Source organism: Chrysoperla carnea, chromosome X (assembly GCF_905475395.1).
Source record: "Chrysoperla carnea chromosome X, inChrCarn1.1, whole genome shotgun sequence".
NCBI lineage: Eukaryota > Metazoa > Arthropoda > Insecta > Neuroptera > Chrysopidae > Chrysoperla > Chrysoperla carnea.
Genome location: NC_058342.1, coordinates 14,940,242 through 15,002,702, shown reverse-complemented (window position 1 = coordinate 15,002,702; position 62,461 = coordinate 14,940,242). Strand labels below are relative to the sequence as shown.

The 62,461-nt window shown below is 29.5% G+C and overlaps 1 protein-coding gene across 1 annotated transcript; it reads right to left on the bottom strand.

The window, feature by feature from the left end:
• Nucleotides 1-36,406: 36,406 nt before the first annotated feature.
• LOC123302389 (dual specificity protein phosphatase 10-like) lies at nt 36,407-58,037 on the bottom strand. Its single transcript, XM_044885308.1, has 3 exons — nt 57,826-58,037; nt 37,969-38,310; nt 36,407-37,027 (listed from the first exon to the last, which is right to left on the bottom strand). Exons 1-3 carry the CDS (start codon nt 57,884-57,886, stop codon nt 36,753-36,755), a joined length of 678 nt encoding a protein of 225 aa, XP_044741243.1. The 5' UTR covers nt 57,887-58,037; the 3' UTR covers nt 36,407-36,752.
• Between the last annotated feature and the right edge of the window lie 4,424 nt (nt 58,038-62,461).

Genomic DNA, 62,461 nt, shown 5'->3' with positions numbered 1-62,461 from the left:
GTGTCCATTTTCTCCAAAACTATAAAAGATAGGGAGTTGAAAAATTGCAGGTAGCTTTAACTTGTGGTCTTGTGAAACATTCTGGAAAAAAAATTTTTGAAAACTAGTGATGTTTACGAAAATATATTACAAAAAAAATTTATTTATTTTTTTATAAGAAACATTTTTTATATTTAAACTTTTGTTCTATCTCTAACGGTTTACAAGATGACATTGTGCGTAAAATCGTGTAACTTGACAAAATAGACAAACTTTGAAAAGCTGTATCTCCAAAACTATTGGTCCTATAAAAACCGGTTAAAATTGTTCAAAATTTAACCTGCTTTAAAAATGTATGCCACAACTTTTGATGAAAAATCATTCCTTCCGTATCAAAATCGGTAAAAACTGATATAAGGTAAAATTTTCGAAGTTTTTTTCATTTTTCGGCATGAATCGGTCGTTTGTCGAGGTTGAAAACTTGGATTTAACATAACCTTTGCATTGCACATAACATATAAAAAAACCCTGATTTGATGCAAGGTTTTCATGTATAATTTGACTGAATTATGAGGAACGGATTTAACTTCGTTAAAAATTGTGCAATTTTTAAAATATTATGAAACGATGCTGCTATTGCCACCCGCCACGGATATTCGTGCCTTTAATTTCACACACGGATAACCTATCGATACGTTCAAAAATTATTTCTACCTGCGAATTTAGTTAATGTCACCGATGGAGAATATTCGTGCCTTTAATTTCAAACACGAATGACCTATAAACACGGGCAAAAATTATTTCTGACCGTGAATTTAGTTAAAATCACGGAAGTAGAATATCGATGCCTTGTAATTTCAGACATGGATGACCTATACACATGGGCATAAATTGGTGTCCGTGGAATTAGTTAAAGTCTCGAATGGAGATTTTTCCCTGCATGAAAATTTCTTTCCTCATAGTATTTTTACATTAACAAATTCGTACCAAAATTATTTAATTTAGTATAATAATTTTATTACATAAATTGTATGGGGTGGACATTATCAGGGTGGATGCCATCACAGGGTCAATGCAAGGGCCAAAAACAAACTCGCAAACCCTAGCTCGACTCTATTAAAAACATGGCCGACCCGTTGATCACATGGTGGACGCCATCACAAAGTTAACGCAAGGTACAGAAAACAAGGATTTGTAAAAGTTATTTATTAATCAGTTTTGAAAATTTATTAATCAGTTTTGAAAACATTTACGTCCGTGTATTACTAGTTAAAGATATCCGTAACTTTAAGGCATTGATAAAGACATCTAACGGTTTTCATTGCAAGCAGGCAACTATCCGTGTCTACAAGCCATCTGTGGTGGGTGGCAATAAACACTTCGAATATTGTGAGCGATGACTTTTCAAGTATGGAACTTAGAAGATGCTAATACAAATTTCTGGGTTCCAGCTTTGAGTAGTATTTTTCATAAGAGTGTGCGTTTATTTTACTCAGGCTCATCTAATTTTAGGTTTTCATTATTTTTCAATGATTTTACGTTAATTTTTCTTCAATTTGATTCAATGAAATGTTCAAAAAATGCTGTCATGGCTAAAGATTTCATGATTTCCATTTTATGAGAGAACAAGCGCGAATCCAGAGAGGGGCAAACAATACAATTCTTCCCTTCAAAAGGGTATCAACTTTTTTTTAAGTAATAAGCAAATAATTAGTTGCTCTTTGCAATAATATATTCTAGTTCGAAGCTAGAATATCTTTATTTTCAAATTTCTTCGATTTTTTCAATGATTTACTTTTTAGAAAATTAAAAATCGTATGTTTTATCCCGAATAATTCCGAGATATCACTCCGAAACCCCGTATTTAATTAATATTCCTGAAATCTATCATTTATTCACAAAATCCATGATGCTTTCCCATAGGCTTGAAGAGAATACCCAGTTTTTGGTTTTTGTTTCCGACTTGGATTAAAAGAAAAAGGATAGAAATTAAAAAAAACGGATTGGAATTTTAGTTTCTGAAATATCGCCTAAAATCATAAAGTCAATTTCTCAAAAACTATTCGTTCAGTTACAAATCGAATATTATTTTCGTGTCGTTTCAAATAAAGCAAAAATCCAGAGTCAGCAATGAAACAAAACAAAAAGTAAAAGCATCAAAAGTTCACTTTTCAGTGCTTTTTGATAGGCTGTAACCTGTGCCCGATCCAGAGTCAAATCTTTAAAATATTATATACAGTAATCTCGACAATCGGGACTCAATACGATCGGGACATTTCCGAAAACTGGGATTGTGTGGAAAAATTCATTATAATTTATAAATAAAAAAAAAACTGAAAAAACGTACATGTTATAATACACTTATCTTGTATACAGGGTGTCTTTTCTAAGCTGACATATGCTTGAAACTCGAAAAATAAGTTTCATCGATAAAAATGTTGGCTTTCTACTCCATGGTAATCGATAGATGAACACTTTATATTAGAAAGTTGTTGTTGATTAAAAAAGTAACATTTTTCCGCAAACGGACTGAAAAGTTTTACCCAAAATTGTTTTTTCGTATCAAAATTGTTATTTTCTATACTTGTTTCTGCGAAATCTAGGCACTCTTTGGAAAAAAATCTAATAAAATTGGTTTGTTTTTCTGTAAAGACCATTTTACTTCAAATTGAATGAACAAACGCACAAAAGCTAGACTTTTGTTATCAATTACTGTCAAAACTATTCAGTTTACAAAAAAATGTTTACCTATTTATAAAGCGTTCATCTATTCTCATGAATCAAAGTGAGGTTTTAATTGAGCCTGAAAATTTAGATCGAATTCGATGCCGGTCTAAGATGTGTCCCTTGGAAACTAATATTTTACGTTTGAAGCATTTTCCTCGATTAAATTTATTTATCGTATTTCAAGCTTATGTCAACTTAAAAAAAGACACTCTGTATATGGTATGAGAGTAAAGGGCGGTAAATATTAATTTTGTCTGAAGCGGCTAAATATCTAGATCAGATCCTGGTTGTAACTTCGTTAATAATGTCGTAGTCGTTTCGAAATTAAGAAAAAACATTTTGGATGGTTAATTTTGTATTTGAGTGTATAAAATTAAATACCAATTGCCTTTTCCAACCAATTTTCTGGATCCGCGCTTGCAAAGAAAGAAAAACAGAGATACCGTAAGATTTAAATATAAAAATATTTGGAGTGTGTTCCATCATATTCACCAGTATATTGGCCAGTGCTCATAACGTCAGAAATCGACGCCATATTGTACTAGTAAAACGGGCATGACAGTGAACATGTGTTCACCGGGTGTTTTTGCAATAAATTTATTTATTTATTGTTCATTAAGAAAGAATAATGGAATCTGAAAAAGACTTACTCGCAATTGACGAATACAATAAGAATATATATATTAACGCACTGGCCAGTATATTTCGGATCGGTTTAGGACGTCATCAGCACTGGCCAGTATACTGCTGAATATTACGGAACACACCCTTGATGTTTGAATCGATTTTTTTTAAATGAAGATTATCAATGAAAAAAAAAAACAAAACAGTATTATTTATGTTTCAAATTACTACTTACAGTATTCAATTACTTTGGAATTTAATTCCAAACGTCATCATTTCCATATTTATAGGTCTAGGATCAGGCGTAGTTTTTGACAGTTATTTGAGAATAGTTGGACAGTGAGACTATTGTTAAAAGTCGTGTATTTTTAAGACCCCCTGAGACAGAAGTCTCGAGCTATAAAAATTTTTGTAGAGGAACCATTACTTTTGATTTTATTTGAGTCGATTGGTGAAAATCTCACCTTTCTAGCATTGTTGGGTGGTTTTTCACGCGCTCTTTTAACAATTAACAATCGAGCAGTTAAAATGCAATCTGGCCAAAAATTTTTGCGGGATGTTGTTGAGTAAGCTTTACACTACAAATAAAGAATTTTATATTTATTAAAAATTTACTGACGGGTATAGAGAAAATTTTGACCTCAATTATATGATAAATTTTTTTCTGATGCGATTCGGTCAATATTACTTATTTCTTAAAAAAAAATTAGTTTAAACATTGTCCTGCCGGGTTACCCACCGGTAACCTGAACTTTTAGGTTCATGCATGCTTTAAACGGAGTTCTGCAAAAATTTTCCATGCGAAAATTAATCATGCTCAATGAAGGATTTTGTCGGGACTAAATGTCTCAACTTGAAGTTAACAAAAATGCATTATTGTTGAAATTAATTAATTAATTAATTAATTAATTGATTATTATGTACGTAATTTGGTCCAAAAACCTGGTTAAAGAATGCGTCGAAATAAATTTTAAAGTAAAATGAAAAAATCCCGTTTCTGTTTTCAAAGTTCTTAGAAAATTTTAAGATAGATTTTTCAGCGTTCCACCGCTGGACACAAAGCGATGAAGAGTGATAAAAAATTTTCTTATTTAAGACCTGTAAGGTAAAAATTTTTGAATATGTTGTAGATGATCCCGGTTAGACCATTTAAGTCTGGAGATACAGCTGTTAATTCAACCGAATTAAAAATTAGACCTTGCATCAAATCAGGTATGTTTGTTTTTTGATATGTTGTTTGCAATGTAAAGCCAATGTTTAATTCAAGTTTTCGATCTCGGGAAATAACTGGATCATGCCAAAAAATAAGAAAAATCTCAAAGATTTTACCTCATTTCAGTTTTTTTGCCGATTTTGATCTGAAAGGACTTAATTTCTGTCTTTATGGGACCGATATTTTCGGAGATATAGCTTTTCAAAGTTTGTCAATTTTTTTAAGTTATACGATTTTTCAAAAGTTTAAATGTAAAAAATTTTTCTTATAAAAAAATAAACAACTTTGATTTATAACATTTTGTCGTAAACACCATTGTTTACCCGTGAAGGGGCAAATTACTACAAAATTTTGGTGTCCATTTTCTCCAAAACTATAAAAGATAGAGAATTGAAAATTTGCAGGTAGTTTCAACTAGTGCTCTTGTAAAACATTCTTGAAAAACGAAAAAAATTATTGAAAATAATTTTTTGAAAATATTTGGAAACCGGTGTTGTTTACGAAAAAATGTTACAAACCAAAGTTGTTTATTTTTTTAAAAGAAATATTTTTTACATTCAAACTTTTGTTCTTATCTCTTACGGCTTACAAGATGTAATTTTGCGTAAAATCGTGTAACTTGATAAAATAGGAAAACTTTGAAAAACTGTATCTCCGAAACTATCGATCCTATTGATGAAAAATCAGTCCATCTGGATCAAAATCGGCAAAAACTGAAAGAATGTAAAAATTTTCGAGGTTTTTCTTATTTTACAGCATGGTCGTTTTCCGAGGTCGAAAACTTGGATTTAACTTTGCCAACAACATTTCAAAAATAAAAACCCTGATTTGATGCAAGGATCACCCCCTCTTTTCATGTAGGTATAATTTGACTGAATCATATTTGAAATTTTACAAATATTTGAATATTTTTAAAAGGGGCGATTCCTTTGGCTGCAAGTGTATTACGCCTGGCTCTAGATCTATTATTTTTAAATAGCTGATTCAAAAAGTATACTTAATGATGGATTTTACCTTACGTGAATAAAAAAAAAACTATTTTTATAAAAAAATATGCAATTTGAGGTTCATTCATAACTAATTTTTATTCATATTTTTAGTTTAATTCATAAAAATTATCTTTTTTTTTTTTTCAAATCAAACAAACTCTTAGATATAGGATGGCTCAAAAATCAGTTTTTTTTATTGTTCTTTAAGCTTCAGAAACTTATAAAGGGTGTTCTAGTAAGTAGGCATTTCTTGAATGTGCTGTCATTTTATTTTTTCCTGGAATCTTTAGCCCCGTTCGGTAATCTTTAGTCCCGTGATGAGAAAATTACCCATAGTCCAAGAACCGACCGTAAATTTAGGTGAGTATAACCGACCCGCTTGAAAATATATGTAAACGATAGACGTTGAAGTGTGGTTAACAGACACTTTTTCGGTTATACACTACCCGGACTTGCCTATGTGCGTTGGGTAGAATTTTTATTGTACTTGAAGGATTTACTAATTTTCCCAGTCGAAATCAGGCAAAATATTAAACCTTCGATAATTATTGTTGGTTATAGTATGGCGCGGCATTCGAATTGTGCTATGTTGAATGTAATATTTGAATAATTTCATTTCTTGCGAAATACAAAACGAGTTGTATTTTAGTTTAATTTTGATTATTTTTTAAGTGAGAGTTATTAATTATGTTAGAGCTATAACAGTCATACGTGAGCGATATTACCGACTACTATAATTGAGCGATGTTACCAATAGGGTATTATCGTTAGTCAAAAATAAATTATGGAATTTGAAAAAAGTTAAAATTTATGTAAAAATATACTTAAATATTCTGATTTCGAGTCATAAAAGCAAATTTTTCTTTTGAAATATTAAAATTAAAAATCGTAATTTTTAAACTGTATATCACGTGATCTAAAACGCAGGCAAGCCTTGCTGTGATGTCATATCGGTATGAACCATAGACCATCAATTAGTTCAGTGTAGACAGCTGGGTATAATATAGCCATAGATAATAAGTATTTATATTTATTATAATCAGAACCAAATTGGATGCCCGCGTTTTTGACAGTTTAAAAAAGGTTTAAAATTTAATTTAAGTTTTTGGCAAGAAAGCGTGTGTATTTTTCCAAAATAAATTTTTGGTGGCTTTTTATTATCAAAATCAACATTTTGAAGTACTTTTTCAAATATAGTAGAATACCCTATTACCACCGACTGCTACATCGTAGAACATGCACGATCCAAGATGGCCGCATCACTGTCAACAATAATTATCAAAATTTTAAAGGGCCTGCGTTCTTTTTTGGCCTGATTTCGACTAAGCAAGTTAATAAATACTTCAAGTACAATAAAAATTCTATCCAACGTACATAGACAAGTCTGGTTCGCGTATAATCGAAAAAGTGTATTTACGGGCAGGTTTTCGCAAGGCAAGCTAACATCAATTGATTCTTTGATTTTTCGTCTATCGTTTACATATATTTTCAAGTGGGTCGGTTACACTCTCCTAAATTTATGGTCGACTCTCAATCTATTACGCGTTCTGCACATGCGTTAAATATTCTTTAATTTGAATAAGTGAATATTTAGAAAAGAAAAATAATTATGGATTATGTACCAATTAAAGCTTTCAACAAAAATTATAAATAAATCATAAAAAAAGTATCGTACAACAACGTCATCTGCGTTTATTAAACTTATTATTAAAATTAATTTATTAACAATAATAATAATATTAATAATAGTGGGGTTAAACCTCCGTTTCTCAGACCACGTCTATAACAGAGGCCACTCACTTCATTATTTTTAATCTTTATTTATTTCTTCAACTACACCCGAATATAAAATTTTATGATGTCGATGGAGTCGATTACTTTGTTCTTATTTTTGTTCACACTGCCGCTGCCTAGATTCGAACCCGCAACCTCCTAGCCAGTAGTCTAAGCAAGTTAAGATACCTTAACAAGCTCGGCTACTGAGCCGGTTAATTATTTATTATAAGATGGGAAAATGAAATACGCCTCACTTTGGGACCTTAATGGGCAAGAGTTGCAGAAGACAGAATACAGTGGAGCCAGTTGGAGAAGGCCTATGCCAAAAAGCACACCGAATTTAGAGATATTATATGAGCTTTTAAGAAATGACCTACATTTCTGAAAAGAAATACTATTGCAGTGAAACCTGGTTAAGTGAGACATTAAGGGATCTGCAAATTTCACAGTTAACAACAGATGTTAACTTTAGTTTTTCACGCACTGATAACGATTTGAGCCTTCGTTTCGGCATTTTTCAAGTAAACATCTGTATGATAGTAAGGCAAAACTAAAACTAAAGGTCATTGATACTCAAAATTAGTTAAGTGTGGAATTTGCGAGTAGAATAAGAATAAAAAGTAAACAAACAAAAAGATGTTATCTCAGTTCTCAGTTACAGAGGTTAGTGCATGTAAAATTCACTCGCTGTCTCAGTTCTAGAGGTAAATACGACGATAAACTCGAAAGAACGAATCCCAGTTATAGAGGTTTGCTTCGTCCAACTAACAGAAGTAATTTAGTGCCAAAGTGTTGGGATCTCAGCATGAGTTCCAGTTATGGAGGTTTCTCACTTATCCAGGTCCCATTTAAAAAAATTATCGAAAATGGGATATATTTTAAATTTTGAACAGATTTCAGCGACAATATTTTCATTTATTTAAAAAAATTTAAATTAAACTACGAATCTCCATATTGATTCATTAACTACACTCTTGTTTATTAATGCTTAGTTAGCATTAAAAAATTTACTATTATGAAATAAGTACAAAGTCCAATATTGGATGTAATCCCGGATTTTATAAATATTAGCCAAACAATTTTGAATCAGCAGAAAAAAAAAGTATATAAAAAGATTTTATTTCCATTTGTCATCTGAAATTCTTAAAACTCGACATTAAAAACTATGAACTCAATTTTTAAAATATCAACAATAATTTCTTTAATTCAAAACTTGAGTCCACGTGTATGAGAATTCATTTCCATTGTACTCATAATGACGATAAAATTTGAAAAATTTATAAAAATGCATTTTCAAATAACGATAGATTCAGGATAATTTTAATTACCCTTTATATTAAAATTTTTGTTGCAAGTTAGTTTTAATTATCTTCATTAAAACTGTTCAACTGCATTGTTTAAAGCTTACTTAAAGAAGTTAAAAACAAAAATTTGTGTGATCTTGTACAGAGAGTGGGAGCCACCCATTCTCGGGGGTGGAAAAATTTATGCTTAAAATGACAACGGGAATCGATATAGGAATGAATTCTTAGTAAAAAATGTCATTGAAACATATGTCGAAAAGTCAATACTCTCCGAGTTATTGGCGATTGAAATTCGAAGTATTTAACGTATTCTACTATTTTTGAAAAAGTACTTCAAAATGTTGATTTTGCTAATAAAAAGCCACCAAAAATTTATTTCTGAAAAATACACACGCTTTCTTGCCGAAAACTTAAATTAATCGGGCATCCAATTTGATGACGTAATATCGGTATCACTATACGAAATAACACAAATAAGTTTGACAGATATATTCATAGACATCTGATTATAATAAATATAAATACTTATTATCTATGGATATATTATACCCAGCTGTCTACACTGAACTAATTGATGGTCTATGGTTCATACCGATATGACATCACAGCAAGGCTTGCCTGCGTTTTAGATCACGTGATATACAGTTTAAAAATTACGATTTTTAATTTTAATATTTTAAAAGAAAAATGTGCTTTTATGACTCGAAATCAGAATATTTAAGTATATTTTTACATTTAACTTTACGTTTTTTGAAAAAAAGTATTTCATAAACTTTCTAAAGTACTATAAAAAAACCATGAAAATGAAAAAAGTTTCAAGTCATTTGCATGAAATTTGACGGAGTAATAATGAAAAGAAAGTTTCTCGTACCTTTCTTTTTATGTTCTCTTCAGTGCAAAAACTGATGAATTTACCAAAGAAACTAAAATTAATGCTTGCCGCTGTCCAATTAACTTTATTTAGATAGTGCAACGTGCTCAAAAAAAATTCAAGCTGTTTCGGATATATATTTTTTGAAATATTGCAATTGAATGCAAAATTGTTTTTCGAAAAATACAAAAAATGGCTTTATCGTTAAATAATTCGAAAAATAAAAAATTTACAGAAAAAAGTTTTGAAGGAAAAAATTTAGTTTTTTTCAGCAAAATATTTTACCTTCTAAACTTTTTTTTGCAACTTTATTTTTTTTCGAGTTTTTTAACGATAAAGACATTTTTTGTTTTTTTCGAATTTTTTTTTTTTTGCATTTAATTCACAATATTTCGAAAATTATATTTCCGAAACTGTTAGAACTTTTTGAGCATGTTGTCAGTACTTAAATAAAGTAAATTTGAAAGCCGTGAGTATTAATTTTAGTTCCCCTGGTAAATTCATCATTTTTTGTGCTGAATAAAACATAAGAAAAAGGTACGAGAAACTTTGTTTTCATTATAACTCCGTTAATTTTCGTGCAAATGATTTGAAATTTTTATCTTTTTCATGGTTTTTTATAGAATTTTGAAAAGTGTGGGATATACTTTTTTCAAAAAACTTCAAATTTTTCAGTTATTTGACGTCAAATACTTCGAATTTCAATCACCAAAAACTCGGAAAGTTCTGACTTTTCGAAATATGCTGAACAACACTTTTTACTTAGAATTCATTCCTATATCGATTCCCGTTGTCATTTTCAACAAAAATTCTTCCTTCCGAAAAGAGATGGTTCCACTCTCTGGACAAGATCGCACAAATTTTTGTTTTTATCTTCATTAAGTAAGCTTTAAACAATGCAGTCGAACAGTTTTTATAGAAAAATATAAGTTTTGATTGACTAGCTCTGGATTCCGAAATTTTAAGATATTTATAACCTAATATTTCCATGAAATGATTGTCAAAAGTTTGAAAGTAGATTACGAGACGAATTTCTTCATAAAATTTTAGTGTGTCTAGGAACATTTTTATGTGAAAATTTTAAATGAGAAAGTCCTCTTAGATAAAAGTTTGATGAAGAATCTAAATCGAGTCAATTACACACTGCCATCTAATGTAAGTTGAATGAAACTAACTTGGAGCATTGTAAGCGTGGACTCAAGTTTTTAAGTTTGTTACACAAAGTTTTAAAAATTTTAAATACCATCTTTCTAAAAGTAGTTTCATCATATACAAATTTTTAAAGTAATTTATAAAACACTGAAATTAAATAAAACGCGTAATTGTAGAAACTTTTTTCGCTCAAAAATCGAAAATTCGTTGGTGCTCACAAAACTTGGTTACTGAAAATTTTGTGGGAAACAACGTCTACACTCACTGGTGCATAATTTCGTCCGGACAGTATTATCAAAAAAATTGACTTAATTTCAAATATGAGCTTTTTTGTGCGAGTTAATAACTGTCAAAGCTAACATTGACAGTTTTTGATTCACTATTCAGAACTATTTAATGGAGGTGAAAACATTACAGAAGACACTTTCAGCTTTCGGATAATGTTCGATAGACTTCTTTGTGATCATTATTCCGAAATAGTTCCAAATAGTGAAGCAAAAACTTTATTAAAAGACAGTAAATGACTTTATCTCAAAAAGAATTTACACCTCTTCAATAAATCGTAGAAACCATTTTAACAAAATTGTCGAATCTTTCAAATTCGCAAAAACAATTGAAGAAATTGAAAGAAGTCTTGTGGGTAACTAAATAAAATTTGATTCTTTCCACCAGTATTTATTGGTTAAGTAACCAAAAAACCGTGGAACAGATATGCAGTTACAAGTAAAAATATGAATTCCACCCACGAGATTTCTGATTTTGCAGTCAGTATTATTTAAGGTAGTTCCTCCGTCCCACCGTCCAGTCAAAAAGTTTTGGACTAATACTATCATTCAGTGCATTAACTATGCTATGACTATTATACATATACCATATATTATTTTCAAAAGACTGTAGTTCCTCACTATTGTTTCTAGTATACATATAAGCACACACACTATGACATATGCCTTTAACATTAGTCTTCATATCTTTTCCACAAAAATCATAGCTAAAACGAGTTATTTATTTAAGTTTTTTATCGAAACTATATGGTAAATAATTTTTATTTTTATTTATATATTTTCTAAATATAGTATTCTACATTATATTAGTTTTTCATAGAGATGGTGGACGTCATTCATTGGTAAATAAATATAATATTTGTAAATTTGTGTATTTTTATACACTTCTCCCATGTACACGTACAAATTGCGTCACTTTTAATTGCTAATATCTCATGTATGGCATGGTAAATCATCTTCTAATTTTAACAGCAAGTGTATTATGAATTAAATATTTTATATTCTGAGTTTTGAGAAATTCTTGGAATATCACTTTCGTGTAGGTACTACCTTAATATCAGTTCTACAATTACGTGTTCTCTAAAATTATGACTCGCATGGACCTATTATAAATGGATCGCACATTCAGTAATACTTTTGCTCTGTGCATTTTTAAGGTTGTTATAAAAGTGGAAGGGGGTCTCAATGTCCCTCTCACCCTGTCCCATACAAAATACATAGAACGAAGTATCTGCTGCCAACTTTAAATAAAAAAAAATTTTAGTTCATTAAAATATTTTTTTAATTTTTTGTCTTTTGTTATTATTAAAACTATATATTTTTATTATTAGATTGTATATTTAATTAATTCGAAGAGTTTTGATGATTTAAATTTTAAAATATCGTTTTACTAGCTGACCCGCCTAAATTTGATATAAAAAGTGAAAAAAAATAGTTGACTGAGTTAATTGTTGATTACGCAATTGTTTGTATTTTTACGTCATGTAAGTAAACAAAGATAGCCACTCTTACATAGCCTCACATAAACAGTAATATTTCAAACAGCAGATGTTTATTTTTTGATAAGGAGCATTTTTTATATTCAAACATTTCTTCTATCTCTAAAGGTTTACACGATAGATCCTACGGACTCAAGACCCAATTGCCTTAAGTTGCTTATTTACGAACTCTGTCTCACTTTTTGCGTCCTGATCACGCCATAAAAATTTCAGCTAGATTATATGAACACCTGTACCAAAATTTTGTTCGTAGCATCCATATTTTAAAGTGTTACAAACTTGAGGTTAAACTTAGTATACCTTGATATATTCCATATATACATGGTATAAAAACAAAGACTACCACGCTATAGCCTTCACTTCCTCGGACCTCACTCCTCTTTTGTTCACAAGTTCATGGGTTTAAATTTTTTGGTGCGGAAATCTAATTTAAAATAAAATATAGCCCTTGTTATTTGCTGATACTGTAGTTTTATATTGATCAAATCGGTTAAGTAGTGGATTTAAAAATGACGAATTTTCATACATAATGTTATCCCCCTATCTTACTACTCTACTTAGTCGACGGAGGGATAAAAATTATCCTATCTTTTAAGTTAGATCAAATTACAGGTAGCTACGAAATTTAATCAAAATCGGTTCAGTAATTTCGGAATTTATCCCGAACATATACGTGACACGAATATGTTTATCTTTTGACAATATAATGACATATCTTCAACGCATGCGGTAGCCAAGAGTAATATCATTATATGAAATTTCAAATAAAAACAGGAATGTTTTGTAAATGGGTCAAACATAGGAGGTTGTTTTAAGATCAACCCATGGACATTATAGTACATTGCCTAAATTTTGGTAGGACTAGGCAGATTTTCATTTCTAGTGCTAAGATAAAGTGGTACATATTTTGCCGCCAAACTGTCATATTTAGTCTTACTTTACCTGTACTATATGTGAAGCTTTCATTTCTGGGTCTTGAGTTATCAACCTTGAATTGGTGTGCTTACCGTCGTTTCCCTTTAATACAATGTAATAATCCGTCTTAAACTAGTACATTGTGATTCAGGAAAACCTAGATCAGGAATGACTTCATATTTTGGCTAGACTTTCTTTATTATATCAATAATTGGCTGGTAATTTTTAGAAAGTTTATCATTTTCTTCATAAAAACCTTAAGAGCCCAAATTAATGACTTCAATATAAAATGTTTTATCTAAACTTATATGGATGGTTGGTATTACTGTGTATGCAGTCCATTTGTATTGGTCTATGATTATTTATGCAAGGTAATTAAATATTTGAACGTATATTAGCTGTTTTACTCAATAAATGATTACAAAATTTACAAATTTTTCCGACAAATCTAATTAATATTAATACAATAATTTTATATAATACAGTGTTTTTCAAAAATCGATTTATCCATTATCAGGGAACGGTGAAAATCAAAACTTATCCTGGATTTTTTAAAGGTTTTTGAAGATTTCGTAAAACCTTTATCACGCCCAAAACGAATTAGCCCCGGTAAAATCCGTCACCGAGCATGCTTAATTTTCGTATGGAAAATTTTTGCCGGATTCCGTTTAAAACATGCTCCTGATAGTAAAAGTGCAGGTTGCCGTTGGGTAACTCGGTAGGATATTGTTTAAACTAATTTTTTTTAAACAAATGTAATATTTACCGAATTTCTTCGGAAAAATTCTACCGTATAATTGGAGTCAAAATTAACAAAAAATGTTCTCAGGCATTTTTCTCTAAACCCTACAGTTTTCGAGTAAAAAATTCGTAAAATTTGAAATCAGATTTTTAAAACGTATACAATTTTTATTTGCAGTGTAAAGCTTACTCAACAACATCCCGTACAAACTTTTGGCCTAATTGCATTTTAAGTACTTGGTTGTTAATTGTTAAGAGAGTGTGCGAAAAACCACCCAACAATAACGATTTTCTGTTATATTTCTGTTTTTGTTATTCATGCTAGAAAGATGGAATTTTCATTGATCGACTCGAAATAAAGTCCAACTAACAGAAAAGTTCGAAAAATTTCTTTTTTCACAACAAAACTCTTGAAAATTGTAAAAATGGTTTTTGCGTTAGGGAAAATAACATTTTCCGAGCTTTTATGTTAATCAGAAAAATCTTTATCAACAGAAAATCTTTATGGTTGGGTTGTCAAGCACTTAAAATTCAATTAGACCAAAAAATTTTACAAATAAAAATTTATTACATATAAAAAAATTGAAAATCGTTAAAATCGCGTTTTTCAAATTTTACGAATATTTACTCGAATATTGGAGTGTTACAAGAAAAATGTCTAGGAACATTTTTTGTTAAATTTGAACCCAATTATCAGATAAAATTTTTCCCGAAAAGATTCGGTCAATATTAATTATTTAGTTTAAACAGTATCCTACCGGGCTACCCACCAGCAACCTACACTTTTACGTTCAGGAGCATGTTTTTCACGGGATCCTGAAAAAATTTTCCAGGCGAAAATTGATCATGCTCAATAACGGATTTTGTCGGGACTGAAAAGTATATAAACAACTTGAATCACAGGGAAGTTGGGCTAGTAAAATCAAATCAGAACATTATTTTTGATACAGTTTGACGTTTCGTCTCTTTATTAAAACTTCTTCAACAACTATAAATTATAACTAACAAAATTACAATATAGCCTCGCATACTTAAAAAAACTAAACTAATTAAATGTTCTGATTTGATATTCCTAGTCCAATTTTCCTATCATTCAATTTTTTTATGTAGTTTTTTTAAATTTATAATGTTTAACGACTAGGAATTCGACAAATTATTGAAAATGAAGATGAATCTCATAATCTAGTTGAGAATAAACTTTTGAATTACACTGTATAATCGCACTTAACTAAAAAAAATGTATTTAATGAATTATGAATCTAAAGTGATATTTTCAAATTTAAATAAAAACAATTTAAACAAAAAAGTGATATACATATTATAGTATTTAGTACAGAATCCTGAATGGCTCATTGTCAATTTATGAAAAAGTGTCGCTACACTAGCTTATTTTTTAAATGTATACTACCCACAAGTATAAAATCAACTTTTAAAAAAATCACTAATTCACTTTCAACAAGTACACTTGTGACTTGTGGCATTATGGAAACGAACCTCTTTGAAGGTGTCAGTATTTTGTCATGTGCAGATTTCTAATTAAACGTCATAATAAACGTCATATTTAATAATACTTTTAAAGTTTAGAAATTATAAATGTGCAGATGCAAAAGAAAAATATCTACAATTAAAGCATTATATTTTCTAAATAATAATAAAGAAAATTTTTAACTAACTACATAAGACAAATTGTAAACATTATCATATCATTATTAGATCCGGATATACTTATTATTAATAATTCTAGACAGTTTCGGTAGTGTCTAATTAAATAACAGTCATCACTGACTGACATTTTCGAAAAGGTTCGTTTCCATAATGCCAAAAGTCACAAGTGCACTTGTTGAAAATACGCTAGAGTAGCGCCACTTTCTCATAAATTGACAAGGAGCCATTCAGTCTTCCGTAATTTAGACGTTTAGTATACTAGTATTATTTATACAATAAAACAAAAAATCAAATCTAATTTATATTTTAAACAAATTTAAAACAAAAAAATATTGTTAATTTTTTATTTAATATAAATATTTTAAAAATTAAAAATATTGTTTTTGATTTTCCAAATGCATCCAATCTTATCCAAAAATTATTTAGCTTGAAATTTAAGAATGCATTTTTGTTGGCTTCGAGTTGAGACATAGTTATTGAAACACCACGATACTCGAAATAAAATTGTATATACATTGGCATTTATTAAGTCAACTTTATTAGCACAGTTGGTGTAAGGCTTAACCAATTCCGTCCGCTGTATGCTTAGGGTAGCGGGTTCGATTCCCGCCGTCGCAACAAAATTAATTTAATTAATAGTTGTGATGGGCTGGTGCATGGTATATGCATGAAGGAGGTGCACTCAGCCTCTGAAATTGAGGAGCTGATAAATGAAATTATCAGCGGAAAGGTGGTAAAACACATATATGGTATCACAGTGGGCTCTATAGCCTAAGTGTGTCCTTCGTGGGCAGCCAATATAACCTAACTTAACCTAACCTTTGCATTTATATAGCTTATTATTACATATTAATTAATAATTATTAATTATTATCAGATAGGAAGATGAAATACGCCTCACTTTGGGACCTTGATGAACAATGGCTACAGAAGACGGACTACAGTGGAGACAGTTGGTGGAAGCCTATGAAAACAAGCACATCGAATTGAAAGATATTATATAAGCTTTTAAGAAATGACCCACAATTCGGAAAAGGAAGACTATTACAGTAACACCTGGTTAAGTTAGACATCAAGGGAGCTGTGAATTAGTCTCACTTATAGAGGTATTCCACTTACCCAGTGTCTCAGATATTCAGGTTTAAATAAATATCTGTCTCATTTGCAGAGGGTTCCATTAATAGAGGTCAGAATTCAGGTTATTTCAGTTATGGAGGTACGATTATTAAATAAAATAACGTAATATCAATATCATTACTGCTGCAAAAATTATGAATACCGAGTTTTTTAGTGCGTTTTCTTTAATCATCGGTCCACTTACCGGAACGTTTTTGTTACGAAGTTGCTTGACCCATGTTAGCAAACACTGTTCAAGTTGAGGATATTTTGATAAACGTACACGTTTTAGTTTTCCTTGTCCTTCAGAACATTGTGATTGATTTTTATCTTTATTTTGAATTATTCTGCCAAGAGTAGATTTTGGCACATTAAATTCGACACAGACTTCATCGCGTGTCTTCCCATTTTCATAAACGGATATAACTTCAGTTTTTCACGTACTGATTTTAGCCTTCGTTTCGACATTTTTCAAATAAACATTCAATGTTATCTCTGTTCTCAGTTACAGAGGTAAATACATATAATCAAAAGAACGAATCCCAGATATAGAGGTTTGCTTCGTCCAACTAACAGAGAGAATTCAGTGCCAAAGTGTTGGGACCTCAACATGAGTTCCAGTTATGAAGATTTCCCACTTATCCAGGTCCTACTTAACCAAGGTCCACTGTATTTAAAAAATACAATTAAAAATCATACAACCGGCTTACATCTAGCGATATAACAAAAGTTTAAATGTAAAAAAAATGTTCCTTATAAAAAAATAAAAAACTTTTGTTTGAAACATTTTTCCATAAAGATAATTCTTTAACCGTAAGATAGGGAGTTGAAAATTCGCTGATAGCTTCAACTAATTGTCTTGTGAAAGATTCCCAAAACAAAAAAAGTTTTAGAAATTACTTTCGAAAATTTTCGAAAAACAAAACAAATGTTTTTTTAAACGTTCCTAATTTATTAAATATATAATGTAATCACTGACATAAAAGCACTTTCTATACAGAGTATTTTAACAATTAACTCAATTAATTGCTTGTTTTCAGTTTGTTTTTTCTTTGAATTCTTGACCTAAAATAATGTAAGCTATATTTTTAAACATCGAATTCAATAATTTCGATTTGTTACTTATTATGGCCAAATTTGTCAATCTATCTTGGATTTTGATCGTAAATAATTATACCATATATATGAAATATACATAGTATATTAAGTTTAGTCCCAAGTTTGTAACGCTTAAAAATATTGATACTATGAACAAAATTTTGGTATAGGTATTCATAAAATCACCTAATTAGTCCATTTCCGGTTGTCTGTCTGTCTGTCGTCTGTGGTCTGTCGTCTGTGGTCTGTCGTCTGTGGCCTGTCGTCTCTTTGTCCGTCTGCCATCTCAATTAGTCAAAAGCAAAAAGAGCTATCAAGCTGAAATTTTTATAGCGTGCTGAAGACGTAAAAAGTGGGGTCAAATTCTTAAATGAGCAACATAGGTCAATTGGGTCTTGGATCCATAGTACCCATCTTGTAAACTGTTAGAGATAGAACGAAAGATTAAAACTAAAAAATGTTCCTTATACAAAAATAAACAACTTTTGTGTCAAACATTTTTTTGTAAACATCACTGTTTACTCGTGAGAGCGCATATTATGTGTAAATTATAGTATTATATGGGTATATCATTTATATAAAACTTTTAAGTGTATATTCTTGTTAATGATTCAATTTTTGCATTTATAGCATCAATTATTTTTGTGTGTTTCCTGAGAAGCATCAGCCTAACCTAATAATATTACCTAGGAGTACTGCAAATTATCTTGTTCGCCATGAAACAGGAGCCAAACCGCTTGAAGGGGAAGTATTTCATAGGTCTATTCGGTGGTGTATACAAATTATCAGAATGCCAAATAATAGAATTCCAAAATTATGCTATGACAGACTAATTCAATTGAACTTATCAGAAAACAATAAGATGGAAAATAACTGGTATACGCAACTGGAAAATATTTTTCAGACAGCTGGGTCGTTGGAGCTGCTGCGCTCCCAAAACCCTAATATATTAGAGGAAGCAATACCACAGTTAATAAATTCATTTAAAAATAGATTATATGAAGATGACAAAAACAAAATAATAAACTATTCTTATAATAATATTTATAAAAATATAACAAACATAGAGCATGGGTACAACACCACACAGTACCTTTTATTTAAAATTGAAAAAAACTGGGGTATAGGCTCAACTAAGACTAGCAGGTTCCAAATTTATAATTCTTATCATTAATGGGATAAAATACATAATTGATACTGGAGTAAACTGTACAATATGCTCCTTGCAAGAAAAAGAAGACCTGAGGCATTTCATGATCACATGTCCGATATACAATTATATTCGAAATACTTAATTTGCGGACTACCAGATCGAGGGCGCGACGACATTAGACACATTATTGAGCATAGAATCAATTCAAAAGGTCAATAATATCTTTCTATACATCGCTAATGCCCTTAAATTGAGATCGTTTATTCTTAACGAATAGACTCTGCTGGAAGAGAATCGTCACTTTTTACTGCCAAATATCCTTCAATATTCCATTTGTTGTTATAGTTATACATTTTTATTATACCATGTATATATGAAATATACATAGTATATTAAGTTTAGTCCCAAGTTTGTAACGCTTAAAAATAATGATGCTAGGAAAATAATTTTGTCATGGGTGTTCATAGAATCACCTAATTAGTCCATTTCCGGTTGTCCGTCCGTCCGTCCGTCTGTGGACACGATAACTCAAAAACGAAAAAAGATATCGAGCTGAAATTTTTACAGCGTACTCAGGACGTAAAAAGTGAGGTCGAGTTCGTAAATGAGCATCATAGGTCAATTGGGCCTTGGGTCCGTAGGACGCATCTTGTAAACCGTTAGAGATAGAACAAAAGTTTAAGTGTAAAAAATGTTCCTTATCAAAAATTAAACAACTTTTGTTGGAAACATTTTTTCGTAAACATCACTGTTTACCCGTGAGGGCGCCAATTACGCGGTAATTTTATAATATGTACTATACTTGATTATCAGTTATGTGTCACATGTTTGTATGTGTAATGTGATAAAGAAATCAACACTGACTATGCATGGTATTTCAACAACTAACTCAGTCAATTGTTTGTTTTCACTTGTTTTTATCTTTTGTTAAATTTCTTTCTATTTTTTAATTTGTTGTTTTCTATTACTTTAAATATTTTATCTCTTGTTATATTTATAAATTCTCATTTAATCTATTGTTAATTTTGTGAAATAATTATAATTTGATTTGCTGTTGTCTTTTTTAACTTCCCGCTAAGAAAATAGGGAAGTTATTGTTTTCACCCCGTTTTGCCAAAATCGAGTTTTCATCAGATCTCGACGTTTTAAGGTGTCAGGAAGCTTCCCTGACTACTTCCGCGAGGGTGTCTGTATGGCTGTATGTATGTATGAGTGTGTGTGTGTGTGTGTGTGGATGTATGTAAACCTCTCATAACTTTTGAACGGCTTGTCCGATTTGATCGCGGTTGGTGCCATTCGAAAGGGCTTGACCAAACTTAGATTTTGAGGCTTATTGGGCCGATAAGATTAGACCGAACCGATAGATTTCGAAAAATCTCAAAAAAACTGCAAAAAAAAATTTTTTTTAAGTGGTTTTTTTTGAATAACTTTTAAACGGCTGTATCGATTAATTCCAAAAACTAATCAGCTCTCAACATCAAAAAACCACGTCGATCACCACCAGTCAGATCAAAATCGGTTGATTCGTTCGTGAGTTATCGTTGACGAAAGAAAACCCAAAAAAGCGTTTTTTCGGAATAACCTCAAAATTTTTTGTTCTATCAATTGAAACTTAAAGATTCTTCATGAAGCTTCAAAAACTGCGTCGAATGTCACCAACCGCGTGAAAATCAGTTTATTCATTCTAAAGTTATCGCGATTTGAAAATTTAAAAAATAGTGTTTTATCAAACGTCTATGAAATTTTTTAGCTAGAAGCTCAAAAGCATCGAACATCTTCATTTTTGAGCTCAAAGAACTACCGATCGATTTCAAAAACTAATCAGCTCTCAACGTGTAAAAACTACATCGATCGCCACCAAGTCGGTCGTAATCGGTTTGTTTGTTCGTATTATATCGTTGTCGAAAAAAAGCGATAAAAATATTATCTTATTCCCTCTATTTCCAATACTCCGTTCAAAAATTTTAGTATGATTGTAAAAATTTAATCAGATTTTAGTCTAAGATCACATCTAATTACAATAAAATGCGAGTGGATATAACATCATAATAGATAACATTTTTTACACGTTATGAGTCAATACTTAGCGGAAAGTTACAGGGATGATCTGCAGGGTCAAACGTTTTCCAAATTTTTTTTTTCTTTTCGTTATCGAATGTAAAATTTGTTAAAATATTCTATTTCTTGTTATAATTGTATAATATTTTTATCATAATATTGTTTATAAGTGACTAATTCTGTTGCTCATTAAATTTGGTTAACCGAACCTGTTATGGTAAAAACATTAGAATGAAACTATCTTTCAAATACTTTAGAAAATATTAATTCGTGTACCTAAACCTTTGTAAAAGATTATTTCTTAGAACAAATAAATATACTATACTATCCTGGTGGAAAAAATATTTAAAAAAAGAATAAGTCTTAATAAGTCTTAGGAAACTTTAAAAAAGTATTAAGAACTCTGAATAACTCTGAATTAGACTAGTCCGAAAATGTTGAGAAATTCAAAGTCCCTAAGACTTTTTCAGAATTTCTTATTCTTTCTTCAAATAATTTTTCCACCAGGGTATACTATACTATACTATATCATTTATATGTGTGTGACATGTATGTATGTGTAATATGACAGTGTAATCAACACTGTCTATACATGGTATTTCAACAATTTACTCAGTCAATTGTTTGTTTTTACTCGTTTTTCTTTATTTTCAATTTTGAAAGACATTTTGACACTGGAAATGTTCAATTAAAAACATTAGGAAACACGGAAATTGAATAAATATAATTGAATACATCTAGTGAAGTTATGTTTTTAAGTATACAAATAAATTTTGCAATTTATCAAATCATTAAATCGATCATTAAATCATTACTCATTAAATCGATCTTCCCCATCAATATTCGATCTATTTTCATGTCTTGATGCCTACATTTTTATGGGTGCAATGAATGATTGTTATTTGTTAGGTAATTTTCAAAAGTAGCAGATTACGCAGTGAATCATGGGCGTCGCCAAAGGCCAGGTTCAAAGTCTCACTCACTCGCTTTAAAAAATGTCTCATTTTTAAACACTAACATCTTCACGTTTTTTAATCTTATATTTTGACTCGAATGATTTGTCAAAATATTAATTAACTAACTCGACTCGTGCAGCAGGTTAGAGAAATAATATATAAGTGATAATTTACTTTTTTATATGCAATTTTATATGAAATTCAAATTACATAATGAATAAAATTAAATCTTATTAGTGGGACGAATCAAACCTCTATATCTGGGATACGTTCTTACGATTTTATCATCATTGTTACCTCTATAACAAAGACAGCCAATTAATTTTATTCCTTAACCTCTGTAACGCAGAACTAAGACAACATCGTTTTGTTTGTTTACTTACTTATGATAATTCTACCCGCAAATTCGACACTTAACTAATTTTGAGCGTTAATGACCTTCAGTTTTAGTTATCAATATGTGAAAAACTGAAGTTATATCCGTTTATAAAAGTGGGAAGACATGTGATGAAGTCTGTGTCGAATTTAATGCGCCAAAATCTACTCTTTGAAGAATAATCCAGAATAAGGATAAAATTCAATCACAATGTTCTGAAGAACAAGGAAAACTAAAACGTGTACGATTGTCCGAATATCCTGAAATTGAACAGTGCTTGCTAACATGGGTCAAGCAACTTCGTAACAAAAATATTCCGGGAAGTGAAGCAAGCGATGATTAAAATAAAGGCACAATTAATTTTTAATTTGATATACCTTATTTTATTTGATAATCGCACTTCTATAACTGAACAACTTGTATTCTGATCTCTATCAGTGGAACCCTCTGGAAATGAGACAGATATTTATTTATACCTGGATATCCGAGACTCTGGATAAGTGGAATACCTCTATAAGTGAGAAAAATTTGCATGTCCCTTAATGTCTCATTTAGTCAGGTTTTACTGTATATAATTGTAATCTTCCTCAAAAGATTATCAGGCTTGTTTTATCCAAATTCTAAAGAATCATCAAACAGCAATTAAGCACAATTTACCATCTCTAAATCTGTCAAATGAAGGTACATGTTTAAGAAAAGCGCAAAAATTATTTTTGACTTGTATCTTTTCATGGTATATGTATAAGGTGATCGGAGTGTGCCCCCCTAAGTCCCTGCGCCCAGGTACCATGAATATCTAAACCCTCTGGTAAGATGGCCTGGCCTGATCCAACTCGAATTTGGATTTTAGATTTGAGAATTTTTTTTATATCGTTCAAAATTTTATTTTTTCCGAAGCTAAATACCTCAAACACAAATCAAACACCGGTCTACGGCCCTGATTCATTATAAAACCACTTACATTAATATTTTAAACGTGTTTATAACATAAAAATAAAAAAAATAGCCAAGTGAAATCATTCATATATACATTTTTTGGCTAATCATTTCATAAATGTTTAATCTTATATCATACGACAAATATTTAACACACTTCTATTGCCTGATTAATAAATCAATTATTTATACACAGAATGTCCCTCCCCCTCCTTTCTCCACCTTAAATATAAAACCATCATCTTATTTTGGAGTATGAGATCAGTAACGATCATTTACTAAATTTTTTTGCACTTGAGTATGAATGCAAGAAGGTACCAGAGCTCCATTACTAGGATCAATTGCTCCCTCATTAAACACTCATTATCAGGTTCTTTTTATTGAAATTGAAATTTTTGCCTTTTCCCGATTTTGAAAACGAGAAATATCTTCATGAAATTGCAGAAAACCTTAAAAATCGCGAAAAATATCATATTTAGATACGAAAAATGAAGAAAGACAGTTGGGATGTTGACACTCCTCAAAAAGCGTTTTTCGACACTAACTTAACCTACATACAATGTTTCATCTCTCTAGTTCAATTTGGAGGAGGTAAATCCAGAAAATCTTAAAGCAACTGAAAAACACGATATTTCTACATAAACAAGAGAGAACGGCGAACCCTTGAAATATGTCTCCAAAGGATCCAAAGGATTCACTTCATTTGATACTCCAAAAAGGATTAAATTCATTGAAACTAACTCAATTTCACATAAACTCGCATAAAAATTGCCACTCAATTTGAAAAAACTGTAGAGATGTGCAGAACCATAAAGACGAGGCTAAAAGCGGTTTTTTCCTTGGAAAATACCCATTATTGAAATTTATTCCCGCTTTCATGGCGTTGATCCACCTATTAGACAATACTGTATACCGAATTTTAGGTCATTTGAATCGAAAGGGGGGGTGCTTCTGGATATGCCGACATGTAACTCCAAATCCTCATAAATCATAAAACAAATTATTCACGTAACCTCATCTTTTCCTGTTGACCTTCTATGTAGTTCATTAATCTATATTTTCTGTAATGTGGCTAAGAAAGTAAATCATCTTCACGATAATAACAAGCCCTAAATTGTTTTTGCTTATACTAGACCTCTATATATGTGGGAAAGCTGTATATTATTTTCCGATTGAAGAAAATTTTTAAATTAATAAATAATCGCTAATAAAAATTGGCGCATTTTTATGGATTATAATTGATATCTTTTTTACAGGCCCGTGCCTAGGAATTATCCGAGGGAGGGGTTCAAACTTTTGTTCCCCATGTTGGGTCATAAAGTAAATAAAAACAAGAAATTCTTTGTTCGAGTTAATTAAGTTAAAATGTAATATTCATCCACTATTTTTCAATAAGTTAATTCTGCAAAAAACTTTTCCAAAACTCTGTGTACATCGGCCTCTACACCTCGATGTATATTGAGCGAGGACTAAACCGTTTAGTCGATCTTCAGACATTGTCGATTTTATGTATGTTTTGAGACGACGTGAGGTTAAAAAGGAGCGGTCATTTGTCTTACTGCCTGAACGAGAAGTATTTGGTAGACATTTGGAAGTGCATATTTATTGCAATCGAGGACTTCGAGTGAATTTGTGGCACCCCGTCCGGCAATGCGTTTTCGCTAAAGTTGAACTTCGTCGATACAGATTATACAAGCTTTTAATAAAATCTTGCAATGATTCAAAATTGGATCTCTAATCTTCAACTGAATCAGTCTGTATATTCGAGCGTTGAGTCTGTTATGACGCGAACCTTGGCTTCCGCAATTAAAATTCGATGGTTTGGAAGGTTTTCCTGAACTCTTCTCCAACTTTTCCTCTTCTTTCAATCAAAGTATGTTTCGCAGTATCAGCCAGTTCAATAACCTCGCCAAAATCTAGGTTTTCTGTTTGAAGTATTCGACTCAAGGAAAAAGTCAAAGAATATACCGAGCTCAAAATGTGCATGGATATCTGACGGGTCTGCTTTTTCAAATAAACTACATACATAATCTACTTATATTGTATGTGTGTAATTGATATTTGAAAAAAAAATCAATTATATTTCATAAAAATGAGAAAATTTTGTGTATAGCGGTTTTATGATTTAAAAATTATTAAATTAAAAAACTTACTTTTACTAGAAACTAGAAACTAGAAGAGATTAGAAACATTTTATCCATTTGGTAGTAGGCAAAAAATGGCGAACAATCTTACTCACATATATAGAGCCCTACTTAAGGTAGTATGGGTCAAATATAAAAATAAACTTAGAACAGTTAGTCTTTTATTATATTAAAGATAAGCATCTAAATAATATTTTATTGAAGTTTGAGGATGCCTTATCGATCGACTTTTTTAATGAAATATTGAAAATTAAAAATCGTAGTTTTTACATTGACTCAATAGGATCCCGTGCATTATTCTTCAGACCAAAATTCTCATATTTCCAAAAAATTGTGTTCCCATGGTAAGGCTCCAAAAAAAGCTTAAAGTTTGACAAATTTATATATATAAAAAAAATACATCCCTGGTGAAAAAAATATTTGAAAAAAGAATAAGTCTTAATAAGTCTTAGGAAACTCTGAAAAAGTCTTAGAAACTTTAAAAAAGTATTAAGAACTCTGAATAACTCTGAGTTAGACTAGTCCGAAAACGTTGAGAAATCCAAAGTTCCTAAGACTTTTTCAGAATTTCTTATTCTTTCTTCAAATATTTTTTCCACCAGGGATGTTATCGATCATTATCAAAAAATATTAACGATTAATCATAATTTACAATGTAATTTCCGTATGTTTCATTATGAGTACGATAACTTTAAAAATCATTAATAGTTTTTATAAAATAGAAAAGCGACTCCGAAAATTTTAAAGAACCATAAATCGGCTCTTTAAACCGTTGAAACGATGCCGAATAGGAATTATTGTAATTACAATAACAAATCAAACGAATGGTCAAATACTATTTATTTTTTTGTAATAGAATTTTATGTATTATTAATTGTTATAATATCAGTTTAATTATTATGATAAATTATGGTAATGTGTGTATTAAATTTTGTACGCTCTTTAAACTTTTGAAAAAAAAGATGGTCTGTTTACGACCCATACTACCTTAAGCAGTATTTAAGTAACATGTTAGATTGTAGAAAACAGAGGTGGTTACACTTGATGTTACACCCTGTATTTTTACAAACATACATACATAACTTATCGATGAATCATTTGGAAATAATTTAAAATTAGACAAATTATTATTAAAATGTGCTTGGATGATGCTATGAGGTTGTGACTGTGATGAGCCAACTCCAACTATTTTAAAATAGTATGCCATGTGAATGCGTTTAACTTCACTTCATAGTTCATGCTTCATTTCACTATCGATTTTTAAATATAGTCAAGTGGAAAGATTTACGATGTTTATTTACTATTAGGATTGCGTATGTGATTTGTGACATTAAAAAATTTGCAGACAATTTGTTTACCATCAGCAATCAAATTAAAACATGTTCGGATGCCAACCACGGCCCGATCCAGAGAGGGGGAGGCGAGCCAGGCAACCACTCGGAGCGGCTACAGTGTGGGACTCAATAACCGGGACTCAATAAGACCAGGACTATTCGAATAAATCCAATAAAAGTGGTGCATTTTTCTATAAAGACCATTTTAGTTCAAATTGAATGAACAAATCGCACAAAAAGCTAGATTTTTTTTGCCATCAATTACTGTTTAAAGTATTCGGTCTACAAAAAAATGTTTCAAACACAAAAAGTTTGCGTAATTATAAAAAACAACTTTCTAATTTAAAGCGTTCGTCTGATGTTTGTCAGTAATGAATCAGAGTGAGATTTTAATTTCACCTCAAAACTTAAATCGAATTCGCTGCCTGCGTAAGATGTGCTCCTTTGAAACTAATATTTTTCGTTTGACGAATTTTTGCTCTATTACATTTATTTTTCAAGCATTCCCGTTATGTTATGTAAAGGGCGGCAAATATTATTTTTTCAAATATTAAGGCAAAATAGCTAGATCGGACCCTGATGACAACAATTGTTTTTAGTCCCATGGCGGTAAATATATGGTTATGGTATGATAAATTTCAGAAATTAAAATTCAATATGTTTTGTTTTTAATATTAACAAGTGAAAACAAACAATTGACTGAGTTAATTGTTGAAATACCATGCATAGTCAGTGTTGATTTCTTTATCACATAACACATACAAACATGTGACACATACATAACTAATAAAGTATAATACATATGTAAATGACTTTATAGGTTTCTGCATTACCGACCGACAATTAGTGTATAGTTTGTACACATATTATAAAATTTCCGCCTAATTGGCGCCCTCACGGGTAAACAGTTATGTTTACGAAAAAATGTTTTAAACAAAAGTGTTTTAATTTTTGATAAGGAACATTTTTTACATTTAAACTTTTGTTCTATCTCTAACGGTTTATAAGATGGGTCCTACGGACCCAAGACCCAATTGACCTACGATGCTCATTTACGAACTTGACCTCACTTTTTACGTCCTGAGTACACTGTAAAAATTTCAGCTCGATATATTTTTTCGTTTTTGAGTTATCGTGTCCACAGACGGACGGACGGACGGACGGACAACCGGAAATGGACTAATTAGGTGATTCTATGAACACCTATGACAAAATTTTTTTCCTAGCATCATTATTTTTAAGCGTTACAAACTTGGGACTAAACTTAATATACTATGTATATTTCATATATGCATGGTATAAAAATAGTTTTCATTCCAAAAAAATTCAAGTTTATAGTGTTTATAAAAAAATAATTAATCGATAAATATTTTTTTTAGTTTTTTAACCATTTATTTCTAATAGCATGTAAAATCCAATTTGGTAACATACAAGTAAATTTTCTATTTAAAAAAAAGGTGTAGATACACTTGCCTAGGGCCCGATCTAGCTATTTAGTCGCTCCGGACAAAAATAATATTTGCCGCCCTTTACCCTCATACCATATAATAGGTTGGCTGATAAGTCCCCGGTCTGACACATATATGGCGTCGCTAGTATTAAATGCATATTATTTTTATATAGTACCAACCTTCAAATGATTCGTGTCAAAATTTGACGTCTGTAAGTCAATTAGTTTGTGAGATAGAGCGTCTTTTGTGAAGCAACTTGTGTTATTGTGAAAAAAATGGAAAAAAAGGAATTTCGTGTTTTGATAAAATACTGTTTTCTGAAGGGAAAAAATACAGTGGAAGCAAAAACTTGGCTTGATAATGAGTTTCCGGACTCTGTATTTTTTCCCTTCAGAAAACAGTATTTTATCAAAACACGAAATTCCATTTTTTCCATTTTTTTCACAATAACACAAGTTGCTTCACAAAAGACGCTCTATCTCACAAACTAATTGACTTACAGACGTCAAATTTTGACACGAATCATTTGAAGGTTGGTACTATATAAAAATAATATGCATTTAATACTAGCGACGCCATATATGTGTCAGACCGGGGACTTATCAGCCAACCTGTTATAGGATTTAAGTTGATATATGCTTGAAACTCGATAAATGAATTTAATCGAGGAAAATGATTTATTAAAGCCCCCCAATTTATTTAGTAATTTTTGTTGACCCTGGGTCCCATCTAGTTTGGACAGCCCTGCTTTAAACGAAAAATTGTAAGTTGAAATTGTAAAAACTGTGTGTTGTTCAGGTTCAATTAAAATGGGTTCAGGTTCAAACATTAGATGAACTCTTTAAATTAGAAAGTTATTCTTTTAAATAGATACGCAAACATTTTTTTGTAAATCGAATAGTTTCGACAGTAATTGATAACAAAAATCTAGCTTTTTGTGCGTTTGTTCATTCGATTTTCACAAAAATGGTCTTTATATAAAAACAAACCACTTTGATTAAATTTATTGGAAATTTTTTTTCGAAGAGCAGTGATGGATTTAGGCCTAGGCCCGTGAGGCCCGGGCCTAGGGCGGCAGAATTTGAAGGGCGGCAAAATTTATGAAATGCCAAAATTTTAGAGTCACAAAGAAGTAAAGACAATCAATTATAAAAATTGGTTCAGAATAGTTTTTATAAAAAATTTTTGATTGAAAATATTATAATTCAAAATTTTCAAAAAGATGTTAATTTTTTAATCGATCAATGATATTCTTTATCGAGTAATGTTCTTTACTTTCTGTTCCTTTAGTGAGATTAATCTCACGTGTATGAAGCATTTTGAAATTATTTAATCCAAATGACTTCTCAATACCGAAGATTTGTATGTCCCTGATTAAAAAAAAAAAGTTTGGAGACAAAGAAAAAAGTATTGAAAAGTATTGGTTTTCTAGTCAATCTAATACTTTTTAATACTTTTTTCTTTGTCTCAATATTTTCTTTTATTCAGGGGTATTGAATATCGTTGTAATTTTCATTTAAAAGTGCCAGAACATTTTTTGTTTATAAATATAAATTTTTTTGATAATTTATCTGAAATAGACACGAATGAATTAAAAAAACTTGCCAATAAACTAATCATTAAGTATCCTGATGATTTGGAAGAGACTTTAGGCAATGAATGCATTCATTTACATTGTCAACTCAAAGATTGCTTGGCAAATATGGAAGATGTACGCTCTGCACAAAAAATATGCAATGCATTGCATTCACGGAATCTTCGAGATGTTTATCCGAATGTGGGCATTGCTCTTCGTATTTTTTTGAGTATTCCGGCTACAAATTGTTCAGGAGAAAGTATTTTTCTACTCTTAAAAGGGTAAAAACCTATTTACGCGCAAACATGGGCCAAGATAGACTTAATGCACTTGCATTACTGTCTACTGAAGTCCAACTAGTCCAAGAAATTAATTACGACGACATAATTGACGTTTTTGCACGGACCAAAGCCAGGAAAAAGAAATTTTCGAATTGATTAATATTAAAAGAAATATGATTTATTTATCTTTCTAAAGTTTATATATATATTTATCTGTCTTGTTTATCAGTAATATTTAAAAAATTATATTTCAATAAATTAAGTTACTTTAAAAAAAAAAAACTGGATCACAATTAATGAAATTCATTCTATCAAAAAGGGCGTCGCATCGAACGGGGCCTAGGGCGGCAGCAAACCTAAATCCGTCACTGTCGAAGAGTGTCTAGATTTCGCAAAAACAATTGTATGAAATAACAATTTTGATACGAAAATATAATTTTGGGTAAAACTATTCAGTCCGTTTTTGCCTAAACTGTACGGTTGCAGAAAAATGTTATTTCTAAAACTATTTTCTAATTTAAAGTATTCATCTATCGATTACCAGTTATGGGGTAGAGTGAGCTTGAAAATCTAAGGCCACGTTTAATGTCTTCGTAAGATGTGCGCCTACACATCTAACATTTTTCGCTTGAAGCATTTTTATGGATAAAAGTTATATAATCTTTAAAAATAACTTTTATCGTCTTTTTTATGTTGACATATGGTAAATTTAAAAAAGACACCCCGCATAGATTCCAATTAGTTTCCAATGTTGTTTTTTCAGTGTTTTACCTTATTTATAAATTATAATGAATTTTTCCACACACTCCAGTTTTCGGAATAGCGCTAGTTTTATTGAGTCCCGATTATCAAGATAACTTTATATCATATTTTAAGAATTTGCCGCTCCGGTTGCCCGACATGTCCCTGTCTGGATCGGATATTGTACACTCGTGAGAGTTTATTCTTCTTCGAAAATAAAAAATATAATTATTTATGAATAATGTAAACAAATAATACATAGTCATGATTCACTCACTATAGTTAATTGTATTTTCGATCATATAAGCTTATTTATTGTGTTCATAGATGGCTCTTAATCTGTCATCTATCAATCATTTTGAGTGACTTCTGGACCATAGTGAGAGAGGTAGAAAGAAATTGTATGCGTGTGAAACGAAGGCAGCTATATTCGCCTACTTTATCTGTGTCTCTCTACTGCGATCATCCGTTTGGCGTCGGTTTTGCAGCTCTATGGTATTATCTCTAGGATAGTGAGTGACATTCCATTAGTCGACTAATTTCATGATGTTAAAAATTATTAACTATCTTCGATATGTAGTTTTCGAGTTACCCTGTGCGCGCGGATTTTTTCATAACGCATTTAAAGTTTAATTTAAAATTTTTAATTTTTTTTTGTATTTCGTTCCCGTGCAAAATTTTCGTTACAACCTTCCAATTGTTTGCATTTTTTTGGAGGTTTGTGAAATAAAATGGCATATTAAGCGAAAACCAGGAGTGGAAACCTTAATATACCTTATTATACTTACCGTATTAGAACACTTACTGTATTTGAACACTTACGGTAAAGTTTTCCCAAGAAAATAACAAACTTACGTAAACATCTTTTTAAATTTATTCTGTACTTTACTGATTAATACTTACTTTAAATTCCCGAATTTCAATCGCTTTAATAGTAAAAGATCGTTCTAAATTATTTGCAAGCCTGTTGTTTTCATCTCAAAATTAACAACATAAATCTGGGGCTCTATAAATAAATATGTAGGTAAGATCGTTCGCCATTTTGATGCTCCTAACAAATGGACAAAGTGATTTACAGTGGAACCTGGTTAAGTGAAACATCAAGGGAAATGCAAATTTGTCTCATTTATAGAGGTATTCCACTTACCCAGTGTCTCAGATATTCAGGTTTAAATAAATATCTGTCTCATTTACAGAGGGTTCCATTAATAGAGGTCAGAATACAGGTTATTTCAGTGATGGAGTTGTGATTATTAAATAAAATAACGTATTATCCATATCATTGCTGCTATAAAAATTATGAATACCGAGCCTTCGCGCGAAATCTTGCGCCTTTTCTTTAACCATCGGTTCACTTGGAAAGTTTTTGTTTCGAAGTTGCTTGACCCATGTTAGCAAACACTGTTCAAGTTCAGGATATTTTGATAAAAGTACACGTTTTAGTTTTCCTTGTCCTTCAGAACATTGTGATTGAATTTTATTTTTATTCTGAATTATTCTACAGAGTAGATTTTGGCGCATTAAATTCGACACAGACTTCATCGCGTGTCTTCCCACTATCATTCACAGATGTTAACTTCAGTTTTTCACGTACTCATAAAGATTTGTGAGAGACAAACAAAACGATGTTATCTGAATTCTCAGTTACAGAGGTAAATACATATAAAATTCACTCGCTGTCTCATTTATAGAAGTAAATATGGCGATTAAATCCAAAAAACGAATACCAGATATATAGGTTTTTTTCGTCACACTAATAGAGGTGATTCAGTGACAAAGTGTTGGGACCTCAGCATGAGTTCCATTTATGGAGTTTTTCACTTCTCCAGGTCACACTTAATCGCTAGAGATCGAAAATTGACGCATTGTTATGGAATATAAATCATATTTTTTCAAATATCAATTACAAGCATACAATACATTTGGATGTAATTAGTGTTTGAATTAAAACTCAATTATATTACATAAAATGAATCAATGTTCGTGTAGCGATGATATCAATTATAAATTATTAATTAAAAAAAAACTTACCTTTACTTAAAAAAAGTATGTAAGATCATTTGTCCATTTGACATTAGCATCAAAATGGCGAAGATCTTACTCGAATATATAGAACCCTAAATAAATCTATAAAAATAAACATCGTTGTCCACATGTCAGTAAAATAGGTAGATTCAAATAAAGCGCCCAAATTTAAATTATATTAATTTATAATGATATGATCACTGTAAAAAAGTATCCACAAAAATACTAGACATAAAAACTCGGTATAAATATATATATATATATATATAATATATTTTTTTTAATTTAAAGAACTGTACCAATTCAAAAAAAATTCAGTTCTATTTCACAAAAAATAAATTGTTCCACGCAGTGGTAATATTTTTCTTATTCTATTTTCCAAAAAAAAAAGTTTATCTAGAAATTTCGTAGCAATTTTAAGATAATTATTGAGTAGCGAAAGATCCAACCTTATTTCGCTTTTGTTTTGAAAAAATTTTGTTTGATACGTTTTCTGGTTAGTGCTACGAAAGTAATTTCTAGATAAACTTTTCTTTACCGTATTCAGTTTGCTTTTTACAAATTATTTTTTTTCTCAAGGAATAATTTGTAATATAAACAAACTGCAAAATTTCAACCCTTAGCATTCTTATTAGAAATTTTTAATATTGTTTATGAAATTTTTTTAAACGGCAAGAAATAATCGGAAATGGGCGTTGTTTCATTACTAAATTTTAACGATCTGTTAATTACGTCATACAAGTGACTTCTTCCATGCAAGCCACATATTGTCATATAAGTCTTATCTTTTCTTTCCACTGTTATGACGTCACATCCAAAAATTTAAATTTTGAATTATTAGAATTAGTAATTTTTTTAAGGCAGTTACAAACATTATTCAAGTTGCGAGCGAAATTGGTCCCTTCCCCCTTTTTAAATTGTATGGTCCCATTTTTGTTCAAAAGTGTATACAGATTTTCATCGTCAATTTACATATTTTTCGGAAAAGGTTCACATACAATATTTATTAAGGCACTTCTGATTTTCCAAATTAAATGTGGTTAAGATCATTTAATTCAGAAAAGTTACTATATTTTGACGTTAAAAAATAGATTTTTAGATAGCCGAAATTGGTTTCATTTCAAAAACCACAAAAAGAAGTGGTTTTTATTTTCAATGTGATATCATAAGACGTGATTTTTCCTCAATTCTCTCCTCTATCCCTTTAAAGATAATAACGTAATTCACAGATTGTCTGAATTTAAAGATGATTTATTTAAAAATGCTAAGGATTTTTTATCCATATTCGCTGTAAAATGTGCCACATCCATTTAAAAAAACACAAATGTATTCCAGAATTAGCAAAACTTTGGTAATTCTTTCAGAAATTAGCAAAACCTTGGTAATTATACCCACATAAATAATTCGAAAAAAAATCTAATATACAAATAATTAACAAATATTAAAACTTAAGGCTTGTCTGTACACATTTCGTGGAATTGTTTTTTAAAAATGATAAAAAAAACCTAAATCCAAATTCCAGATTCCTCTCTACTACTTGAAACAAAACACTAATGGCACAAAACATACTTTTCACTCGACAGATCCAAAAAAATAAAAAATATTAAACAAAAATAATAAATTATTAAAGTAACCCTCTTCAACGATTTTTTTTCATCAAAATTTTTATGCTCGAAAAATACAAAATTTTTTATTTTTCCCAAAAAATTATAATTATTTTGATTGACTAGGTTGTGTAAATTTTCAGCTAAAAAAAATATGAATTTCAATAATTTTAAAAACTATTTATTTCTAAACTATTTTGGTTCAGTTCTAAATAATTAATTGGTTAACAGATATCGAAAATAAAAAAGTTTATCCAAATTATTTTAAACAATTTTAAGATAGGTACTCAGTAATGTATTTTACTTCGAAAGATGAGATCTCACTGCGCTGCACAACTTAGCCCTACCGAATGCGCCAATTAAAAAATGTTTTTTTTTTTTAAACTTTATTTTATGTTCTCACTTCGTTTGAAGTAAAAATCAATATCTATTTTAAGATCAAAATACTTTTGAACACTTTTTTAAAATAATTTCCAGATAAACTTTTCTTTTCCTTATTCAATTCACTTTTTACAAATTATTTTTAAAGCAATTTTCATACCAAAATTGTAACAGAATCCTTCAAAACATTTGAAAACAATCATTAAATACCGGTAAGTTCTTCTATATTTTCTTTTAACCAATTAATTATTTATGTTTTGTGGAAATCGTTAAACAAAGTTAATTTTCACCAACATATTAAGACCTAACTCTCACCAAACATTGTGTGTTTGCGTAAAACATATTCCACGATTTTAGAAAAAAGGGGGCGCTATTTTCTTTTATTTTTAATCTAACCACACAAATATCTACGTTTTCGAACAAAAAAAAAAAACATCTCACAATAGCAGCAATTTATAATATACAAAAAATTCTTAAGTGAATACACATATGACGTAACTTGATTATTTCTCGACATTTTTTTTTTTAAATAATACTTGAATTTCTTCAAAAGCTGCCCCAAATATTGCAGGTCAGCTGCAAAGATCTCGAATTTTGAGTTATAATCATGTAATTGATAATTTTTTTAATAATTTATATACAATTGAGAAATAACCTTGGGGGGGGGGGGGGTTAAAATATACATAAATAAATAGTTTATAAGTTGATATTAAAAAATTAAAAAGATCAGAGCGCCAAAATAACAATAAACAAACTAAGTAGTCGACTAGTAACTGGTCCTTCGAGCCGGTTTTATATGTATTAAAATCATTCCAATCACTTTTAACCATATTTTTATATACAATTTTTTACTAGTTAAAGGCGTATAACTCAAATTATCGAAATATCAGGTTACGTCATAGTTTTTAGCCCGTACAGAGAATATTTTAAATAATATGTGTGGGGGGAGACGGGGTGTATGGTAGATAAAAAGGGAAAATATATAAATAAACTAAAAAGAGCTCGAAAAATTAATTTCTTGATATGTGTGTTCCTAAAGACACTGAACTCTAAATTAGCGTAAATTAGCGCAAAACTATAAAATAAAGTTTTTCTTGTAGACTCTTGGTGCTTTTTCTTATATAATTCAATTTTACCTTTAGGCAAATGTTTTTATTAATCACAATTTCCCTACTGAAAATTTGTGTTTCTCAACATAAAAATAATAATAAATCTTTGTAAACAAATAGTTTTTCCGATTTATACCGCAAAATTATACTCGTAAAAAAGGAATGTTAACAACTTGTTCCTTGAAAAAACATTTTCAAATTTAATAAAATTAATCCCGTAGTAAACTGTTTAAAAAAAATGGTTATTTCCATTTTTTTTTACAAAATAAAGTCCGTTACGTAAAATTTTTTTTTCGAAATTAATTTATAAATAACAATTTTCATTAAAAATTAAATCTTAGCAATTTGTGCAGTTCGTCAACTTTTCATCATACATTGAAAGCTTGCATTTTAATCGATATACGTAAAGTGAAAACTTTGAATGTATATTGTCTAAATGTATCGGTTTAATGAAAATCGTTATTTATTTTGAAAAATCGTAAGAAATGTGAATGAAAGCCAAATAAAACTTCGTTAGGGCGGTATAGAAAGGTATAAAATATTCCATTTTCTTTTAGCTACACAGGTATATATTTACAAAATCAGAAATATATTTTGAAAGAAAAAAAAAACCCTATATTTTGATACATAAAAACTAAAAAAAAAAAAAAGAAAATTTTTAAAAAGAAATATTCTTATGTACTATAAGTAGGTAATTCGTCTTTCCAACGATTGTGAAAATTTTGATTTGTGTCTGGATCCGTATATAAACTTTGCTCTAATTCAAGTAGTTGACCCATAAAATTCAAATTTGGTGAAATTATGGGTCTAACAGTCTTAACAAACTTGTATGCTTCAATCATTGACAGCTGTTTATGTTTCATGATGTATGCAATCGCAATTGTGGCACTGCGCGATACTCCCGCTTGACAATGTATTAAGACACTTGCGCCTCGTTTTCGTGCGTCTTCTGCAAAACAAAAAGAAAAAAAATGTTATTTTTGTCGGATTACTCATTTTTTTTAATATAAGTTAATTTTTTACATTGTTAAGGATGTACGAGCACCAAGACAATTTTAAATAAAAAGATTGATTTTTTTAAATAAGCAGTTGGACTAAGTCTAAATCAATTCTGAATATCAATCCTAAATCTAAAATTACCTTAGTGTTCGTACTACCTTAAATTTCTACTTAAGGGCAAATGAAAGGGAATAGTCAAACTATCTATCTTGGTTCACTGAGACATGAACTGTGAAAATACAAATAATATTCTACCCAAAAACTACTAGTGCAAATACGTTCAATACTACTCCAGACATCTTCTTAGAGTGAAATCTGTAGAGGAAATTTTCGAAAAGGTAAGTTTACAGAGGAAATTTTCGAAAAGGTGGAGTTACTAAACTTCCATACTAATTAATTAAAATTCTTAATTACTTTCATGGCATTGGATGTCCTAACTAAAAAGCCGGTACTGTTCTAAACTTCTAATAATATGCTCATTGATAAAAACGGATGATTAGACGATTTCATTCAAAAATTTTGTTATCAATATTGAGAAATATTGACCTGTGACCTAATTCTAAAATAAATAAATTTAACTAAATGTAAAACCGATTTCCTTGTAAGAGACTTTACAATAAAACTATTGAAATTTTTCTAATTTTCTTTCATCATTTCCAAGGCTACTTTATTTTAATTATTTGTACTTACGAGTTACGCGTACAAAATAATCTGTGCAATTAAGTTTGCTCAATTGGAGAATTTCGAAATTGAAGGCAATTTTTCTATTTAAACAAAAATTACTTTATAAGGTCGGCCGAATTAAAGAAATTGAAAAAATTAGGCAAGTTTGAACGAAATCTAATGTTAAATTCTATACAAAGAGGGCATAGTTAAAGCTTTTGTACATACCTATAAAATCGAAAGCTTCTTCGAAGTACTGTTTCAGGTTTTGATGACCAGAATCTGTGGCAGGTATCTGTTTATAGGTAATACCCCGGGTTTCGTGATATCCTGGTAATTGTGAGGTGACATTTAATACACAAGTTGTTCCAAGCTTCTGTAGGCACTCCAAATCGGCCGCATCTTTACCATTTCCCAAATATAAAAATGGTAGGACACGGGATGCCGGATGTGAATGAATATCCTCAGTACTGGAATTTTGACTTAAATCCCCGCGAGGTGATTCGCTTTCTGGCGTAGATGTTCGGGAACTCGGCGACAGTAATGGACTGTCACAGTAATCATGGTTTCCTGGAAACAAGAGAAAAAATATTACAATTGTGCCACGCGTATCCAGTAGGGAGTAAATCAGGAATTTTTGAATCATTGCATTTCGCAAATATTGCTTGTATCCAATTTTTTTAATTTAAGGGTATTTTTTTAATTTTATATGAATCATTTTTCTCTGTAATAAAAATTTTTTTATTTTTTTTGTTATTAATTTTTTTTTATTTTTCTTGGACTTAAAATGAATCTTTTATCCACATGTGGACAAACACTGGAAATTTTTCTTTTGATTTATAAAACTTTTTAATTGGTAAATAAATAAAAAAATGAATCATGGTTTTTTCTGCGCTTGCATGACAAAAAAATTTCACAAAAAACGTTAAAGTATCAAATTTCATTGGAATTGCTTCAATCATCTCTCAATTATAAAGTTTTTTTATTAAAAAATAACAATAGGCCTGCAGTGCCCATGGTTTTGTATAGCCAGAGGCTGTTTGATGATCCATAAGGCAAAGTAGGCACGTGTCCACAGGCGCGAGGGTACAAAGAAGCGCGCGCATGGAAGTTTTAATCAAACATAAAATTAATTGTGTAAGCATGTAAAAAATTTCAGTCTGTTGATATTGACATTTGCACATTTATTTAGATGTATGCCAGTCTAATTCATTTAACTTCTGCAGCAAGAGAAAATTTTAATAAAAATGAACAGCAAGCCTTGGAACTCTCAATATTCAGAGAATATGAAAAGGGCACAAATTGAAAGAGGATACGAGAAAGAAAGCTCACAGCAGAAGAATCTGCCGAAGTTTCCTTCTTTGGTCGGGAAACAGTCAGAGTGACAGCATATCTAGTAATTAAAGACAGGCTTGTGGCAGAATTTTAAAAGAGACGAGAATTGTACAGCTTTTTTTTTACAGTAAAGTTTCATTTTTAAGCAATTTAATTAATTGATTAACTAGCTAAACCCATGAGGAAACTCACTCCCGTAGTTGCCGCAATCCATGGCTACCCTGTACCCGTGGCTAAAAACAACAAACAATAAATTTCGTAGAAAAGTGCTGAAAAAAGTTAAATATTCTTAAATTAATATTAGGAGAACATGTATTAAAAATATTAATTATATGTTTGCCTAATAAACTTATTTAAATTTATGATATTTTTTCGTTCAAATAATTTGTCTAGCGTGTTTTTTCCTAAACGGTACATTTTTGACCGTGCGGATATTTTTCGTAAACCCTAGACATAATAAGCTTGAAAATGAGGGGTGAATCATGAAATTTGATAAAGCGATAAGAAAGATAAGGGTTGGACAGAAAAAAACTTGCTAGAGTAATAATTTATATGATTTACGTTCTTATTTAACAACGATAGCTGTAGACGGAGAACTGCTCCGAACAACCAACGCGATTTTAGCCTGTAAACTCTAAGAAATAAGAAGAACTAAAAAAAACGTTTTTATTACAGGGGGTGGGGGTTTGCGCTAATTTTTAAACTGTCTACGAGTGATAAATTTCTTAACCCGCCCCTGTTTAGTTAAAAAAATTATAGTTTTGAGAAATTGTATTCCAAAAAGGCATTCTAAAATTTACCCACCTACGGCTTCAATAAACATAAAAATCAGTAATGATTCTTTAAAGTATTACGAGTATGACAGATTCAAAATAATTTTAGCTGTGAAATCCCGTTGCAGAAGTTGGTCGTTTAGATCGCGACATAATCAGCTGCGAGATAAAGTTCGCGATTTCGATGGTCAAGCATGTAGCACTCACTGTCCTCTCAGCTATTTTTTACGATTTTATAAAAGTCTCTCGACATAATATAATAAAAATAGCACCTCTTGTTTTGATTTCGAGAAATTAATTTTGACGTAAATTGTCAAAATTGGGAACTAAGGCGTTAATTATGTCGTGTTTTAAACGGTCAAAATTTCTGAAACTTTGGAATTTAATAGTAAGCCCTATTCTTAAACTGTGAAAAAAATTTATTCAAATCTGTCGAAAAGTGGGTTTTACCATTCTGATAAAACCTTAAATTTTGTTTATTGTACCAACAACCTTAAGGGAGATTATTTTGTTTAAAAGGGATGACTCACTCTATTTGAATAATCAAGGGAGCTTACTAATCCTGTGATTAATAAAAAGATTTTTCTTTGTATTACACACATTTTTTTAAGGGTATTGAGAAAATGTGGGGTGAATTAGTCATATTGTGATTTGTGATGACGTCACCTATTATTCCTGTTAGTTTTATTATTTTTTTTCAAAAAATCCGTTAGGTACTTTATTTCAATTGTTTTTAAATAAAAAGAAGAGGGGTGCTTTTCACAAGCATCAATCAACAAAGGAGGTATTTAAGCGTTTAGAAATAATGACTAATATTTTTATGGTGAGTGACTAAGGCTTTAACTGTTAATTATTTTAATATCCGGGTACAGGGAATTTGAATTACTATTTTTAATTTTTTTGAGATGATAAATTACAGTAAAACCGTAAGAGAAATGCAAAAATAAGTAGTTCGAGATACACAGAATATAATTGTTAAAATTCTGACTTAGAAATACGTCATTATATTTTAATGACGTATTTCTAAGTCAGAAGTACGGCTTAGGGAGTCTGCTTTTGAAATTGAAGTTACAGAGTTTAAATATGTACTGTTAATATCTCCCAGGGAAATATCATTTTCTTGGAGTTACAAAGTCTAAATAATTCGAGCTACCGTGTTCTTAAGGGTTCAAAGGAAGGTAATGGCACTTTTTTTTCCATTTTTTCTTGACGACGTCGAGAAGGTATATCAGTCTTTTCCGGAAAATGTAAATCGAACTGTTTTAAAATTAAAAGAAAAAACTGAACAAGATTTGACTAGCTTTTAATTTTAATATGACCTCATTAAAAGCAGTTTAGCAGACCTGGATCTACGGGGGGGGGGATTGGGAAGGTCAAAGCTAGCACTTGCTCAGGAAATCATAATACAATGTGTTTGAAAAATAACATTTTAAAATGCCCAGTTGGCTTTTGAAAACTAGCCCTTACACAACCTCGCAAATGGTATTTTATTTTTTAAATGTGGTTCAAATTTTTTCTATCTTCATATAATTTTATCTATTTTCAAATTACAAAATTTTTCAGACCTTTTAAATTTTTTAAAAATATATTTTTTTCAAGTCCTTCAGAAATTGTGAGAATTTTTCTCATCACGAGAGTAAGAAATAAGCAAAAAACTATTAACTTCGAAAATTTTCGAGCCTGTTCGTGTACTTTCGTTAGTCGTAAATTAAAAAAACTTGTGAAAATATGGTGAAATTAGTTAAAATGAATTTAATTATTTAGAATATTTCCCTGCTCCTAATATTTTCACTCTTAAACATCGTTCAATAATCACGTAATCAAACTATTTTTAACTAGCTAGTGCATTAAAAAATAAATTCATATAAAATTATGTAGAGGTTATGATTTACAAAGTTAAAGAATATTTAATGCCCGAAATATAGAACGTGTGAGTAAATCTCTCATCACGCGACTAAAGATTATCGAACGATTGACGAGAGTGTTGACGGCAAAGAAATAGATGGTGAGTCGGTTTGGAGTTTATTTTGTATTTCGAAGAATTTTATGAATCGATCTATTTTTATACTAATCAGCCTTAAATAGGCATTAACAAAAACGGTATGCGTCATATTCGATTCAGAAGGTAAATTTCCTAATAATTTTATAAGAATAATCTTTGAAAACCAAATAGCGATTACTAATTTTTAAAATAAAAATTTTATTTAAAAAAATGATTCATACACTTAGTAATTATATTATTATACGAAGACAGGTGTCCTTTACCATGACGTAAGCCCCTCTTTCTCTTGCACATATATAAACATATAAATACACAAAAGGTGAATCCCCTTAATAATAAATCTATGAATTTTAAAAAGTATAATTCATCACTGAGAATTACTATGAAATATTATTTATATAAAAAAAAATCGGTCAAGTATTCATCGAATTAGTTGTCTACTTTGGACTAACATCGTGATTCAGTGCTATTAAAATTAGCATGTTTTTTTTAATTTGACTTTAAAGATGTTTATTAGGAAATTATTTAAAACTTTTTAAAATTAAATTTCGATTTTGGCCCCAATTTCCTAGATCAGTGGTCGGCAACCTCCGGCTCGCAAGTCGTATGCGGTTCTTTGGATGTAAATCTGCGGCTCGTTAGTTTCACACGCAAATATTTTTATTATATAAAATAAAATCATTTAAAGATTAGGCACCATTTCCATATCTCAGACGAAATAAAAATAATAATTAAGCAAAAAAACTACTTTAACATAGTAAATCCTCTCAACGCAAATAGTAACGAAATCCACATTGAGTCATTTGGAGTTGATACTGGATCTCTAGAAATGCAATTGATCGATTTAAAAAGTAAAGCTTTGTGGAGTAGAAAATTTACAGAGTTGAAAAGCAAGTTGGAAAATAGTTATTGAAATAAATACCACGATATTCGAATTCCTCACCATTTCAACCCTTAGTACAAAGCGACAGGAGGTGATAATTTTGAGCAATATCTATTGCTCCAAAACTAGTACAAGTTCTCTAATGAGCATGGTAAGGTTTTAGATAACGCCTATTTTTATAAATTGACGGCCAGGTGAAAAAACGCCTAAAATACATAAAAATTTTTAAGAAACAATATGTAAGGGCTTCAAAGAAGGCAGTTTAAGTTTTCAAATGATATGAAAAGAAATTCAGTGGATGATTATTTCAGATGAAACAGGCTTTTAAATCCAGATGTGTCAATTTTCTTTGAAAGCAAATATCTTGGTCCAAAATGCTCATACAGAAACAAGCTTTCGAGTAGTATTAATTTGTTGTAAAATAATTTTAAATATTTTGGTACGCTTCTGAACTTTATATAAAATTTAGTGGTAGCATTTTCATCCTTTAAACTCTTCTTGTAAAACGGCAGGGGGTGATAAAAATTTTTGAGCAAGGTTTTTTGATTCCAAAAACTAGAAAGTACCAGTTTTCAAATGAGCTTATGTGGTTCTAAATTTGATGATTTTTCGCGGAGATACAGTTGTTTGAAATTTAGGTAAAATTTGGTGTAAAAATTTTATTCCTTTATTAATTTGACGCAGTGTGTGAATAAAAAGATTAGTTTTTTTTAGCATAAATTAAGTACTATTTATTTTTGCAGCTTCTTAAAAATTTTGAAATTTTGTTAATTGTAATTTTTGACTCTTCTGACTCAAAAGGTTGCGACCTCTTGGTCTAGACTTGCTCTATCATGATATTTTAGCAGAAAGTTAAATTTTTATGCCGAAATCGGGCCTCGAAAAAGTACGTCTTTTTTCATGAAAAAATTTTCATGAGAAAAATGTTGAATTTATTTTTGTGATCGAATTAAATAAATTTAAATCAATCCAATTCCGTTAGAACGAATTTTTGAATGTTTATAAATTTTTGGTAAATTCTGGATAATCAAAATTTTACTCATCACTATGAAATAAAAAACTATTGAAACGGAATCCTAAATGGATTACTATTTGAGTGACATACATATAGAAACAGTCACACATATGAACTAAAGAAAGTAATTAACAATTATTATTGATGATTAATATTAAAATCATTACAACGCACTTTAAAAACGAGCAAAAATGTGATTACTCAATTTAGTGTACTATTATTGTACACTGCTGCTCCAGAAAATATAAACTGAAACAAGTGGAAATACCTTTGACATTCAAGGGTCAAATTAAATTAAACAACAAGTGAAAATGAACATTTTACTGAGTTAATTGTTGAAAGGGTATTTTAAATGTCAGCGCTTATATTATTTTCATAAATAAATTTAAAAAATATACATGCAGAATTTTTCCCCGAAAATTTTCCGAAAGTATTTTTTTTTTCTTTTTTTGGAATTAACATGCTTTAAAACGAATTTTAAAAATTTTCTCCCGTGTAGTTTGATCCCCTTAATATTATCGGATTGGCTTAAAAAACCAACAAACTTTTTAACTCTCTATCTTTTATATAGTTTTTGAGAAAATGGAAACATAATTTTCACCTTAATTTGGACCCACACGAGAAGAGAAGAAAATTTTCAATATTTAAACTTTTGTTCTATCTCTTACGGTTTACAAAATGGGTCCTACGTATTCAAGACCCAATTGTCCTATATTGCATGTTTACGAAGTCACTTTTTACGTCCAGAACGACTAATTAGGATATTTTATGAACACACTGACAGACAGACGGACTAATTAAGTGATTTTATGAACATTATCATTGGTTACTGGTTATCGAATGATAATCAGGGAATGAACAAATGTATCAATTTTTGTCATACCCGTATCTCCCAAATTAGGCCTCAGATTCAAATTTGGAAAAGAGTTTTTTGGTTGATCTTGATGAGCTTATTTTTGGAAGGTAGGTTTCTGCAGTCCATAACAAAACACGTTGTATACTAATTATTCATATCAGGAATTAAAATTTTATATTATTAAAAACAAAAGAAAGTCATGTGTCAAAAATATTTTTAATTTAACCTTTAAATAATTACAAATAAATAAAAGAATGATACATTTAAGTATTTTGGTTAAAATTAAAAAAAAAAAAAAAGATTGATATTGTATTAACATTAGTTTTTTACTATTTGTTCATATTTCTGTCAATATTTCAAGCAAAAATACAACAAAAAAAAAAATATTACAAAAGTGTAAAAAATTTATTATTCAAATACACTGGAACGGTTAAAATAAAGTGTTGGGAATATTTTCGATTATATTTGGTTCATTTGAACTGTATCGAATGGTACAAACAAAGTAATAAAATACACTTATTGGAAAAATTTCAAACATAAACAGATCCATATATTTGGATTGGACATCAAATAGTCAGTGAATCATCATATTTGCATAAATTTTTTTATTAAAATTCTCCTTAGTCAATTAAATATATTTTTAATAAATGTAATTTAATCGATAATATATTATCGATAGCTCGATAAGTAATAATTTGTCATTATGCAATTAAAAAAACTTTTTTTTTTATGGAGTGTCGTGATGTATCATTCAACCAACCTAATCATTACTCAAGTCTACCTATGTTAATTAGAAAGATGACAAATTTTTTTTTAAAGTGTATTATGAAATTTTTATTTTAATTGAAATTTGTTTGTTAATCCGGGAAATATTGGCGCCTAACTTAAATCAAATACTTATTAATCGAAAAAATATTTTAATCAATTATTATTTTTTTTAAGTGTATATTTGAGAGATGTATTAAGTATGGTATTAAGTTTGTAACGCTTAGAAATATTGGTGATGAAAACAAAATTATAATATAGATGTTTATAGTTTCGCCAAATAATCCATTTCTTCTATCTTCTATCCCTTCATTAACTCGAAAACTCAAAAAGAAAAATAAATGCCAAGTTGAAGTGTGAATTAATAACGTTCCTCGGCAAGAATTGATTTGCATGTAAGGCACTCGGTATGAAACAAATATGAGGAGTAATTTACTATATCGAATTTAGTAAAACGTGTGTATAGCTCGTATACTTGTGTACTGTCGACAAAGAATCTATTGTTTGAAACTGACAATAACCTGACGGACACAAATGACAGTGTAGTTGTTACTCACCAATACAGAATGGTTACATAGCTACTCACCCAACATACATCTTACGTTTTCGAGTTTTTTCGGGTTACCATAAATATAATAACAAATAAAAATGGGGTCTCACCTCCGTTTCTCAGACCACATGTATAACAGAGGCCACCCACATCATTATTTTTAATCTTTTATTTATTTCTTAAAGAAAATATACAATATACAATTAATTTTATGATGGAGGTGGAGTCGGTTACTTCGTTCTTATCCAAGCGACAGTGTGATCAATTTACCGTCCCATTAACATTTTTGTTCCCACTGCCGCTGCCTGGATTCGAACCCGCAACCTCCCAGTCAGTAGTCAAAGCAATTTAAGACGCCTTTACAAACTTAATACATGACACGTATAACATACAAAGCATCTATTGTTTTAAACTGACAAAAACACATTATACAACACTTAAGAAGTAAATTCCAGTCATGCTTCGGAACTGAGATACAAAATTTTTAAACTACTTGTCAGAATACTATGTAATCTTAAATAGAAAATCAGAAAAGTAGAATTTTATACATTTACTACAAATTAACGACATTACTCAAAGTGGTCGTTTAATCTTAATCAAGAGTGCCATAATTTTATCCACTTGTCATCTTATTATTAAATCTTGTCTATCAAATTTCCTGTTTTTATAAATAAAAATTTTTTTAAAACAAGTGAAAACAAACAATTGATTGAGTTAATTGTTAAAATACCATGTATAGCCTGTGTTGATTACTCTGTCACATTAAACATACATACATGTCGCACATATATAATTGATATTTCCATATAATACATATTATAAAATTTGCGCATAATATGCGCTCTCACGGAAAAACAGTGATGTTTACGAAGAAATATTTCGACCGAAAATTGTAATAAGAAACATTTTTTACATTTAACTTTTTTTTATGGACCCCAGGCCCAATTAATTAATCTATGTTGAACATTTACGAACTCGACTTCACTTTTTATGTCTTGAGTACGCTGTAAAAATTTCAGCTTGATACCATTTTAAGTTTTTGAGATATCGTGTTGACAGACAGGCGGACAGACAATCGAAAATGGACTAATTAAATGATTCTATGAACACCTATACCAAAATTTTGTTGGTAGAATCATTATTTTTAAGCGTTACAAACTTGGGACTAAACTTAATATACTACGATATATTTCATATATACATGGTATAAAAAGATCACAGTCAAAATAGCTTGAATACAGGACAATGTGCTGGCATGCATAATAAAAAAAAAAAAGAAAGAATTACCTAAAATAACTGACGGTATGAATCATTTTTGTTAACCGTGCGTTAATTCAAATAAAACTTGTGTAATATTTATAAAAAAATGTATAAATATAAAAATAACAAAACATATTTAGAGTTTTGTGAGTGATAGTTCACATGAAATAATTAATGTTATTTTTGTCCTTGTAAACATAGTCATGTATGTTTTTTTTTTTAATATGACTATGTTTACACAACAATTTAGACGATTTTTTTTGCAATGTGTACATAAATATTATGCAAAGAACTATCAACATTTAGCCAGAAGAAAATAAAGTTTTTATTGCATTGCATTATCGAAAATTAATTCTTCTTAGTTTTTATGTAACGGCATGATTGTCATATTATTGCCATCTATTGGCCAAAAAAACAAAAGATTTGGGAAACTTAAAACAAAATATCTGGATGACCGAGCTATACTCGATATGTTTTTAGTTAAAAAGGCCCAAATTTTATCACTTATACAAGAACCGATTAAAACTCCACATAAATTACAATTTGAATTTAATTAATTAATTTTTTAATTTAATTTAATTAATTACATTTTAGTAATGTAATATATTTCGTTAACTACGATATATACCAATAGATGTCAGGAAGAGTCATATTTTGCAGTCTATGTTTCAGTTTTTTATGAAATTATTGTATATATATAAATATATATACAATTCTTCATAGAAAAATTGTTCGGACTTGAAGTTTGACTCTTCCGGCTTAAAAGGTTGCCGATCCCTGAGTTCTATACCAAAATTTTGCTCATATAATGAATATTTCTAAGCGGTACAAACTCGGGACTAAACTTAGTATTATATATTTCATATATACAGTTCAATAATGAGAGGGCAATATGACTATAATTATTGAGCACTGTTGCTCATGAGTTTTTTAGTTATAAATAAAATGATTCGATAACACAAAATGATTTAAAAAGTGATGATTTAATATATATTAAAAAACAACATAACAATTCTACTAGTAGGTACATAAATTTTGTTCTTTTTTACCTTAGTGTCTTACACTAAATGTAAGTAGAAAAAGATAGTATTATTACAGTTTAACAAAACTATGTATTTCTACTAAAACTTAAGTGTACTACACCGAGGGTAAAAAGAACAAACTAGATGATATATCGTATTACAAACCCCTCATGATAAAAATGTATGAATCATCTAAAAACCAAATACAGTTGAGAGTTACACAATTGATAATTGTTGTTTAAAGATTAATTATTAACGATATTTTTATGTGTAAAATATAGGGTGTTCCAGACCACCCGTACTACCCTATTATTTCGATTAGTTAAGAGCCTAAGTGGCCGCGTGGTCTAAGGCTTTAGACTTAGACCGATTGTCTACCTAGACTTAGATTCACGCTGTCTGGGTTCGAGTCCAGACAGCAGCAAAGTGAACAATTATAATTAAGAGGGGGTGATAGAATTGCTCACATTGTCGTGGATAAGAACGAAGTAACCGACTCAACCCACATCAAAAATGTAATTGTAAATATGGATGTAGTTAAATAAATAAAAATTAACAAATAATGATGTGGGTGAACGAAGGTTAAACCCCATTATTATTATTATTTCGATGAGTTGTAAAAAAAATCCGTATCTAATATTTTTCGAAACTCTATCCAACAATACCAAAAATGCTCCCTACCCTATATGGTAGATTTGGATTCTTTACGAAAAAATAGGGAGATTTTATTCTTTTAGTTTTTCGCGATTCACCATAGATGGCACTGCAATCGAAGAAAGTAAAGAAATAATCAAAAAATGTTCTCCTCCAATTACAGTGCCATCTATGGCGAATCGCAAACAATGTTTGGGACAAAATCTTCATATTTTTTCATAAAAATTCTGAATATGCAATAAAAAATAGAGGTTTCCATTTAAGTTTTTTAAATTACACCTCCTACCCCTAAAAGGAGGGTAAAGGGTAGGAGGAAATTTTGGTTTTTTTATATTTTTACAACTTTTCGAAATAATTGGGTGCTATGGGTGGTCTGGGACACCCGGTATAACATAAGTAAATAGATATGTTATTTTAGGGTTCAGTTCACTATCACAACTCAACAGTTCAACGTGGAGGGCACGTTCAGTTTGACTGACGCATATATTTTGATTCAATTAAAATTCGTTACGATATTCTTTATCGGTTGATAAAAAAAATATGAATCATAGCTATCGAAAAATGATTTCATAATCTAAAACCAAGCACAATGACTTCACATAAAGATAAATGCTTAAATATTCCATTTTACTCGATAGACTTGTAAAGTATTGTAATAAAAATAAATTTTTTTAAACGATAAGACCAAAAGTCTTCGTTCTAATAGGCTAAGTGGCCGTGCGAGTAAGGATGCAATCGCGTTTACTTAATCGTTTAACTACTTAGACTGGAAGGTTGCGGGTTCGAATCCAAACAGCGGCACTCTGATCAATTATAATTAATGGAGTCGTAAATCGATCACATTGTCGTCACTTGGATAAGAACGAAGTAACCGACTCCACCCACACATAAAAAAAATTTAATTCTATGTGTTCAGATGTAGTTTAAATAAATAAAGATTAAAAATAAAGATGTGGGTGGCCTTTGTTATAGATAGATATCTTAAAAGCGGAGGTTAAATCCCATTATTTTTATAGTAAAAATATTTCTGTTATCTATTGAGCAAAAAAATATAAAATGATTTGGAAGATTTACAACAAATAAACGTATATCAAAAATTATAATTAAACTTCTTTTTTAAATTAGGAATTTTTAAGAAAAAACAACTGAAAACAAACAACTGACTGAGTTATGTTTAAATACTCTGTATAGAAAGAGTTGAATGTCAGTGCTGGATTCTTTTTTTTTTGATAAATTAGAAGAGAAAATGGACATCAAAGTTATGCTCTTAATTGCGCCCTCACGGGTAAACAGTGATGTTTACGAAAAAATTTTTTAAAACAAATGTTGATTTTTTAAAAGGAACATTTTTTACATTTAAAATTTTGCTCTATCTTTAACGGATGAACTTAAGGGGGCGCTATAAAAATTTCAGCTTGATATCTCTTTTCGTTTTTGCGACTACCAGAATAGGAGTAATTATGTAACACCTATACTTAAATTATGTTCTTAGCATCAATATTTTTAAGTGTTACAAATTTGGGACTAAACTTAGTATACCTTGATAAACATATATTACATATATACAGACTAGAAAAATATTTAAAAGTCCTAAATTATGTTCTAATTATTCACAATAAACAAAATAATGCCATATGTCAAAATACATTTTAAAAGTCTTAGCTTTTTTCTATTTGTTAATAATTCTTTCAGTTCCATCGAATTTTTCGGTTTTTTCGCTACAATCCAATAAGATTAAATCGATCTGATATTAAATAAAAATATGTCGAATAATTAAAATGACGCCCGCATCTGTGAATACAATAAGCTTATGTCATTGATGACGTGTCATAAACTTTGTCATAGTCTTAAGGTAGTACCAGCATGAAATCACTTTTCGACAGATTTGGCCGAATTTTTTTTCTCGGGTTTATAATAGCTTTATTTATGAATTCCTAAAATTTCATAATTTTTGACCGTTTAGATCGCGAGATATTTAAAGACAAAGTTCGCGATTTTGAGGGTCATGTCCCATTTAAAGCATGTAAAATGTCCGGTCTCTCCAACTATTTTTTATGATATTATTATATATTGAAGAAAAAGTAGAAAAAAATGTTTATACAATAAAATTCTCAAAAAAAAAATTAGAAATTAATTTTCACTTTCGAGATATTAATTTTGACGTAAATTGATCGAAATTGGGACGTTGGCATAATTATTTCCCATTTTAAACGGTCAAAATTTCTGAAACTTTGGGAATTAATAGTAAGCATTATTAAATTCTTAAATTTAATTTTTCGTTAATATCTGTCGAAAAACAAAATTGTACCATTGCTTTTATTGAAATTTGAAAAATAAAAAATTTTGAAAACCTTTTTGTAAAAAAGGTTTAGACATTGAAAGCACCCGATAGCCGTTTTAAAATCAATATGTACATTTTATCTATCTGAAATCATCTTCCAGAAAGAAATGCCACTAAGAACTAATTCGATCACTCTTCCACTAAAAACTATCCTTCTCCGAAGAAAAATGAAATAATGCCTGTCAAAAGACAAACTGAAACACCAAAAGGGTTAATTGGGGCTGATGTTGACTCTTAAAGGAGCCCGTTCAATGAATAATGATTCAAGAAAAATTGAAATACAATTCGAACTCGTCAGCACTCTTTTTATGAGCATTTTGCTCACGCTCGATTTAAAACATAAATAACTTTTGACTCTATTTTGAGATAATTTAAAAAAAAAAATTTGGCTAATAAAAAAACTATTTAAAATTATTTTAATTAAACAGCTTTATACATATACTAGAGTGATACCCACCCGCTTCGCTGGGTTTAAAAGTAAAGATTGATAAAGCTTGCTCTCGCTTAACCCCTTTCTATAACACTCGAAATAATGGTAAGGATTGTTTTACACAGGTAAAATATATGTATGGTTTTCTATTTTTTTTAAATGTATAATAGTCGTAAATATTCATTGAGTATATCAGAAAAGATGGCCGTGAAATATTTTATATTGACTATTTTTACAGAAATCTGTAATTTATGGTAATGTCAAATGACTACTTTTACAGAAATCTGTAATTTATGGTAGGTAATATCAAATTAAATTAATTAAAAAATTTTTTTTTTTAAATTAATATATCTTTATAAATTATATCTCATGTGTTATTCTGAAGTATGAGCTATATTGCTGTACAGTTTCATTAAAAAACCATTCGTTAGTTTTAGCGTGAAAGCTTTCGTATTTATAATATATACTGATAGAGACAGAGATAGAGATAGAGATTTGTATTTCCAATTTATAAGATTAAATTATTAAAAGACTAAATGAAAATTGATTTTAATTAAAAAATTTTCCTAGAGTAAAACTTTTTAAAAGTAATTTTTTATATTTAATATTAGCAGGATTTATTTATTTAATTGAGAATTTCCAAAATGATTTTTGTCATAACCAAATTAGTTTTAATTAAAAAATTTTTATTTATAATAGTATCATAAAGCTCACATAACTTTTAGTAAAAAGCTCTTTTACTGATATTTTATAACACGTAAAGCTCTTTTATTGACATTTTATTTTGTGCATTAACTTTGAAAAGGTCATTCAATAAAAATAATCCTTTTTTTAAAATTGAATTAAAAACTAAATAATTCAACGTATTAAAATGAATTTTGTAGCTTTTTTTCGAAGCTTATGCTTGTTGAGGCCAACATTTAAAAAAATCATTTTTAAAGCACACAGTTTAATTTAAGTAGTTCAATCTGATTTAAAATAACTAATATTTAGCAAAAATAGAAATTTTAATCAATTATAAATTTTGTACTATAAGACTCGAAAACACAATTTAAAGTTCAAAAAGTTGGTTTCGATAAAACGACTCAAGTATAGACATTGCAATTTTGTTGTGAGCAAATTTTAAAAATGTCAACCACGATTCCATTCAAATGTTATGTAACTTTTATCCGAAAAGTGAAAATGATATCGATTAATAAACATTAAATTTGTAATCATTTAAAAAAGTTTTTCTATACTTTTCTTGCAAAACAATTTTTTATATGTAGTTTCTATGGCAGTTGCAAGTTATGACGTCACCGCGTGCTATTTGAATCTCTATTTGTAAAATTAAATTCTTCATATTTTCGAGGTTCTTGATTTCACAAGACGCCTTCTTGGCTCGATAACGATCATCGATTGAGGTAATAAAAAAATTTTAGGGCCAAACCCTATTGTTGCAATTAAAAGCTTTGAAAATCGAATTCAAGCAAGAAAAAAAGCCATATTTTATACCAAGCATAATATGATTGCCTAAGTTAAAAAGCACAATTTATTTTGATACACTGAATTGTTGATTCGAATTTAAAAAAGTATCACTCTTATTGAAAGACCTTATACATTTATAAAATATTCTACGCTCTAAAATAGATTGCAAACTATTTTTGTCTATCTTTAATTTCCCGTTTTATTCTTACAAAAGCAAGTATTGATAGGATTGACATTTTCATATACATATATGCACTTTGATAAGAAGTTGGAGTTTGCAACAATTTTCTTGAAAATTTTGCAATTTTCATCGATTTATGATTCAGCATTAAAAGTACTCGTATAATATCTTTGAATGTGATACTACATGTAAAAATTGATCAAACACTTATCACAACATTAAGTAAACAGTGACGATTATTTTTAAAGAGCCTGAATATACAGCGTGTTCCAAAAAAGAAATACTTTATTTTACAAAATGAAATAATAATATTACTCTTAGAAAGCTAATGCAAAACGTCCCGACGAAGAAGTTATCTTTAATATGATCGAAAATAGTGTACGTACGATTTTTAATTAATGAAACATTAAACCACTTTACTCAACACTTTACTTTTTTTCTTTACTTTTAATTCAATAGTGCCCATAACTTCAAAACTATTGGGTTTTGAACAAAAGTTTAAAAGACACTTTCGACTTAAAATTGTTCAAAGAAAACGCTCTTAAACAATTCCCATCGAGTCATGGATCACCCTGTATATGAGCATATTTTTATGAACATCACTATAACGAAAGTTTTTCAAATAAAATGGAATTTTAATGCTTTTATAAGCATTTTTTTGAGCGAGTTTTGCTTTAATAGACAAAATATCTATTATATAAGTTTATTGTACATAAATATTATGAAAAATTTCTTTTTAGGTAACCAAATGTATTTTTATTTACACAATATTGTTTGAGACGTATCACCCGGTATCGATATTATTTTTCAATATATCAAGTGTTTTTAAAACATTAATAAATAAATGTGACGTCACATGTATTAATTACTCATTAAAAAACAAGTATGTATTTGTAATTATTAATTAATAATATAAAAAATATTTGAAAAATTTTGTATTAATGAAAATATATCTTATATGTATCACAACTTTTGTCTGATTTCATATTTTATATTCGATTTGAACACATTTTTGTCTATTGACTGAAAACAATTCAAATTTAAATTAATTGTAAACGAGCAGGGTAAATTAAGGGTTGAAATTTTGTTTGTCAGCATTACAAACTTGAAATTATGCTTAGTATACCCTGATGTATTTCATACATACATGGTATAAAAATTCAAATTTGTAACTATACATTGACTTTAGTACCCATACAACCTTAAGAATAGCGTATAAAAATTATTATTTTAAAAATTATCAAAAGAACCTTTCAAGATGTGGTTTGCGGTAGATTTTATTCAAGGTGTTAGTTAACGAGGAATTCTCTGATTGTTTACTTCTAAAAATAGCCATGATGACGAATTATGTAATAGTAGCAAACCCACTCAGGCTTCGCAGGAATGCAATTTAGAACTAAAAATTTGGGAATACATTTTTTGACGACTCGGTTCCGAAACATTCGCCTTTTGTCAAAAATCCACAATGACTTCAAACAAAAATTGATTCAATTTACGTCATAATTCCCAACAGTCTGACTCAAATTGGAGGCACTGTATTTAAGTTCAAAGCCATAAAAATTTCTACAATTGCGAATTTTCCCCTGAGAATCTCCTACAACTAGCTGAAATGAGCCTCCGAATTTTTCCAGCCCTCCCCTGACTCTCGACACAGTGCCTAAGCCTATATTTTTGGGGAATATATGACAAGTGATTATTTTGTTTGGAGTGCAGGTGGTGGTATTATGTGAATCATTTTCAGTTCTATACCACTAAAGGATGCTAAATTGTGTAAAAATCCAGAGGATACAGTGTTCGAAACCACTTCCGGCAGGGTGATGTAATTATATGAAGATATAATTGCGGAATTTTCATGAAAACGAATTTATTTTGAATTTTGTATCTCTCAAAGTGTTTTCGAGCACTCAACTTTGCACATTTTTTTATTTAAAAGATAGAAAGATATTTGTCTTAAATAAAGTGAGAACATGTCGTAATAAAAATTTTGGGGTTCGAATTCTGTTAAAGTAATATATTTATTTATTTTATAAACAATGGCAAAAATTATATACGATTATCTGGGAAATGAGTAAAAACTTTTGTATGAGTGTTCATAAAATTACCTAATTAGCCCATTTCCGTTTTTCTGCTCGTCCGTCCGTCATCATGATAACTCAAAAACGAAAAGAGATATTGAGCTGAAATTATGGTGTGGCCAGGACCTAAGAAGTGAGTTTATAAGTTCATAAATGAGAAACATAGCGGCATTGAGTCTTGGGTTCAGGACCTAAACCTGAGAATTTTCTAATTTTATTAAAAGGTTAATTTTTCCTATATGAGGTTACAAATTTTTATGATCTTAAGTTACCCATGACCCAATTTACCGATTTGTTCGTACATGCAAAATTTACACACAACGTCAAAAAGTTTGTAAAATACCATAAGTTTAAATACAGGAAAATTACACCAGTGACAATAATTTTGAAATACACAGTATAATACAAAAAAAAAATATGTTTTTCAACCTTATAGATTAATATCCTTTATCTAAGAACATATGAACTTGATTGATAAAAAATTTTCACAAAACAATAAAGCCTGAATCACGCGGTACCACTTGATTAAGTAAGAATCAATATAATACAACGCAATTATACAGAAAACTTTCTTTTTATAATAATATAGAAAAAATGTCACGAAAACTTCGAATTTATTATTTTTTTATTTTTAAAACTATGAATTTTTATATAATATAATTAAATTTTTCACTTGAAAAATGTGCTATTTCTAAGTCGCAGCAAATAGATTTTATTAACGTTTAATCAAATGATATTTTTAGAATCGATTTTAATTTCTATTCCTATTTTAGAAATAAAAGAAGATATATAGAAGTTATTGTAATCAGGAAAATAAGTTTTTAACCCTCCCCCCTTCTGAGATAGTAGACGAAAAATAAGAATAAAATTTTTCGATATGTGTCTTGGTTTTCGAAATATCGAAAGCTAAATAATTAAACAAAATTTTCGATATTTTGAAAATTAAGCCAGATATCGAAAAATTTTATTCTTACTTTTCGTCTTATATCGTCAAGGAATAATATAAATTTATCATCAAAATTGAAAATATATATTTTTAAATTTGTGCCCCCACTACCATGCTCATACATCCTTAAAGGGTAAAAAAACAAACAAAAGTAAATTTGTCAATAATTATAAATCGATATCTTATAAATACTTTTAAATCTATGGTTAAATAGTTAAGTAAGTCTATGGTTTTCAAATATTAATTGAGTAATCGACATAAAAATAAAATTTGTATTATACTCGAGTGAATATAGCTTACAAAAAATGCTTGTTTTCTTTTTGTATGAAGTTCATGTCTTTTCGCGGTTAATTCAAAATTTACAAAGCTCCTTAACGTACAAAATGGAAAAGAAGTAGTTCATATTCAAATATCTCTTATTATTTTGAGAAACCGAAACCTGAAGATTGAAATTAGGCTATTACTTTTGAAGTGTGCTAAAGACATTATTTAGATGGCACAGATCGCGTTCATTTCCTCGAAAAAATGTGATTCCAGAACTAAAGAACGGAAACCCAAAAAAGTCCTAATTTTACTTTAATTAAAATGACCAAATTTTTATTTACAAATTGAGATACCTCAAAAATTAAGTCGAATCTCGAAAAATTTGATTCGTAATTTTTTTTAAATTTAATTAACCAAACGTAAAATTTTCCCACCCCGAAAATCCTTAATCGTGTCTTGAAATTCAGATTTTATTTAAAAAAATATATAAATATGTTTCTTGAAATATATTTGCGATGCTGGGGAAAATTAGAAAAACTCGATAACAGTTTTCCTGGGTGTTTATTATTAAAATTTAACAATTGACTCTTCTAGAACTCTGATATGAATCAGAAAATGATCAGAAAAAAATAATTAAGAATAATATTTTTCGATCTTGAATGGGTTTTCAAAAATTTGGTTAACTATGATGGAATTCGGATTGGGTCTACTTTAGTTATGTCGAATTATTGACCTTTATTTAATTCTTTAGGTTTCGGTCGATATTTTTTTCGAAATAATTTGTCTTATCTCGTCTATAAAGATAGAATTTTTTTTGAAAAACTGGGGAATCTCATCAGCTGTTATTAGTTTGAATTTTCTTAGAAAATTCGAGAATTATCTTGTAATTATTACAACATGCCTAAAAGAAGAGGATTTGGAAAATTTTCATCAAAATTATTGATATATCATTTCCGAATAACTTAGCTAAATGCACTCGAGTATTTTATGAAAATCAATTTTAACCCATATTTGAAAAACTTTTCAAACAAAAGTTGTAAAGTTTTCATAAAACTTTTTTAAATAAACATCTATGAAAAAATACTGAAAAAGGCCATAAAATAAAATTTTCTTCTTCAATATTGTTATTTAAAAAACCAAAACAACATATGAAATATAAACAATATGACGCGGATGCCTAACACACGATGACGTATTGAATACGTTTAACTGTATGAAAAAAAAAAATTATTTTTGAACAGATAAGAAAATTTAATGAAAAATTACCTATTTGTTGAATAGGAATGAATCGCAAAACAAGACACGGCGCTTCACGTTTAATCCTCATAACTCTTATATTCCAAAACAAAAAAAGGTTTCAGGAAACACAATTCACACTTAAAAGTCCTGCCTGTCTAATACCAAATTTTCAAAAAAATCTGAAAAGTTTAGCCACTGCAGGAAAATTCAAAAATTTCACACAAAAACACTGTGCACCAAAAAAAAAAGTTTGTTCCAAAAGTTTTCTTTTTTTAAACACTCCGCTCAAATATTGTTAACATTTTTCGTTTTTTATTTTTTCTAAGCACAAAACACTATAGAAAAACTAAACCCACATTATTTCAATTCGAACAAATTTCGACTTATGTCCTAAAGTTCTCCGACAGGGAGATATAGGATATTACTTCTAACTTGTTTAATCGGTTTCCCTACTATGATTACGAACTGTATGAGTCAAGTGCCCAATGCGTTCAATGAGTCTGAATCATCACACGGCCATGTTTACATGCGCACGAATTATTGTTAATAATTTTGTAATATTTTTATATTTTACGTTATATTGTATACATGTATAGTTCATTAAATGCAATTGAAATACTTGATGTTACCAAAGGATAAAATACAGTGAAATGTGTATAAGGTTGTCTTTGTCTAATCGTTATATTTATTTTTGGAACTGCTATTTCGTTTGTAGCGATGACTCATTTATAAGAGTAAATATAATATTGTATTCATAGTCAGCTATTGAAACAAGCTTGATAAATTTATTTAAATAATACTTTAATACAGCACCTTATTTTATGATCAAATAAATTCATTTGCTTTACTAATAATATCACTTTGTTTTAAATATTAACAAAAATAGGATAAAATATTATTCATCAGATTTTACTAAGCTAATATTTCCTATAATTTTAGAAAACTATAGCAAATCTCTATATATTATAAATACGAAAGTAAGCATGTTTGTTTGTTTGTTACGCTCTCACGTTAAAGGAGCGAATGGTTTTTGATGAAACTGTACAGCAATATAGCTCATACTTCAGAATAACACATGAGATATAATTTGTAAAGATTTATTTAAATTTATTTAATTTCACGCTACCATAAATTACAGATTTCTGTAAAAATAGACAATATAAAATTTCACGGCTATCTTTTCTGATATACTCAATGAATAATTACGACTGTTAAAAATTTAAAAAAATAGAAAACCATACATGTATTTTACCTGTGTAAAACAATCCTTACCATTATTTCGAGTGTTATAGAACGGGAATAAGCGAGACCAATCTTTATCAATCTTTACTTTTAAACCCATCGAAGTGGGTCACTGTAGTATTAAATAAATAATTAAAAAATAATTTTAGTATTGGTCTGACTACAAGTTTTATTATTTTATCTCAAAATTTTTCGAACTGTCGTTCAGTCTCAAGAGATTAAATTAATTTATACAAAATTTGTAGTAAAATTATTTGAAATTTAGACTCAAAGTATGAGTTCGTAACACATCCTTTTTATCGTTACACGTTGTTTTTGAATTTTTTCAAATTTCTAACCCTTCTAAAACGTTTATAAGCTTCCCTTTCTCCCATGTGGGTAAAATTTTGAATTGATCATTAAATTGATAGGCATTTAAAATGCAACGGTCTGAAAAAGCTGTGGCACTAATGTTTTTTAGTCGAATAGATGCAATATGTTCCCCTTTTCTTTCTTTGAATGAGCGACCCGATTGCCCCACATACGTAACGGGACATTCTGCACAATTAATTTGGTAAATACCTGATTTTCCTTCGTTTAAAGTTTTTTGTTTATTATTTGGAAATATTAACATCAATCATCTTTGAAGTCGCAAATCCAAATAAAACAAACTTACGAAAATGCAACTCATTCACCCTTTATCAACCACCTCCTGGGACAAAATAACATGTATTATGTATAATAATAGAGTTACATATCGTTTTCGAAGGTTTTAGAATCGCTGAATTCAAGTTTTATGTCAATTTTACAAAAATTTACCTCTTCATACCTTATCAACCACTTCCTGCACCAAAATTTAAAATGCGGTTAAATTCGAAAACGTAAGTCCAAAATTGAATCACAGTGGTTTTTGGGATCGCTAATTAAAATTTTTTAAAGGAAATTTACCTCCTTTACCCCTAATCGACCACTCCCTGCATATCAAATTATCAAATTCAAGTCGCAGAATAGTTTTATTCAATAGCTAATACTTTTGTCAGTAGTAATAGTTTTGAAGGTAGCATTCAACAGCGTGTTATTACTGTTTCAATTATCAACTTAAATTTTGTTAAAAAATTAATAAAAAAGAACTTTATTTCTACAAATTTTCTGTTGTAATATTGATATTCACAAAACTTTACTTATTTCACTAACCTTCAGACGTAGATTCCATTTGGTTTTGTTGGATTTCCTTTTCTGGAAGCTCTTTCACACGTTTATTACTTTTCCTTTTGTAGCTACAGCAATGTTGAGCTTAGGCGAAGGTTACATTCAAACTGAAAGTAAAGAGAAGAATTAGGGTACAGAAAGTTACTGTGAACGGTTTTCATTTTTTTAGAGAATTTCTGTAGCATTAAAAAAATAGATACAAAAGCATTCGCTTCAACTAGCTCAAATCGTTTAGAATTCCGTTCTCATAATTACCGCAACCCATGGCTACCCTGTATCCGTGGATAAAATCAACAAACAACAAATTTCGTAGAAAAGTGTTGAAAAAAATAAAAAATTCATAAATGAATATTAGGAGAACATGTATTAAAAATAGTAATTATATGTCTAGAGTATTAGGAAAGCATCTGTAAAACTAACATGTTTGCCTAATAAGGTTTTGAGTATTGTATGTCTAGAGAATTAAGAGATAGATTACCTAGTAAACTTATTATTTAAATTTATGATATTTTATCTAGCGTGTTTTTTCCTAAGCGGTACATTTTATACCTTGTGTATGTATATTTTTCGTCAAACCTAGACATAAGAAGCTTGACAATGAGGGTTGAATCATGGAATTTGATAAAGGAGTAAGGAAGATAAGAAAGGGCACAAAAAAAACTAATATATAAGACATCTACTGATCAGATATCTCAAATAAAACAAGTGAAAACAAACAATTGCCTGGGTTAATTGTTGAAATACCATGCATAAATAGTGTTGATTACTCTATCACATTGCACATACATATACAATTTATATAATACATACTATACAATTTACGCCTAATTTGCACCCTCACGGGTAAACAGTGATGTTTACGAAAAAATGTTTCAAATAAAAGTTGTTTATTCTTTGATAAGGAACATTTTTTACATTTAAACTTTTATTCTATCTCTAACGGTTTACAAGATGGATCCTACGGACCCATAGATCAAGACCCAATTGACCTATGTTGCTCATTTACGAACTCGACCTCACTTTTTACGTCCTGAGTGCGCTGTAAAAATCTTTGATATCTTTTTTCGTTTTTGAGTTATCGTGCCCACAGACGGACGGACGGACAACCAGAAATGGACTAATTAGGTGATTTTATGAACACCTATACCAAAATTTTGTTCGTAGCATCAATATTTTTAAGCGTTACAAACTTGGGACTAAACTTAGTATACCTTGCATATTACAAATATGCATGGTATAAAAATTAAATTACCTATATTTTCAATATTAATGAACACCAAATTCAAAATATTGAATTTTATCCATTATTTTATTCAAATTGTAGAATAACCTTAAACGACCTTTACAATAAATAACATAAACAATATGTATAAACAATAATAAATAGGATATGAATACAGCTGTTTGTAAATATCCTTGGTCGGTTATGCGGGGAGGTCATACGGAGGTATTTTTAAAGACAGAAAGAATAAAGAAGTGTATATTATATATATATATATACACATATCATAATATATATGAAGTCGTTCTTTTTAACTCGGTGTAGTACACTAAATTTAGATGAAAAGAGATAGATTAAATACAATGGTATATGACTATCTGTTTTTACATTCATTTGAGTGTATTACATCGACCTAAAAAGAACAGATTTATAATATATACATATATACATACTTGTGTATTAGTCATTGCTGGTTGAAGCCTAATCTATTTGGTATTAAAATCGAAGTGGCATGGTATGGCAGTAGGAGAAATTTTTAATGTTGGATCGCGAGTATTCAAATTATGTATTCATAATATACAATACATAGTGGAATCAATGAAGGTTTATAATACTTCGGTAAAGTTCCGTGAACTGATAACTTTTGACAAACATCCTTGAAAATGCCAAGAATAAGTTACCAATAAATAGGGATGCCAACTCCAAAATTATTTTAAACTAGAGTTTATTCCTGTTAAAAAAAAATTTTATTCCGAAAAATTTCAGAATTTTCTATTTATGATTTACTTAGATGCAAACACCCCCTTTGCAGGGTTTTTTCTTCTCTTTTTATACCATGTATATGAAATATATATAAGGTGTATTAAGTTTGGTCCCAAGTTTTTAATGCTTAAAAACATTGATGCTACGAACAAAATTTTGGTGTGGGTGTTCATAAAATCACTTCGATTGTCCGTCCGTCCGACCTACGTGAACAGGATAACTCAAAAACGAAAAAAGACATCAAGCTGA

Coding starts and splice junctions, on each gene's coding strand:
- LOC123302389 (XM_044885308.1), bottom strand. CDS start 57,886: ATGAGGATTAAACGTGAAGCGCCGTGTCTTGTTTTGCGATTCATTCCT. Junction 38,311..57,825: donor CATTCCTATTCAACAAATAG/GTAATTTTTCAT, acceptor TCTTGTTTCCAG/GAAACCATGATTACTGTGAC. Junction 37,028..37,968: donor AGAAGCTTTCGATTTTATAG/GTATGTACAAAA, acceptor TTTGTTTTGCAG/AAGACGCACGAAAACGAGGC.